Source organism: Salmo salar, unplaced genomic scaffold, assembly GCF_905237065.1.
Source record: "Salmo salar unplaced genomic scaffold, Ssal_v3.1, whole genome shotgun sequence".
Taxonomy (NCBI): domain Eukaryota; kingdom Metazoa; phylum Chordata; class Actinopteri; order Salmoniformes; family Salmonidae; genus Salmo; species Salmo salar.
In genome coordinates, this window is record NW_025548925.1 from 120,260 (window position 1) to 192,348 (window position 72,089).

Consider the following 72,089-nt stretch of genomic DNA (forward strand, 5'->3'; position numbering starts at 1 on the left):
TGTAAAGTCTAGTTACAGCAGGTGTTTACTGCCATCTAGTGGAAGATACCAATAAAACACTTTATTATCAGGGTGGGGAGACGGCTGAGTGCAGGATCCATGGTGAGATGACAAAAGAGGAAAACACACTATATGGAGAGAAGTACAAATAAAGTATTTCTGAACAATAAAGGACAGAGTAAGATAATGAATACCTGGAATTACATATTATTACTAGTTAGTAGATCTCTTCTGTCATCATTATTTAACCATACACCAGTGACGTGCGAATTGACGTGTTTCCTCATATGAAAGTGAAAGTAACTGTGGTTACAAAATGTAGCGCACATTTCTCTGCAACATTAGAAGCAGGATAAATGTGTTGATTTGAAGGACAGACGGGCAGACTCTGGTAAGTCTTGGCTACATATAACTATTATAAAGTTAGGTCGTAGTCAGACATTCAATTGACAGAGTAACCTTGAGATATGATTCTTTATCATGCTGACCAACCTGGGCCCGGTTTCTGCGATAGAATTTAGACTTAACGCTGGAAACGCATAAGAAGTGGTAAATGATAATTAACAAAATACAGTGTTGAGTAAACGCTATTTTACAAATAAAAAGGTGTGTAAGTGCGTTTACGTGGGTTTATCCTCCACCACATCCCCGTTGATGTGGTGTGCAGCGTAGAGTGTATAGTCATTTAGTCTCTATAGACCAGGTGGCCAGTTGGTGAGAAACTGTTCAGATGGGGTGGTTTAGACCACTGCACCACCCAGGAGGTGACTGAAAGTAAATATGTGATTTTGTACAGGATCCATTTTGAGATGACAGAGCAGAAAACACTATATGGACAATACTGACAAATAAAGTAAGTATTTATGAACAATAATTCATTCTAAATGACAGAGTATGTGAATGAATACTAGGAATGAGATATTACTAGTTAGTAGAACTGCTACTTGAGCTGAGTTGCTGACAGACAGCAGTTTTCAAAGTGGAAACTAATCAGTAGGTCTACATGTTATCAGTAAAACGTCTGGTAAAGATGGTGGAGGAGCTTTTACATTATATGGTTTTATGTTTATCTCAGGGTTTCTCATCCTTTGGTTCTTATCCAGCACGTACACACCTTACAGGGGAAAAACACAACTAAACCTGATTTCGAGTAAATTATAAGTTTAGCTAAAATAATGTAAGAGAGATGTCTTGAAGAAGGACTATAACATTTTTTAAGCAAGATTCAGAACAATGTCACGTTACTGCTGTCTCATGTAACTGACTGTTAGCCCCACCCTCTGGTTACTGTTGTTATGTGAAGGGTGACTCCTTGACTACAGTTGTAACTGACTGTTAGCTCCACCCTCTGGTTACTGTTGTTATGTGAAGGGTGACTCCTTGACTACAGTTGTAACTGACTGTTAGCTCCACCCTCTGGTTACTGTTGTTATGTGAAGGGTGACTCCTTGACTACAGTTGAAACTGACTGTTAGCCCCACCCTCTGGTTACTGTTGTTATGTGAAGGGTGACACCTTGACTACAGTTGAAACTGACTGTTAGCCCCACCCTCTGGTTACTGTTGTTATGTGAAGGGTGACTCCTTGACTACAGTTGAAACTGACTGTTAGCTCCACCCTCTGGTTACTGTTGTTATGTGAAGGGTGACACCTTGACTGTAGTTGAAACTGACTGTTAGCTCCACCCTCTGGTTACTGTTGTTATATGAAGGGTGACACCTTGACTACAGTTGAAACTGACTGTTAGCCCCACCCTCTGGTTACTGTTGTTATGTGAAGGGTGACACCTTGACTACAGTTGAAACTGACTGTTAGCTCCACCCTCTGGTTACTGTTGTTATATGAAGGGTGACTCCTTGACTACAGTTGAAACTGACTGTTAGCTCCACCCTCTGGTTACTGTTGTTATGTGAAGGGTGACTCCTTGACTACAGTTGAAACTGACTGTTAGCTCCACCCTCTGGTTACTGTTGTTATGTGAAGGGTGACACCTTGACTACAGTTGAAACTGACTGTTAGCTCCACCCTCTGGTTACTGTTGTTATATGAAGGGTGACACCTTGACTACAGTTGAAACTGACTGTTAGCTCCACCCTCTGGTTACTGTTGTTATGTGAAGGGTGACTCCTTGACTACAGTTGAAACTGACTGTTAGCTCCACCCTCTGGTTACTGTTGTTATGTGAAGGGTGACTCCTTGACTACAGTTGAAACTGAATATAAGAAAGTATCTGTACAGGGTCATTTTGAGATGACAGAGCAGCTCATAGTTTAACCTCTAAACTGCAACTCAGTTTCCAAGTAAAGTGAGTATTTCAGGTTAATAATGTAGAATAAAGTAGAGGGAACATTTGGAATCCACTAAACTAGTGTAGGAGTTCTGCTGAGTCATTCCTACCATGTGGTGCCTTTTCTGTCCCCGGGAAATATCAGTTCTTATTTAGTGTAAAATGTGGATTCAAAAAGGCTTTAAATATCAGGTGTCCTTTACCTTATAAACACCAAAATATGGATCCTGAAAGGGAATGTTATGCATTTTAACACTTTTTGTCAGAAGATGTAGGCGTTTTTGTCCCCAGGTGTTATTTATCAACTTCTACAAGAAATATAAGCCATAAAATAACAAAATGTTAAACTGTTTCTTCATTATTTTATAGTCCTAGTTGAAGTCTCTTTCATCAATGACTTTTTTCATGATTATTGTATTTATCTATCCATAGGGGAAGCCTGGGCAACTGAAATGTCTGAGCTTTTTCAACAGTGTAACTATGAACATCTGTACCAAAACCAAATGAAGGGAGACATAGATATGATTAAAAAACAACTGTTGATGCGACATGAAAAAAGATGGGTGGAGGAGATGAATCATAAACCCAAATTGAGAACCTTTTGTTTGATTCAGGGTGAATTGGTGTGTGAGAGATATATTATGTATAACCTACCTAAAAGCAAGAGATCTCTATGTGCACAGGGAAGATCAGGGATATTGTCTCTGTGTATTGAAACAGGTCAGATCAGGGATATTGCCTCTGCGTATTGAAACAGGTCAGATCAGGGATATTGTCTCTGCGTATTGAAACAGTTCAGATCAGGGATATTTCATCTGCGTATTGAAACAGTTCAGATCAGGGATATTGTCTCTGCGTATTGAAACAGTTCAGATCAGGGATATTTCCTCTGAGTATTGAAACAGGTCAGATCAGGGATATTGTCTCTGAGTATTGAAACAGGTCAGATCAGGGATATTGTCTCTGCGTATTGAAACAGGTTATTTCAGGGATATTGTCTCTGTGTATTGAAACAGGTACGATCATGGATATTGCCTCTGAGTATTGAAACAGGTAAGATCAGGGATATTTTCTCTGAGTATTGAAACAGGTAAGATCAGGGATATTTTCTCTGAGTATTGATACAGGTCAGTATTGTGGTGAAATGGAGGAAAGACTATGTAACTATTGTGACCTTAAAGAAATAGAGAATTAAACTGATTTAATCCTCTATTTCCTTTTCTACCATGACATACGCTTGCTCTTATTCCAGAAAGACCACCAGATATACCCTGGCAGTATGTGATGAGTGATGAGGAGAAATTGAAATGTTTTTTTTGTCCATTGTGTATTTCCGTTTGTGGAATATTTAGATAAATCCTGGAATATAAGAAAAATGTTTACCTATAATTAAATTGTAAAAATATTTAGCTTCTGCGTGGTAAATGGTACATGTGTATATAGATTGTGTATAGACTTGTCTCCCATATGACTCTTCTATGTGGTAAATGGTACGTGTATATATAGATTGTGTATAGACTTGTCTCCCATATGAGTCTTCTATGTGGTAAATGGTATGTGTGTATATAGATTGTGTATAGACTTGTCTCCCATATGAGTCTTCTATGTGGTAAATGGTATGTGTATATATAGATTGTGTATAGACTTGTCTCCCATATGAATCTTCTATGTGGTAAATGGTACATGTGTATATAGATTGTGTATAGACTTGTCTCCCATATGAGTCTTCTATGTGGTAAATGGTATGTGTATATATAGATTGTGTATAGACTTGTCTCCCATATGAGTCTTCTATGTGGTAAATGGTATGTGTATATAGATTGTGTATAGACTTGTCTCCCATATGAATCTTCTATGTGGTAAATGGTACATGTGTATATATAGATTGTGTATAGGCTTGTCTCCCATATGAATCTTCTCTTTGTGTCAGACTGGGTTCAAATTCCTTCTGTTTATTTTTTTCTGTATTTATTTATCTGTATATGTTATGTATGTATATATATACAGTATGTATATATGTATGTATGTGTATATATACAGTGTGTATGTATGTATGTGTATATATACAGTGTGTATGTATGTGTATATATACAGTGTGTATGTATGTATGTGTATATATACAGTGTGTATGTATGTATGTATATATATACAGTGTGTATGTATGTATGTGTATATATACAGTGTGTATGTATGTATGTGTATATATACAGTGTGTATGTATGTATGTGTATATATACAGTGTGTATGTATGTGTATATATACAGTGTGTATGTATGTGTATATATACAGTGTGTATGTATGTATGTGTATATATACAGTGTGTATGTATGTATGTGTATATATACAGTGTGTGTATATATGTATATTATTGTTCTGCTCTAGGGATATAATTATTGTTTGCATCACCTTATTTACTATTATGTATTGATTTTTACCTTACGTTGTTTTCATTCTTCATGTGATGCCCAATGCAGAGAGCACTGATGAGGAATGATCATTTAATTACCACAGTGAATTATTGTAATGTTTGTTTATGTGGCAATTAACCCCATAAGGGATGGGTTGCCAGTTGGCGATTTGACACGGAAATAAAATATCATTCATTCATTTGTTCATTCATATTATTTAATTTAAGTTTTTCTGTGTCCCCCTAATATCACTTTCCACCCTGTTAGTTTGTTGTAATTCCTAGAGCAACACGTAGAACACCAGCTTGTTTGTACAAGTCACAGTTTACAATAGAGAGGTATCATAATAGTTTGTTGGCCAAACCGGGATGTCTCATAGTCTGACAAACACCACTCTAGCTCTGACAACTAGATCATAATGAATCAGATTACATGGAGAGGGGGGACCTGATCCTAGATCATAATGAATCAGATTACATGGAGAGGAGGGACCTGATCCTAGATCATAATGAATCAGATTACATGGAGAGTGGGGACCTGATCCTAGATCATAATTAATCAGATTACATGGAGAGGGGGGCCCGATCCTAGATCATAATGAATCAGATTACATGGAGAGGAGGGGACCTGATCCTAGATCATAATGAATCAGATTACATGGAGAAGGGGACCTGATCCTAGATCATAATGAATCAGATTACATGGAGAGGGAGGACCTGATCCTAGATCAGCTCTGAGACACTTCCTTTACGAATTAGGCCCCAGGAGTCACCAGGACCAACTTTAAATTGCTCTGGATAAGAGCGTCTGCTCAATGACTAAAATGTAAAATGAGTCACCAGGACAGGCATTGACAGGACGGTCACAGCCACACGTTCACTGGTGAGGTAGGACACAAGATAACTGATAGATAGGAACAACAGTAATGATACATGGTTAGGTAGGACACAAGATAACTGTTAGATAGGAACAACAGTAATGATACATGGTTAGGTAGGACACAAGATAACTGTTAGATAGGAACAACAGTAATGATACATGGTTAGGTAGGATACAAGATAACTGTTAGATAGGAACAACAGTAGTGATACATGGTTAGGTAGGACACAAGATAACTGTTAGATAGGAACAACAGTAATGATACATGGTTAGGTAGGACACAAGATAACTGTTAGATAGGAACAACAGTAATGATACATGGTTAGGTAGGACACAAGATAACTGTTAGATAGGAACAACAGTAATGATACATGGTTAGGTAGGACACAAGATAAGTGTTAGATAGGAACAACAGTAATGATACATGGTTAGGTAGGACACAAGATAACTGATAGATAGGAACAACAGTAATGATACATGGTTAGGTAGAACACAAGATAACTGTTAGATAGGAACAACAGTAATGATACATGGTGAGGTAGGACACAAGATAACTGTTAGATAGGAACAACAGTAATGATACATGGTTAGGTAGGACACAAGATAACTGTTAGATAGGAACAACAGTAATGATACATGGTTAGGTAGGACACAAGATAACTGTTAGATAGGAACAACAGTAATGATACATGGTTAGGTAGGACACAAGATAACTGTTAGATAGGAACAACAGTAATGATACATGGTTAGGTAGGACACAAGATAACTGTTAGATAGGAACAACAGTAATGATACATGGTTAGGTAGGACACAAGATAACTGTTAGATAGGAACAACAGTAATGATACATGGTTAGGTAGGACACAATATAACTGTTAGATAGGAACAACAGTAATGATACATGGTTAGATAGGACACAAGATAACTGTTAGATAGGAACAACAGTAATGATACATGGTGAGGTAGGACACAATATAACTGTTAGATAGGAACAACAGTAATGATACATGGTTAGGTAGAACACAAGATAACTGTTAGATAGGAACAACAGTAATGATACATGCCCTCAATGTGAAGTGACATTAAACCATAAATACAGAGCACAAGTACAACCCTTTTTATATAAACCTTTTAAGGTAGTAAGAAAATAAACATTGACTTAATATTTCAATAAAGAAGTCTTGAATTACAAATAAATCCCCTGCTAGCAATAGCTAGCGTGACATTACAGTGCACTGATTGACGGTGCTGGTTAATTCGTCATTAACATGGCTAGCTAAGCTAGCAGACACTTGATAAACTTGCAGAAATATGCTTTAAATACACAATAAATATATACATAGTCACATTCACTATTGACTTTGTGATATATGAACCAGTGTTCCAGATACACTATAGTGTTATACAGTTTTAAACAGTTTTTATGTCCAGCAGAAGGAGACGTCCTCTCAGAATATCTCTGACTGAACAGCAGGCAGACCAACTTTCCAAATAGGGGAGAAGCACTCAAAACCCTCTACTTGTTCTTTCAAGGAAAATAATACAGAAATGGTAAGTCTGAAGACCTCTCGTATTAACAACCTTACTACAATGGCAGCAAATATTTTTTTATGAATTCGACAACACATAATGAAAGGAAACGTTATTCATATCACCCCTCTTTCTGAGGTGAATGGTTTCACCCACTACTCTCCCGGAACTGCGGTGTTCTCTGATATCCCGTTCACGAGTATCCCTGTAGCCATAAATAAACAGAATATTCCTCATTTCAATTCAAATGGGTTAAATTAAATAGTAACGTTAACTGAAATCTGGACACTGACTGTAGTCCTATAATCTAATATAATATTAACTGAAATCTGGACACTGACTGTAGTGACTGTAGGCCTATAATCTAATATAATATTAACTGAAATCTGGACACTGACTGTAGGTCTATAATCTAATAAAATATGAACTGAAATCTGGACACTGACTGTAGACCTATAATCTAATATAATATGAACTGAAATCTGGACACTGACTGTAGTGACTGTAGGCCTATAATCTAATATAATATTAACTGAAATCTGGACACTGACTGTAGGTCTATAATCTAATAAAATATGAACTGAAATCTGGATACTGACTGTAGGTCTATAATCTAATATAATATTAACTGCAGAATTATGCATTTCTTGAATTTAAATGAAACAACAAATGATAATTTAGGGGTGGATAAATATTATTTATTTCAGTATCTCTTGAGATAATGTGAATGAGAGTGTAAGGTGTTATCTTTTACAATATGATGCAAGCAGACAGTATTTTCAACCTTATCAGAAACGTGTTTCATCGTTTTCTCAGCTTTTCATTTCCTTAAAACCCTTCAGACTGATGAGATATGGACATTTTGCACAGGACCAGTCTTTCCACTGTTCTGGAGTTATTGCGTTTTCTCCCCGGTCCCTAAACTAAACGTCAATTTTACTAGTGTTAACTAGTAGATAACTAATGCATTCATTCTATCAATGTAAATTATTATTCTGGAGAGCACTACTTTATTTAGTCTATCAATGTAGAACATTATTCTGGAGAGAACTACTTTATTTAGTCTATCAATGTAAAACATTATTCTGGAGAGAACTACTTTATTTAGTCTATCAATGTAAAACATTATTCTGGAGAGAACTACTTTATTTAGTCTTCTGGGGCAACAATTTATGCCAGAAGAGAAGCTGCATGTATCAAACTTTAATTGACAAACAAATGGCCTACGAAATGTTGAAAATGATAAGCAGAAATGTATCTAAATTGTAGTCAGCAGGCTATACAGTCCAGTACAGAGTATCAAACCGCACAGGTAGCCTACTTTTGAATTAGATTTTTTGACAATCAGATGAAAACTTAATATGTGAACAGCCTGAGCAGACAGCAGAAACAACAGTAAATGGGTAAGATGTGTACATGCATCAATTTAAAAACAGAATATTTGAGTACCCCGAATAAAAGCGGGATATTGGTGTGCATGTAAACGTGGTCACTGTTGTTGAAAAGTCTAGTTACAGCAGGTGTTTACTGCCATCTAGTGGAAGATACCAATAAAACACTATTGTCAGGGTGGAACAGATTGTCCATTTGTTATTTTGTAAAGGATCCATTTTGAGATGACAGAGCAGAAAACACTATATGGATATTACTGAAAAATAAAGTAACTATTCTGAACAATAATCTATTCTAAAGGACAGAGTATGTGAATGAATACCTGGAATGAGATATTACTAGTTAGTAGAACTGCTACTTGAGCTGAGTTGCTGATAGACAGCAGTGTTTCAGTATGATATGTTGGATAAATAATAAAGACAGACACAAATGTCAAGTTCAATATCCTTGTTCATGTCCCGACACACGGAGTCCGGGGAGTCGATTACCTATCAACTAGACTCCGTAACAAGCAGTTTTAAAAGTGGAAACTAATTAGTAGCCCTGCATGTTATAAGGTAGGCTATTTAAATTGTCATTATGGAGACACCTATTTTACAACCCTTTTTCCATAAAACATATTTACTCTCTAGAACTGAGTCGCATCAATAAATAAGGTGACAAAACACAGGAAAACTACTTTAGGGGCTCTAGAGATAAGGGGACAAAACACAGGAAAACTACTTTAGGTTCTCTAGAGATAAGGGGACAAAACACAGGAAAACTACTTTAGGTTCTCTAGAGATAAGGGGACAAAACACAGGAAAACTACTTTAGGTTCTCTAGAGATAAGGGGACAAAACACAGGAAAACTACTGTAGTGACTCTAGATATAAGGGGACAAAACACAGGAAAACTACTTTAGGTTCTCTAGAGATAAGTGGACAAAACACAGGAAAACTACTTTAGGTTCTCTAGAGATAAGGGGACAAAACACAGGAAAACTACTTTAGGTTCTCTAGAGATAAGGGGACAAAACACAGGAAAACTACTGTAGTGACTCTAGATATAAGGGGACAAAACACAGGAAAACTACTTTAGGTTCTCTAGAGATAAGGTGACAAAACACAGGAAAACTACTTTAGGTTCTCTAGATATAAGGGGACAAAACACAGGAAAACTACTGTAGTGACTCTAGATATAAGGGGACAAAACACAGGAAAACTACTTTAGGTTCTCTAGAGATAAGGGGACAAAACACAGGAAAACTACTTTAGGTTCTCTAGAGATAAGGGGACAAAACACAGGAAAACTACTTTAGGTTCTCTAGAGATAAGGGGACAAAACACAGGAAAACTACTGTAGTGACTCTAGATATAAGGGGACAAAACACAGGAAAACTACTTTAGGTTCTCTAGAGATAAGGTGACAAAACACAGGAAAACTACTTTAGGTTCTCTAGAGATAAGGGGACAAAACACAGGAAAACTACTTTAGGTTCTCTAGAGATAAGGGGACAAAGCACAGGAAAACTACTTTAGGTTCTCTAGAGATAAGGGGACAAAACACAGGAAAACTACTTTAGGTTCTCTAGAGATAAGGGGACAAAACACAGGAAAACTACTTTAGGTTCTCTAGAGAGCGTTAGATAAATTCCCTTGCAGGTGGTTTAAACTGCGTTATAATGTGACTTTGCTGATGGAAAACCATATCATGAGGAGGTTTCTACTCATGCTCTGTTATTGGGTCTCTGGAGTGGAAATTAGAAATGAAAGTTCTGGAACTCCAACATGTGCTTCTGTTATGAGAAAAACTCCAAAATGAAACTGACATTAAATGTGGAGAATTAAACATCTGTTGAACATCAAGTAGCCTATTAATCTGTATGCCTATCTAGGCTAATGTAGCCTATTAATCTTTATGCCTATCTAGGCTACTGTAGCCTATTAATTGTTATGCCTATCTAGGCTACTGTAGCCTATTAATCTTTATGCCTATCTAGGCTAATGTAGCCTATTAATCTTTATGCCTATCTAGGCTACTGTAGCCTATTAATCGTTATGCCTATCTAGGCTACTGTAGCCTATTAATCTTTATGCCTATCTAGGCTACTGTAGCCTATTCATCTTTATGCCTATCTAGGCTACTGTAGCCTATTAATCTTTATGCCTACCTAGGCTATTGTAGCCTACCATTTAATACTATAAATATGTTGAAATGACAGGAGTCGTTGCAAATCATTTTGTGTCACTTGTGTAGCCTACCTGGAGCTGGTAAATGGATTTAATAAATAGCCTATAACTTCAGTTTATTGTTGTTGTAGCCTTGTGTTATTATGCAACTATTAATGTCCATGTTGAGTTAATTCAGTAGGAAGTTATTGTAACGCTTGGACGTTGTGGGTGTGGAGTCAGGCGCAGTAGGCAGAAAAATGTTTGGTACAATACTATTTAATAAGTACCACAAAAGAGAAAATGCCCAAAAACAACAGGGCGTAACAAAACCCAAAGTCCAAAACACGATCCACTACACAAACACAGTGAAACAAAACATAACAAGCCCACACACAGAACAGGTGGGGAGGCGGGCTTAAATAACACCACTAATTACCTAAATGAACACAGGTGCAACTAATAAAGACATAACCAACAGAAAAACGAAAAGGGGATCGGTGGCAGCTAGTAGCCCGGGGACGACGAACACCGAGCGCCACCCGAACAGGGAGAAGGGCCACCCTCGGTAGGAGTCGTGACAGTTATCAAGTGTGACCATGGTAAGATGTTAGAATGCATTAGATTGAAGGTGACAGTTCTATCTCAATGGCTGATCAGATGTTAGAATGCATTAGATTGAAGGTGACAGTTCTATCTCAATGGCTGATCAGATGTTAGAATGTATTACATTGAAGGTAACAGTTCTATCTCAATGGCTGATCAGATGTTAGAATGTATTAGATTGAAGGTAACAGTTCTGTCTCAATGGCTGATCAGATGTTAGAATGCATTAGATTGAAGGTAACAGTTCTATCTCAATGGCTGATCAGATGTTAGAATGTATTAGATTGAAGGTACCAGTTCTGTCTCAATGGCTGATCAGATGTTAGAATGCATTAGATTGAAGGTAACAGTTCTATCTCAATGGCTGATCAGATGTTAGAATGCATTAGATTGAAGGTAACAGTTCTATCTCAATGGCTGATCAGATGTTAGAATGCATTAGATTGAAGGTAACAGTCAGATTAGGCTACAGGTAATAAAACACTGGCTGTTGTTGACAAGCATCGACCTGTTCAGTTCATTACCATAGTATTAATATTAGATTCATAGACCTGTTCAGTTCATTACCATAGTATTAATATTAGATAGACCTGTTCAGTTCATAACCATAGTATTAATATTAGATAGACCTGTTCAGTTCATTACCATAGTATTAATATTAGATTCATAGACCTGTTCAGTTCATTACCATAGTATTAATATTAGATAGACCTGTTCAGTTCATTACCATAGTATTAATATTAGATAGACCTGTTCAGTTCATTACCATAGTATTAATATTAGATAGACCTCTTCAGTTCATTACCATAGTATTATACTACAGCTACTGAAGGTTAACACATAATTTTTTTTAAACCTTTATTTAACCTGGCAAGTCAGTTAATAACAAATTCTTATTTACAATGATGGCCTACTGGGGAACACAGTGGGTTAACTGCCTTGTTCAGGGGCAGAACGACAGATCTTTACCTTGTCAGCTCTGGGATTCAATCCTGCAACCTAACGGTTACTGCCCCAACGCTCTAACCACTAGGCTACCTGCCGCACCAACACTCTATCCACTAGGCTACCTGCCGCCCCAACACTCTAACCACTAGGCTACCTGCCGCCCCAACAATCTAACCACTAGGCTACCTGCCGCCCCAACGCTCTAACCACTAGGCTACCTGCCGCCCCAACACTCTAACCACTAGGCTACCTGCCGCCCCAACACTCTATCCACTAGGCTACCTGCCGCCCCAACGCTCTAACCACTAGGCTACCTGCCGCCCCAACGCTCTAACCACTAGGCTACCTGCCGCCCCAACGCTCTAACCACTAGGCTACCTGCCGCCCCCAACGCTCTAACCACTAGGCTACCTGCCGCCCCAACGCTCTAACCACTAGGCTACCTGCCGCACCAACACTCTATCCACTAGGCTACCTGCCGCCCCAACACTCTAACCACTAGGCTACCTGCCGCCCCAACGCTCTAACCACTAGGCTACCTGCCGCCCCAACGCTCTAACCACTAGGCTACCTGCCGCACCAACACTCTAACCACTAGGCTACCTGCCGCCCCAACGCTCTAACCACTAGGCTACCTGCCGCCCCAACGCTCTAACCACTAGGCTACCTGCCGCCCCAACGCTCTAACCACTAGGCTACCTGCCGCCCCAACGCTCTAACCACTAGGCTACCTGCCGCACCAACACTCTAACCACTAGGCTACCTGCCGCCCCAACACTCTAACCACTAGGCTACCTGCCGCCCCAACGCTCTAACCACTAGGCTACCTGCCGCCCCAACGCTCTAACCACTAGGCTACCTGCCGCCCCAACGCTCTAACCACTAGGCTACCTGCCGCCCCAACGCTCTAACCACTAGGCTACCTGCCGCACCAACACTCTAACCACTAGGCTACCTGCCGCCCCAACACTCTAACCACTAGGCTACCTGCCGCCCCAACGCTCTAACCACTAGGCTACCTGCCGCCCCAACGCTCTAACCACTAGGCTACCTGCCGCCCCAACGCTCTAACCACTAGGCTACCTGCCGCCCCAACGCTCTAACCACTAGGCTACCTGCCGCACCAACACTCTATCCACTAGGCTACCTGCCGCCCCAACGCTCTAACCACTAGGCTACCTGCCGCCCCAACGCTCTAACCACTAGGCTACCTGCCGCCCCAACGCTCTAACCACTAGGCTACCTGCCGCCCCAACGCTCTAACCACTAGGCTACCTGCCGCCCCAACGCTCTAACCACTAGGCTACCTGCCGCCCCAACGCTCTAACCACTAGGCTACCTGCCGCCCCAATGCTCTAACCACTAGACTACCTGCCGCCACAACGTTCTAACCACTAGGCTACCTGCCACCCCAACGCTCTAACCACTAGACTACCTGCCGCCACAACGTTCTAACCACTAGGCTACCTGCCACCCCAACGCTCTAACCACTAGACTACCTGCCACCCCAAAATAAGATGTAGGCCTATCAGGGGCTATTAGTTAGTTTTCAGGCATTGTGGGAGGGTTTTGAGTAGTCATTGGGCTAGAAAAAGTAATTGCATTAAATCACCTGACTGTTTGGATGTGTCTGTAAACGGTTTTATTTCTAAGAGATAATGAATAAAATAATTAGTTGTCACTGTGTTAACCACAACCAACATGCTGGATCTCTGTTTAGTTGTCACTGTGTTAGCCACAACCAACATGCTGGATCTCTGTTTAGGGGTCACTGTTGACCACAACCAACATGTTGGATCTCTGTTTCTCTGTTTAGGGCTCAGTGCTCTAAAATGAATCTCTCTGGGGAGATAGAGGAGGTGGTCCCTGCCTCTAAAATGAGTCTCTCTGGGGAGAGAAAGGAGGGGGGGCCCGCCTCTAAAATGAGTGTCTCTGGGGGACATGACACCAAAACTAAGAGGTGAGCTGACAATATTGTTTAAGAATGTATGTTCTAAAATGCTTTTTATTCAGAAATGATTGCTAATGGGGACATTCTATAAAACTGTTCTAGATTTTAGATCTGTATGAAAATACGTTTTTTCTAAAACGCTATATATCCACCTAGATATCTATATATCCACCTAGATATCTATATATCCACCTAGATATCTGTATATCCACATAGACATCTATATATCCACCTAGACATCTATATATCCACCTAGATATCTATATATCCACCTAGATATCTATATATCCACCTAGACATCTATATATTCTATATATCCACCTAGACATCTTTATATCCACCTAGATATCTATATATCCACCTAGACATCTATATATCCACCTAGATATCTATATAACCACCTAGATATCTATATATCCACCTAGATATCTATATATCCACCTAGATATCTATATAACCACCTAGATATCTATACATCCACCTAGATATCTATATATCCACCTAGATATCTATATATCCACCTAGATATCTATATATCCACCTAGATATCTATATATCCACCTAGATATCTATATATCCAACTAGATATCTATATATCCACCTAGATATCTATATATCCACCTAGATATCTATATATCCACCTAGATATCTATATATCCACCTAGATTTATATATATCCACCTAGATATCTATATATCCACCTAGATATCTATATATCCACCTAGATATCTATATATACACCTAGATATCTATATATCCACATAGACATCTATATATCCACCTAGACATCGACATATCCACCTAGATATCTATATATCCACCTAGATATCTATATATCCACCTAGATATCTATATATCCATTGTTTATCAGGAGTGGAATGTTGGTATCCAGTATATTTAACTGTGATATGTGGTTGTCCCACCTAGATATCTAAAGATGAATTCACTTGCAGATGCCATGTTAATTTGACCCAGTTTCTCACGTTGGGAAAATAACAGCAAATGTGCATTTGTTGTGGAAATTACCCACTTTAAAAGTCTATATAAAGCCTTGTAGTGGTTTAATCATTTCTTTAAACAATGAGATAATTTACCAACATTTCTGAAAAGTGATTTATAGCGTTTTGTAATGAAACTCTTATGTTTCCCCATCTGAGCTCAGAGTAGATGAGAGATGTTATGTTTGTCTCTGTTCTGTTGAAGCCCAAACAAGCAGGAGAGACCAGCCTCCCCTGTTCCCTGCTGTGTGTCCATGAAGAGTGACAAGTCTATGGGTCTACCTATAGAGTTTAGAGAGGGAGACTTTTCTACTGAACAAAGGTAAGAAGAACTCATTGGTCAGTGAGTTAAACAACACTGTCTCTAGTCATTTCTCCTCTCCCCTTTTCCCATTTATTGTTGTTGTTTTCATAATCCATAGGCTTTTCCTTATGTCCATTTTCACAGTCCTAAAACAGTAAACAAACACAACATTTCCTCCCTGTGTGCGTGCGTGTGCGCGCGTGCGTCCGGCTACCTGCCGCCCCAACGCTCTAACCACTAGGCTACCTCCCGCTCCAACGCTCTAACCACTAGGCTACCTGCCGCTCCAACGCTCTAACCACTAGACTACCTGCCGCCCCAACGCTCTAACCACTAGGCTACCTGCCACCCCAACGCTCTAACCACTAGGCAACCTGCCGCTCCAACGCTCTAACCACTATGCTACCTGCCGCCCCAACGCTCTAACCACTAGGCTACCTGCCGCTCCAACGCTCTAACCACTAGGCTACCTGCCGCTCCAACGCTCTAACCACTAGGCTACCTGCCGCCCCAACGCTCTAACCACTAGGCTACCTGCCTCCCCAACGCTCTAACCACTAGGCAACCTGCCGCTCCAACGCTCTAACCACTAGGCTACCTGCCGCTCCAACGCTCTAGCCACTAGGCTACCTGCCGCCCCAACGCTCTAACCACTAGGCTACCTGCCACCCCAACACTCTAACCACTAGGCTACCTGCCACCCCAACGCTCTAACCACTAGGCTACCTGCCGCCCCAACGCTCTAACCACTAGGCTACCTGCCACCCCAACGCTCTAACCACTAGGCTACCTGCCACCCCAACGCTCTAACCACTAGGCTACCTGCCGTCCCCCCCTCTAACCACTAGGCTACCTGCCGCTCCAACGATCTAACCACTAGGCTACCTGCCGCTCCAACGCTCTAACCACTAGGCTACCTGCCGCTCCAACGCTCTAACCACTAGGCTACCTGCCGCTCCAACGTTCTAACCACTAGGCTACCTGCCGCCCCTCCACTCTAACCACTAGGCAAACTGACGCCCCAACGCTCTAACCACTAGGCTACCTGCCGCCCCAACGCTCTAACCACTAGGCTACCTGCCGCTCCAACGCTCTAACCACTAGGCTACCTGCCGCCTCAACGCTCTAACCACTAGGCTACCTGCCGCCCCCCCTCTAACCACTAGGCTACCTGCCACCCCAACCCTCTAACCACTAGACTACCTGCCGCCCCTACACTCTAACCACTAGGCTCCCTAACGCTCTAACCACTAGGCTACCTACCGCCCCAACGCTCTAACCACTAGGCTACCTAACGCTCTAACCACTAGGCTACCTAACGCTCTAACCACTAGGTTACCTAACGCTCTAACCACTAGGCTACCTAACGCTCTCACCACTAGGCTACCTATCGCTCTAACCACTAGGCTACCTGCCGCCCCAACGCTCTAACCACAAGGCTACCTGCCGCCCCAGAATAAGATGTAGGCCTATCAGGGGCTATTAGTTAGTTTTCAGGCCTTGTGGGAGGGTTTTGAGTAGTCATTGGGCTAGAAAAAGTAATTACATTAAATCACCTGACTGTTTGGATGTGTCTGTTAGTAAACTGTTTTATTTCTAAGAGATAATGAATACAATTATTAGTTGTCACTGTGTTAACCACAACCAACATGCTGGATCTCTGTTTAGTTTTCACAGTGTTGACCACAACCAACATGCTGGATCTCTGTTTAGTTGTCACTGTGTTAACCACAACCAACATGCTGGATCTCTGTTTAGTTGTCACTGTGTTAACCACAACCAACATGCTGGATCTCTGTTTAGTTGTCACTGAGTTAACCACAACCAACATGCTGGATCTCTGTTTAGTTGTCACTGTGTTAACCACAACCAACATGCTGGATCTCTGTTTAGTTGTCACTGTGTTAAGCACAACCAACATGCTGGATCTCTGTTTAGTTGTCACTGTGTTAACCACAACCAACATGCTGGATCTCTGTTTAGTTGTCTCTGTGTTAACCACAACCAACATGCTGGATCTCTCTTTAGTTGTTACTGTGTTAACCACAACCAACATGCTGGATCTCTGTTTAGTTGTCACTGTGTTAACCACAACCAACATGCTGGATCTCTGTTTAGTTGACACTGTGTAAACCACAACCAACATGCTGGATCTCTGTTTAGTTGTTACTGTGTTAACCACAACCAACATGCTGGATCTCTGTTTAGTTGTCACTGTGTTAACCACAACCAACATGCTGGATCTCTGTTTAGTTGTCACTGTGTAAACCACAACCAACATGCTGGATCTCTGTTTAGTTGTTACTGTGTTAACCACAACCAACATGCTGGATCTCTGTTTAGTTGTCACTGTGTTAACCACAACCAACATGCTGGATCTCTGTTTAGTTGTCACTGTGTTAACCACAACCAACATGCTGGATCTCTGTTTACAGGGGTCAGTGCTCTAAAATGAGTCTCTCTGGGGAGAGAGAGGAGGGGGCCCCTGCCTCCAAAATGCATCTCTCTGGGGGACATGACACCAAAGCTAAGAGGTGAGATAACAATTTTATGAATAATTCATTAAGTTTATTTCCTAAATAAATAGCTATCTTAAGGTGAATGCACTTACTGTAAATCTCTCTGGATAAGAGCATCTGCTAAATCAGGGGTTCTCAATCCGGGGTCTGCAGAGGTACTGCAGGGGTTCTGCAGGAAGCGCGGGGAGTGGTGGTGTATCCAGGGAGAAAACTAAACTAATATTCTGAAATGTCATTGTGGTCTTATGTTCCCATCTATTGGAATTATTTAGCAACTGCAGTAGTACTGAAAAAATGTGTTATTCCTTACTAAAGTAGTAATTACTGAGAATTACTAGTTAATTGTATCACTTACAATCATAAAATAACAACTTATACCATAACAAACAATTAAACTGACATAAACCAAAATCACTATATATGTAGTTATTTAGTTAATTACCAAATTGAGCCGGTCGGTCACATTTGAGAGTGAGGTATATAGCATTTTGCAAGAAAAAACATGATTTTTGTCTCTCTGAAATGAAACCATCAAGTGATAGATTTTAAACAAATCCTTGTCTGTGAGAGATGTAATAATTAATACATAATTTCATTAAACAATAAAAGCTCATTTCTGTAAAGTGATATGTTGCGTTTTGGAACTCTTCTTATGTTTCCCATCTGAGATCAGAGTAGATGAGAGATGTAATGTTTGTCTCTGTTGTGTTGAAGTCCAATCAAGCAGGAGAGACCAGCCTCCCCTATACCCAGCTGTGTGTCCATGAAGAGTGACCTGTCTATGAATCTTCCTATATCCTTTAGAAAGGGAGACTTTTCTACTGAACAAAGGTAAGAAGAACTCATGGGTCATGGTCAGTGAGTTAAACAACACTGTCTCTAGTCATTTCTCCTCTCCCATTTTCACATTTTCTTTTGGTTGTTTTCATAATCCATAGGCTAATACTGTCCATTTTCATAGTCCTAAAATAATGTTAAACAAACACAACATTCCCTTTGTGTGTGTGTGTGTGTGTGTGTGTGTGTGTGTGTGTGTGTGTGTGTGTGTGTGTGTGTGTGTGTGTGTGTGTGTGTGTGTGTGTGTGTGTGTGTGTGTGTGTGTGTGTGTACTCCCTGGATGAGGAGATGTAATCTCATGTTCTGTCCACAGAAACCAACATGAGAGATCAGAGTCAGAGATTCTCAGTGGTCAGTCTTCCCAGAGTCATCAAACAGACCTGGACTCTATATTCAGTGTATGTGATCCTGTTATGTACTTTTGTTTTTGTTTACCTCAAGTAAAGTTGATCTGTCAATTATTCATTAATGTGTTAATGAGAAAGCATTTCTTCTCTTGCTTAACTTATTTACTTGATTTATTTTAGTTGCTTGAAGAGAAAATTATGACATTTGTGAAGAACGAGCTGAAGATGTTCAAGAGGATTCTTAGTCCAGAACTCCCAGAATGCTTTGAGAGTCAGAAGCAGGATGAGGAAGTGGTGGATGCTGAAGATGAGAAGCAGGAGAGCAGTGCCAGAGAGGGAGCTCTGAAGATCACACTGCACGTCCTGAGGAAAATGAACCAGAAGGAGCTTGCTGACACACTGGAGAAATGTAAGATCTGTCTGCCTCATGTTGAATGATGTTTTATAACATTTAAAAGCTGTGGCTAAAGTACAGCTAAAGTAGCTGTGTAACTCAATGATATTGTATCAGCCTTAACACAACACCTAGTGGCCTCATCAAGTAGCAGAAGGGATGTGTTGTGTTGATTAATTTAGAGAGAGAGAGACAGAGACAGTGAGACAACATTAATAATACCATCAATAACACCAATAATAATATAATCAGTCACACCAGTCTGGAATGCATTAAGAAAACATTTACACATTTATACAGTCAGTTAAGAGAATAAATTATTATTTAAAAACTTTAACAGTCCTTCAATACTGTAGACATTAAAACAGATGTAATATTAATATCCTCTGTGTTATTTCTAGATTCAGATGAGCTTGCTGTGATTTGCCAACGTGAACTCAAATCTAATCTAAAGAAGAAGTTTCAATGTGTATTTGAGGGAATCGCTAAACAAGGAAACCCAACACTTCTCAATAAGATCTACACAGAGCTCTACATCACAGAGGGTGGAACAGGACAGGTCAATAATGAACATGAGCTGAGACAGATTGAGACAACAACCAGGAAACAAGCAAGACCAGAGACTGCAATCAAATGTAACGACATCTTCAAACCCTTAACTGGACAAGACAAACGTATCAGAACTGTGCTGACAAAGGGAGTCGCTGGCATTGGAAAAACAGTCTCTGTGCAGAAGTTCATTCTGGACTGGGCTGAAGGAAAAGCAAATCAGGATGTTCAATTTGTGTTTTCATTCCCTTTTCGGGAGCTGAATTTGATGAAAGGGGACAAGCACACTTTGATTGAACTTCTCTATCACTTCTCAATGGAAACCAAACAATCAAGAATCTCCAACTACGACAAGTACAAAGTTGTGTTCATCTTTGATGGTCTGGATGAGTGCCGACTGCCCCTAGACTTCCAGAAGAACAAGATCTGTTGTGACGTCACAGAGTCAACCTCAGTGGATGTTCTGCTGACAAATCTCATCAAGGGAAATCTGCTTCCCTCTGCTCTCCTCTGGATAACTACCCGACCTGCAGCAGCCAATAAGATCCCTTCAGGGTGTGTTGACCAGGTGACAGAGGTACGAGGGTTCAATGACCCACAGAAGGAGGAGTACTTCAGGAAGAGATTCAGTGATGAGGACCTGGCCAACAGAATCATCTCACATGTAAAGACATCAAGGAGCCTCCACATCATGTGCCACATTCCAGTCTTCTGTTGGATTTCTGCAACAGTCCTCGAACACATGCTGAAACATAAGACAGAAGAGATGCCCAAGACTCTGACTGAGATGTACACACACCTTGTGGTGTTTCATACCAAACAGAAGAATGAAAAGTATCTTGGGAAAGAAGAGACAGGTCCACACTTGAATAACGAGAGCATTCTGTCACTGGGAAAACTGGCTTTTCAACAACTAGTGAAGGGCAATCTGATTTTCTATGAAGAAGACCTGAAAGAGGCTGGCATTGATGTCATTGAAGCCTCAGTGTACTCAGGATTGTGCACACAGCTCTTTAAAGAGGAATGTGGGCTGTACCAGGACAAGGTGTACTGCTTTGTTCATCTGAGCATTCAGGAGTTTCTGGCTGCTGTGTATGTGTTCCTCTCATTCATCAACAACGAGAATCTAATGGACAAACTGAAAACAAAAGACAAGCCTGAAGTTTCTTTCTACAAGAGTGCTGTGGATAAAGCCTTACAAAGTGAGACAGGAAACCTGGACCTGTTCCTCCGCTTCCTTCTGGGCCTCTCACTGGAGTCCAATCAGAAGCACTTACAAGGTCTACTGACAAAGACAAGAAGCAGCTCACAGACCCATGAAAATATAGTCAAGTACATCAAGGAGAAGATCAGGGAGAATCCCTCTCCAGAAAGGAGCATCAATCTGTTCCACTGTCTGAATGAACTGAATGACCATTCTCTAGTGGAGGAGATCCAAAGCTACCTGAGCTCAGGAAGTCTCTCAAAACCCAACCTGTCACCTGCACAGTGGTCAGCTCTGGTCTTTGTGTTGCTGACTTCAGAAAAGGAGCTGGATGTGTTTGACCTGAAGAAATACTCCAGATCAGAGGAAGGTCTTCTGAGGCTGCTGCCAGTGGTCAAAGCCTCCAGAGCTGTTCTGTGAGTAAATAGAATGACATATAAGATGTAATCATCAGGAAGAAATATTATGTTTAGAGAAAAATATGTATTATAATATGTATATAATATTATATTGAATAACATATTGAATCAGATATTCAATCTAGTATTACAATATGATCATACAATTCGAGGAGATGGAAGATGAATCTATATGTTGTTTGGGAATATGAACCAAATGCATCTACCGTTGTCCTTCTACACTACTGGTGTTAAATTGACAGTGTGTTTGTGAAGTCATGATGATCTCGTTGCAGGCTGTCAGGCTGTGGAGTCACAGAGGAAGGCTGTGCTTCTCTGGTCTCAGCTCTGGAGTCAAACCACTCACACCTGAGAGAGCTGGACCTGAGTAACAATGACCTGAAGGATTCAGGAGTGAAGCTGCTCTCTGCTGTACTGGGGAATCCCCACTGTAAACTGGAGACTCTGAGGTCAGTATTCCTGTAGTTGGTCAACAAGTGATAACTGTTCACCAGATCCACATGTTTTTACCAGACACACATAGTCCACACCATATGTGTTTGGACAGTGAAGCTTACAGTTTTAAATGTGGTGCTATGCACCAGCATGTATCTTCTCACTTAGAAAACATCCACCATTTTAATATTGGGCAAAACATAACCCAAAACACAACCAAAACAAACTGCAAAATCAATCAACGAGTTTGAGTCACAAGCTTGATGTAGTCGCTGCGTTCAAGGAATATCGGATCAAATACTCAACTTGTGACTACTATAATACACTATGAGTGAATTGGTCAGAAAACATGACTTCTTTAAATAGGGGGACTAGATACATAAAGTTCTTTCATTTTTCTAAATGGTGGAACAGATATGTATGAAAATATCCTCAAATAAAAGGTGACATTATATACTGTCACCTCATATGAAACATTTGATCTGAAATCCAAAATGTTGGAGTTTAGAGCCACATTTAAAATGTTATCTTCACTGTCAAAATAGATATGGTGTGGACTGTATACTCAATACAATCTAAATCTGATACCTCACTGTCTGTCTTTTGACTGATACTGCTTTTAAACTGGTCTGGTCAGTCTACTCAAATATTTGTACTATACATGTTTCTATCTGCTGGCAAAACTTTGATAATTTGTCATTTTTAATGACGATATATTAATTTACGAATAGATATGGAAGGTTTCAGGACACTGATATATCTAAATATGTTGAAAAAATATACTGCCACTATTTTCACCACCAAAGAATAGCAGTGTGGTTTTAATATGATTTGACTCTTTGCAGGCTGTCAGGCTGTCTAGTCACAGAGGAAGGCTGTGCTTCTCTGGTCTCAGCTCTGAGGTCAAACCCCTCACACCTGAGAGAGCTGGACCTGAGCTACAATCACCCAGGAGACTCAGGAGTCAGACTGCTCTCTGCTGGACTGGAGGATCCACACTGCAGACTGGAGAAACTCAAGTATGTAGAGGGTTTATGTCAATGTTCATATCAGACATGTTGGACTTTTCAGGCTAGTTAAGACAAACATTCTGACCACCACTTGGACAAAGTTATATGCTAACTGTGTGTGTGTGTGTGTGTTCAGGTGTATCCCTCATTGACTGTCTGTTTTTCTGCTTACCGCTACAGTGTGGAACATGGTGGAGAGTTCAGAATGAAACCTGGACTTAGAAAATGTGAGTGTTGACTGCTGTGAAGAATATGACTAAGAATAAGTCTTAATTCAAGTTAAGTCAAAGTCAAAGACCACCATCATTACTGACTTGGTCATATTGAATATCAGCTGTCGTTCTACAGAAACAGAAATCAGGGACACCAACGTTTACAAAGAGTTACTTTGACAATGTATGTGTGTCTGTGTGTGTGTGAGTGTTTGTGTGTAATTAATGGGAATAAGTGTTTTTTATATTACCATACAGTATATGTGATCATTCAACAAGTCTCAAGTTACCTTAACTTCTCCTTTTGATACCTAGAAACATCTACATTAAATGAATTAGTGAAAAGTGAGTTAACATTCTAATGTGAATGATGATGATTTCTAATATTGTGTCTGGTTTCATCCATCAGATGTCTGTGATCTCACACTGGACCTAAACACAGTAAACAGACTCCTCTCTCTGTCTGAGGAGAACAGAAAGGTGACATGGAGGAGAGAGAAGCAGCCGTATCCTGATCACCCAGAGAGATTTAAGGACATTAAACAGGTGCTGTGTAGAGAGGGTCTGACTGGGCGCTGTTACTGGGAGGTAGAGTGGAGTGGGAGAGGGGCTGGTATAGGAGTGACATATAAAGGAATCAGCAGGAGAGGAGGGGGTAATGACTGTCTGATTGGATTCAATGACAAGTCCTGGAGTCTGTTCTGCGATGACAACAGATACTCTGCCAGGCATAATAATAATCCCACTACCATAGACGTCCCCTCCTCCAGCTGGTATAATAATAACTCCACTACCATAGACGTCCCCTCCTCCAGCTGGTATAATAATAACTCCACTACCATAGACGTCCCCTCCTCCAGCTGGTATAATAATAACTCCACTACCATAGACGTCCCCTCCTCCAGCTGGTATAATAATAACTCCACTACCATAGACGTCCCCTCCTCCAGCTGGTATAATAATAACTCCACTACCATAGACGTCCCCTCCTCCAGCTGGTATAATAATAACTCCACTACCATAGACGTCCCCTCCTCCAGCTGGTATAATAATAACTCCACTACCATAGACGTCCCCTCCTCCAGCTGGTATAATAATAACTCCACTACCATAGACGTCCCCTCCTCCAGCTGGTATAATAATAACTCCACTACCATAGACGTCCCCTCCTCCAGCTGGTATAATAATAACTCCACTACCATAGACGTCCCCTCCTCCAGCTGGTATAATAATAACTCCACTACCATAGACGTCCCCTCCTCCAGCTGGTATAATAATAACTCCACTACCATAGACGTCCCCTCCTCCAGCTGGTATAATAATAACTCCACTACCATAAACGTCCCCTCCTCCAGCTGGTATAATAATAACTCCACTACCATAGACGTCCCCTCCTCCAGCTGGTATAATAATAACTCCACTACCATAGACGTCCCCTCCTCCAGCTGGTATAATAATAACTCCACTACCATAGACGTCCCCTCCTCCAGCTGGTATAATAATAACTCCACTACCATAGACGTCCCCTCCTCCAGCTGGTATAATAATAACTCCACTACCATAGACGTCCCCTCCTCCAGCTGGTATAATAATAACTCCACTACCATAGACGTCCCCTCCTCCAGCTGGTATAATAATAACTCCACTACCATAGACGTCCCCTCCTCCAGCTGGTATAATAATAACTCCACTACCATAGACGTCCCCTCCTCCAGCTGGTATAATAATAATCCCACTACCATAGACGTCCCCTCCTCCAGCTCCCACAGAGTAGGAGTGTATCTGGACTGGTCAGCCGGCACTCTGTCCTTCTATAGAGCCTCCTCTGACACACTGACCCACCTGATCACATTCACCTCCACATTCACTGAGCCCCTCTATCCAGGGTTTAGGGTTTATGATGTTGGCGACTCAGTGTCCCTGAAATAATAACTGGACACACACACACACACACACACACACACACACACACACACACACACACACACACACACACACACACACACTGGACACACAGACACACACACACTGGGCACACACACACACACACGACACACACACACACACACACTGGACACACACTGGACACACACACACACACACTGGACACACAGACACACACACACTGGGCACACACACACACACACACACACACACACACACACACTGGACACAAACTGAACACACACACACACACTGGACACACACACACACTGGACACACACACACACTGGACACACACACACACACACACTGGACACACACACTGAACACACACACACTGAACACACACACACACACACACACTGGACATAAACTGAACACACACACACACACACTGAACACACACACACACACTCTGGACACACACACACACACTGGACACACACACACACACACACACTGGACACACACACACTCAACACACACACTGGTCACATACACACACACACACACACACATACACACACTCACACACACACACACACACTGAACACACACACACACACACACACACACACTGGACACACACACACTCAACACACACACTGGACACATACACACACACACACACACATACACACACTCACACACACACACACACACACACTGAACACACACACACACACACACTGGACACACACACACACTGAACACACACACACACACACACACACACACACACACACACACACACACACACACACACACACACACACACACACACACACTGGACACACACACAAACTGGACACACACACTGGACACACACACACACTGAACACACACACACACACACTGGACACACACACACACACACACATACACACACTCACACACACACACACACACACTGAACACACACACACACACACACACACACACTGGACACACACACACTCAACACACACACTGGACACATACACACACACACACACACATACACACACTCACACACACACACACACACACACTGAACACACACACACACACACACACTGGACACACACACACACTGAACACACACACACACACACACACACACACACACACACACACACACACACACACACACACACACACACACACACACACAGGACACACACACAAACTGGACACACACACTGGACACACACACACACTGAACACACACACACACACACTGGACACACACACACACACACACACACACTGGACACACACACACACTGAACACACACACACACACACACTGGACACAATCTGGACACACACACACTCAACACAGACACACACTGGACACACACACACACACACTGAACACACACACTCACACACACTGAAACACACACACAGACACACACACACACACACACACACACACGCTTGACACACACATGCTTGACAAACACACTGGATACACACACTCACTGGACACACACACTCACTGGACACACACACTGGACACACACATACTGGACACACACACACTGGACACACACTCACTGGACACACACACATTGGACACACACACTGGACACACACACTGGACACACACACACACTGGACACACATAAACACTGACACACACACACATACTCTGAACACACACACACTGACACACATAAACACTGACACACACACACTGACACACACACACACTCACTGGACACACACACACACACACTCACTGGACACACACACACACACACACTCACTGGACACACACACACACTGAACACACACAATGGACAAACACACAATGGACACTCACACATGACAGGCTTATAATATTTTCTGATCTTTTACCACTTTGCATTTTTTATGATATATTTTACTGTTTGTGTTTGTACCACAGGAGGTTGGTGGGACCTTATTTAGGGAGGACAGGCTTGTAATGGCTGGAGTGGAATAAGTGGAATGGTATCAAACACGTGGTTTCCATGTGTTCCATTTCATTCACTCTGTTCCAGACATTATTATGAGCCGTCCTCCCCTCAGCAGCCTCCTCTGGTATGTACTGTCCTGTATGTGAGAGAGCTCCAACAAGGAATTACAATGTATGTATTACTTTTAATACCTGCAAATGGCAAATAAACTACTGGAACTCCTTATGAATGTCTGCAGCCGACAAGAGGTGAAAATATTACCGGAATATTCAGCAAAATGTTGATGAAGACGTCACTCAATCCACCCAAAACAACATGCAGTCTTTCCACAAGACTCCCATGTAGTTATAGTGTGACGTTATGAGTCGACGTTAAAGTAACATTCTCACAACATACTGCACTTGTTTTATCCTGTTTTAGATGTATCCTCTGTTTAAACATTTAAACTCTTACAATAACACTGTTAAAATACCAATGTGATCATTTCTTGTCTTTTATGTTGGAAAAACAAATTGTACAATTATATGTGGACATACGCTCCATAGTTGTACAAGTATACATGGTTATATTGTACTTTTCATAATAAAACATACTTGAAACAAGAAAAAGCATGTTAATTGTGAAAACAATTTCGTTATTGATTTTTACATTGCTTCTCCCTGTCTCATGTTGACGTTTGTCATGAATCTTGACCTGGAGGCAGAACTGTGCGATTTCCTCTAGATATGCCAGCTGCAAAGTCAGAATTGGCTGTGGAAAATAATGTTGTTTTATGGTCTTAATTTAAGGGAAGGATTAGCAGTGTGGTTAGGGTTGAGGTTAGGATTAAAATCTGATTGTATTACTTTGTGCCTGTGCTAGCTAGTAACCACTTTGCTGAACTGCCTCCAGGGGAAGATTCATGACAATAAATGCCAACCTGTCTCCAGAACAAGATTCATGACAATAAATGCCAACCTGCCTCCAGAACAAGATTCATGACAATAAATGCCAACCTGCCTCCCAGTCGTCCCCTCCTTATCTTTACAAGGCTGCAGAACATGCAAGCTAGTGATGTGGGGGTTCTCTCATAAGCCTCAGTCCCCAGGTGGGTAGATGGCAGGTTGTATAAAGAGAAGCTAGTGATGTGGGGGGTTCTCTCATAACCCTCAGTCCCCAGGTGGGTAGATGGCAGGTTGAATAAAGAGAAGCTAGTGATGTGGGGGTTCTCTCATAACCCTCAGTCCCCAGGTGGGTAGATGGCAGGTTGAATAAAGAGAAGCTAGTGATGTGGGGGTTCTCTCATAACCCTCAGTCCCCAGGTGGGTAGATGGCAGGTTGAATAAAGAGAAGCTAGTGATGTGGGGGTTCTCTCATAACCCTCAGTCCCCAGGTGGGTAGATGGCAGGTTGAATAAATAGAAAACGATAGGCTACATAAAACAATCCATAAATGTATAATTATTATGTAATTTACACAAAACATTAAGGACACTTTTCTTTCCATGACAAACTGACCAGGCGTAACTCAATATTAGGAAGGTATCCTTAATATTTTGTCCACTCAGTGGCTCTGACCCTTTACGTAACAGTCAATCCTCTTTTTATTGGGTATTTACCAACGTTTCAGCATCACTGTGCCTTCTTCAGGGTGATGTCATCAATACTTGAACCAGGTTATGTAGATGAGCAGTGCAATTAGTGCAACCAATGACAATAGAGGGGTGTGTCATAATGATTAAGTTAATTACAATGAATTAATGAAACTGTTAAAAAAAAACAATAGTTTATGGCATATTAAATATTAAACAATAGTAGGGTATATTATATATATCCGGCTCTCCATGTAATCGGATTCATTATGATCTAGGATCAGGTTCCCCCCTCTCCATGTAATCTGATTCATTATGATCTAGGATCAGGTCCCCCCCTCTCCATGTAATCTGATTCATTATGATCTAGGATCAGGTCCCCCCTCTCCATGTAATCTGATTCATTATGATATAGGATCAGGTCCCCCCTCTCCATGTAATCTGATTCATTATGATATAGGATCAGGTCCCCCCTCTCCATGTAATCTGATTCATTATAATCTAGGATCAGGTCCTCCTCTCCATGTAATCTGATGCATTATGATCTATAAGGCTAAACTGATCCTAGATCAGCTCTCCTACTCTTTATGAATACTGTCACAGGTGACACTGCATCTGGCATCAATGTCCTCCATGAAGATGAGACTGATGTTCTGGCCTCTCATCCCCTCCTTCATCTCTCAGCAGGTTCACTGCATCTGGCATCAATGTCCTCCATGAAGATGAGGTTGATGTTCTGGCCTCTCATCCCCTCCTTCATGTCTCAGCAGGTTCACTGCATTTGACAAACTACAGAAGAAGTACATCATTATCTGCACTAAACAACTAAATACAATTTACTAAATTAACTAAATTAATCAACACTGAAATAAAATACTGAATAAGAAACTGAAAAAAAACTCCTTATTACTGCATCCCACCTTTCACCCTTTTTCATGTTCAGGAAGTGAAGCGGGTGGTCATGCTGGCAGGAAACCCCAACACACCTGTCTCCTACAATTTCCTTGTTTTGGGTTTGGACCTGATGGCATTGCCTGCTTGAAATCCATGGCAACCCTAAAATATCTATAATAATATGAAGTACAATGCAAGTATTATGTACTGAAATGCTTCCTTGCAAGTTAACCTCTTGACAATGTCAAAATGAATAAAAAAATATACAGCTGTCTTTAATAAGATAAAACTGAACTAACTGCTATCTTGAAATGTTGAAAAAGTGTTTTAAAATAGGCATCCTATCATTTGAAATTTAGTGGAAAGGCTAAGTGATTCTCCCCCTGACAAGAAGTTGACAGCCTTCAAACATAGTGCAAAAAAAGTAGGCGTGAACATAGAATATTTTTGGGTCCAAAAAAAAATGTCAAAATGAATAAAAATATATACAGCTGTCTTTAATAAGATCAAACTGAACTAATTGCTATCTTGAAATGTTGAAAAAGTGTTTTTAAATAGGCATCCAATCATTTGAAAATTAGTTGAAAGGCTAAGTGATTCTCTTCCTCAGGTTACTAGAATATGCATATTATTAGTAGATTTGAATAGAAAACACCCTAAAGTTTCTAAAACTCTTTGAATGGTGTCTGTGAGTATAACAGAACTCATATGGCAGGCAAAAAAAACCTGAGAAAAAATTGAGTCAGGAAGTGGGAGAAATTCGAAATGTAGTTTTCTTTTCAATCCCTTGAAAAAACTACAATGACATGGTAGGTGCAACGTAAATCCTGACTCTTCCATTGGCTGTCAACAATCTTTAGGCACTGCTTTCATCCGTCATCTGTAACCGGGCAGAAAATTCTGTCTCATTCAATCCCTGGCCAATCAGAGAACAGGTGTCTTATGACTCGCATCCACGTGACTTAGCTGTTGTTTTTATTTACATTTACATTTAAGTCATTTAGCAGACGCTCTTATCCAGAGCGACTTACAAATTGGTGCATTCACCTTATGATATCCAGTGGAACAACCACTTTACAATAGTGCATCTAAATCTTTTAAGGGGGGAGGGGGGTTAGAAGGATTACTTTATCCTATCCCAGGTATTCCTTAAAGAGGTGGGGTTTCAGGTGTCTCCGGAAGGTGGTGATTGACTCCGCTGTCCTGGCGTCGTGAGGGAGCTTGTTCCACCATTGGGGTGCCAGAGCAGCGAACAGTTTTGACTGGGCTGAGCGGGAACTGTGCTTCCTCAGAGGTAGGGGGGACCAGCAGGCCAGAGGTGGATGAACGCAGTGCCCTTGTTTGGGTGTAGGGCCTGATCAGAGCCTGAAGGTACGGAGGTGCCGTTCCCCTCACAGCTCCGTAGGCAAGCACCATGGTCTTGTAGCGGATGCGAGCTTCAACTGGAAGCCAGTGGAGTGTGCGGAGGAGCGGGGTGACGTGAGAGAACTTGGGAAGGTTGAACACCAGACGGGCTGCGTCTATTTGTTCTTGTATGACTGAATACCTACAGCCCCGTTGTTAAATTATCCCAATTTTACGTTAAAAAATACCCTAAAGGATTGATTGTAAACATCGTTTGCCGTGTTTCTACAAATGGTAATGGAATTTTTTGGCCATTTCGTCTCACGGATTTGCGTCCACGCCACATTGGCATGGTAACATGTAGTTCTGGACGGGTCAACAAAACGGACGTATTTTGGACATAAATGATGGACTTTTGCAGAACAAATGAAAATTTTTCTTGTGGAAGTGGGAGCCCATCCCGAGTGCATTCCGCCGAAGATCAGCAAAAGGTAAGTAAATATTTCCAACATATTGTTAGAGATTTGTCGACGCCGTGGTTGTAGGCTAACTGTATAGCTTAGCATTGAAGGCTAACTGTATAGCTTAGCATTGAAGGCTAACTGTATAGCTTAGCATTGAAGGCTAACTGTATAGCTTAGCATTGAAGGCTAAGTTCTGTACTCAGAATATTGAACAATGTTGCTTTTTCCGTAACGTTATTTTTGAAATCTGACAAAGTGGTTGCATAAAGGAGTAGATTATTTGTAATTCTTTAAATAATTGTTAGATTTTTTTTTTCAACGTTTTATGAGTTCTTCCGTAAATTAAATGTGCCTTTTCACCGGCTGTTAAGGGGAGAAAACATTTTCTGAACGTCACGCACCAATGTAAAAATCGGTATTTTTGGATATAAATATAAACTTGATCGAACAAAAAATGCATGTATTGTCTAACATGATGTCCTAGGAGGGTCATCTGATTCAGATTGTCAAAGGTTTGTGCTTAATTTTAGCTGTATATCTGGTTTTGTGATGGCTATCGGCTTTGAAAATGGCTGAGATGCTAAAATAATGTAATGTTTTTCTTTCACCGTAAAGCCTTTTTGAAATAAGACAATGTGATTGGATTAACGAGTAGAGTATCTTTAAAATGCCATATAATACTTGAATTTTAATTTTGAGATTATTTGGATGTATATGATACTTTATCAGTGTTTACAGTCATACCAACATGATGTATATGATACTTTATCAGTGTTTACAGTCACACCAACATGATGTATATGATACTTTATCAGTGTTTACAGTCATACCAACATGATGTATATGATACTTTATCAGTGTTTACAGTCATACCAACATGATGTTTATGATACTGTCACGTCCTGACCAGTAGAGGGTGTAGTTGGGTCAGGATATGGCAGAAGGAAGTGTGTGTTTTTTATTGTTTCATTGATTTTGGCCGTGTGACTTCCAATCAGGCACAGCTGTAGAGGGTTGTGGTTGATTGGGAGTCACACATAAGTTGCCTACGTTTCCTTTGTGTTTCGTGGGTAATTGTTCTTGTCATTGTGGTTGCACCTGACAGGACTGTGTTGGCTGTCAGTTTTGTTGTTTTTGTGAATTGCATAGTGTTCGTTGAATTAAATATGACGAACCCTAACTCCGCCGCGTTTTGGTCCACTTCTTCCTCAGACAGCCGTTACAGAATTACCCACCAAACCCGGACCAAGCGGCGGAAGAGGAAGGAGCAGCAGGAGTACAGCGTTATGGACCAATGGACTTGGGAACAGATCCTGGACGGAGAGGGACCATGGACTCAGCCTGGGGATGATCGCCTCACGCAGTGGGAGATTGAAGCGGCGAGAGCGGAGAGGCGCTATTACGAGGAGAGAGAGCGCAACGAGTGCGAGAGGCAGCCCCAATAATTTTTTTGGGGGGGCACACGGGACAGTCGGTGGAGCTGGGGTCGGTACCAGAGCCAGTCGGGATGACATTGGAGGTGAGCGAGGGATATGAGGCAGAGACTGTGACGGGGTTAATGGGGAAATTAAGAGAGAGCGAGATGAGAGAGCTGCTAGTGTGGTGCATAAAGTACGGCATTCGCCCTAATGAGCGTGTCGTGGGAATGTCACCTGAGGCAGCTCTCCATACTCGTCCTGAGGTGCGTGCTGGTTGTCTGGTAAATACTGTGCCTGCGCCCAGAAACAGGCCTCCTGCATGTCTTCCCAGCCCTGCACGTCCTGTGCCTAAGCCCAGAACCAGGCCTCCTGCATGTCTTCCCACCCTGGTCAAGCCCGTGCCTCCTCCACGGACCAGTCCTCCAGTGGGTCTCCCTATCTTGGTCAAGCCCGTGCCTCCTCCACGGACCAGTCCTCCAGTGGGTCTCCCTATCCTGGTCAAGCCCGTGTCTCCTCCACGGACCAGTCCTCCAGTGGGTCTCCCTATCCTGGTCAAGCCCGTGCCTCCTCCACGGACCAGTCCTCCAGTGGGTCTCCCTATCCTGGTCAAGCCCGTGTCTCCTCCACGGACCAGTCCTCCAGTGGGTCTCCCTATCCTGGTCAAGCCCGTGTCTCCTCCACGGACCAGTCCTCCAGTGGGTCTCTCCACCCTGGTCCCTCCTGTGCCACCTCCTCAAACCAGGCCTCCAGCGGGTCTTCCCAGACTGGTGAGTCCAGGGCCTGCGCCCAGAGCCAGGCCTCCGTTATGTCTCCCCAGCCTGGTGAATCCTGAGCCGGAGCTGCCAGAGTGGCCAGACTGCCCGGAGCTGCCAGAGTGGCCAGACTGCCCGGAGCTGCGAGAGTGGCCAGACTGCCCGGAGCTGCCAGAGTGGCCAGACTGCCCGGAGCTGCCAGAGTGGCCAGACTGCCCGGAGCTGCCAGAGTGGCCAGACTGCCCGGAGCTGCCCGCCAGTCAACAGTCACCAGAGCTGCCCGCCAGTCAACAGTCACCAGAGCTGCCCGGAGCTGCCAGAGTGGCCCGACTGCCCGGAGCTGCCAGAGTGGCCCGACTGCCCGGAGCTGCCAGAGTGGCCCGACTGCCCGGGTCTGCCAGAGTGGCCCTCCTGCCCTCCGGCCCAGCCCGAGTGGCCCTCCTGCCCTCCGGCCCAGCCCGAGTGGCCCTCCTGTCCTCCGGCCCAGCCCGAGTGGTCCGTCTGCCAGGGTCAGCCCGAGTGGCCCGTCTGCCCGGCGCAGCTATCGGCGCCACCAAAGTGGGCAACGCCGAAGGTGGAGCGAGGTCCACGTCCTGCACCTGAGCCACCTCCAGGATAAGTGGGTTGGGGAGGGGGGGTGTAGCACACTGCCATTGTTGACGGCAGCCACCCTCCCTTCCCTCCCTTTTTTTTTGTTTAGAACTCATATGGCAGGCAAAAACCTGAGAGATTCCTTTACAGGAAGTGGCCTGTCTGACCATTTATTGGCTTTCTTTGACATCTCTTCCCAAAACAAAGGATCTCTGCGGTAACGTGACACTTCCCACGGCTCCCATAGGCTCTCAGAGCCCGGGAAAAAACAGAATGTCGTCATTGCAGCCCCAGGCTGAAGCACATTATCGCCTTAGTCAAGTGGCCGATCAGGGGACAAAGGGCTTAGGCACATGCACTGGCCGCCCCCGTCTTTCTGTTTTTCCCTCTATTTACCGAAACGTAGATTCCCGGTCGGAATATTATCGCTTTTTTACGAGATAAATTGCATAAAAATTGATTTTAAACAGCGGTTGACATGCTTCGAAGTACGGTAATGGAATATTTAGAAATTTTTTGTCACGAAATGCGCCATGCTCGCGACCCTGATTTACCATTTTGGATTGTGTCTAGAACGCACCAACAAAACGCCGCTGTTTGGATATAACGATGGATTATTTGGGACCAAACCAACATTTGTTATTGAAGTAGAAGTCCTGGGAGTGCATTCTGACGAAGAACAGGAAAGGTAATAACATTTTTATTATAGTAAATCTGATTTTGGTGAAGGCTAAACTTGCCGGGTGTCTAAATAGCTAGCCCGTGATGGCTGGGCTATGTACTTAGAATATTGCAAAATGTGCTTTCACCAAAAGCTATTTTAAAATCGGACATATCGAGTGCATAGAGGAGTTCTGTATCTATAATTCTTAAAATAATTGTTATGCTTTTTGTGAACGTTTATCGTGAGTAATTTAGTAAATTGTTAGTAAATTCCCCGGAAGTATGCTAGTTCTGAACGTCACATGCTAATGTAAAAAGCAGTTTTTTGATATAAATATGAACTTGATTGAACAAAACATGCATGTATTGTATAACATAATGTCCTAGGTGTGTCATCTAAGGTATTTGAAAATCGCACCACAGGATTCAACTGGCTGTTACGTAGGTGGGACGATTTGGTGCCACCTGCCCTAGAGAGGTTAACCGGCGCCTTACAACCCCCCGGGAATTGGTCAAAGCATATAGTGAGTTTTGAGTTAATAACATTGGGATGAAAATTCTCGTGACAACTTGGTCCTTCGAGCCGGATCTCAATACCTGCCTCTGTCGTCCCAAGGAACTGCTGGAAACCGTGCACGGGCGGATCCAGGATCCGTAAGACAAAGACCTGACCTTTGAATTGAGGGTTTATTTCAGGCCAGTGGTGAACTGGTACACGACAGAGGTGGTGTCGACCATTCAAACAGTTTTAGAAACTTTAGAGTTTTCTATCCATATATAATAAGTATATGCATATTCTAGTTACTGGGTAGGATTAGTAACCAGATTAAATCGGGTACATTTTTTTATCCAGACGTGCAAATGCTGCCCCCCTAGCCCTAACAGGTTAATGTATTTTTATTTTAGTATAAGTAGTATATCCTGATAGCCAAGGTTGGTTTGGCTTTACCTTTTAAGGGAGGGAATGGATATATAAAAGGGTATTATATGATTTTTTAAAAAGTAATTAGGAGTAATTTAGGAAGATTTGACCCTCCAGAGGAGAGCCACATTTGAATATATGAAGATGACATATTGGTGGCGAATCCCTCCCAGGGGGGCTGTAAAGCGAACACTCTAGCTCTGTTAGTGTTCTTAGCAGAACAAGGTCATAAAGTTAATAAGAGGAAGTTACAGCTCTGGCAGGAACAGGTCATTTATTTGGGACACACAATAAGACAGGAAGGGAGAACACTTAATTCCACCAGAAAGACAGCCATTCTAGAAGCACCTAAACCACTCAATAAGAAACAGATGAGTTTTCTTGGAATGATTAACTATTGTCGTGCGTAGATACCCCACTTTGCATTACATACAGGGAAGCTTAGTGAGTTGATATATGGTAAAGCTATGGCAGCAAAAGATAAGATCAAGTGGACAGATGAGGTTGAGAACCAGTTTGTAACGATAAAGAAGTTATTGAAAACTAGCTCTGTCCTAGCGTTTCCCAGATATGATTGTCCTTTTACACAGACAGTAGACTGTAGGGAAGGATTCATGACGTCAGTACTAACCCAGAGACACGGGGGGGGGAGAAATAGGCCTAATGCTTATTATTCCTCCCGATTAGATGAAGTAGCCCAAGCCATGCCACTATGTTTGCAGTCTGTGGTGGCAGCAGCTCAGGCAGTTGAGGACTCGGCATCTGTTGTGCTCTATCATGATTTGACTTTAAAAGTTCCTCATGCCGTATCCATACTGTTGTTAGAACATAAGATGGCTTACAGGTCACCAGCTAGACATTTGTCTTGTATGATAATTCTTTTGAACATGCCTAATTTGACAATAGGATGTTGTACTACTCTGAACCCCTCAACATTAGTTCCTATTGCAACAGATGGCAGCCCACATGATTGTGTAACAGAAACTGAGAAAGTTGTCGTACCAAGACCCGATTTGACTTATCTAGCTTTACCTGATGGGGAACTGACTATGTTTGTAGATCGATCATCAAGAAAAAACCATGATGGCACTAATGCGACAGGATATGCTATAGTTACAGACACAGAGGTCTTGGAAGCAGAGCCGTTACCGAGAAACTATTCAGCACAATAAGCAGAAATAGTAGCACTTACCCGTGCGTGTCAGTTAGGGACAGGAAAACGTATTACTATTTACAAAGACAGTGCCTATGCATTTAACACAGTACACATATTTGCAGCCCAATGGAGAAGCAGGGGAATGGTAACCACTCCTGGGAAACCTATTACACACGCTCAGTTGATTTTGAATCTATTAGATGCTGTACTTTTGCCAGAAAAGTTAGCTATTTGTAAATGTGAGGCCAACATTAGAGGGACAGATAGTGTCAGTAACAACAACAGAAAAGCAGATGCGGAAACGAAAAGGCAGGTCTTAAACCGCAGCCGTCGACACAGCAGTTTTTAAAAGAGGAAGTAAACATAGACAAAGCTATATTAAAATTGTCAGTCTAGAGCACCAGTGAAAGGGATTTCGAAATGGGAGAAGTTAGGAGCAATTTATATAAGGACGGTATTTGGTATCATGATAAGTTACCAATACTACCTAAGTCATTGTTTAGATATGCGGCAAGATTGACACATGGGCAGAGCCATGTGTCAACAGGGGATAGTAGAGCAGGTGGTAGAGCAGGTTAGAAAACACTTTGTGGCCTATTGGATAACGAACTACTTAAAAAAATAAAAAATATAATAGACAAGTATATTAAATGGGAAGAACCGTTCCCAACTTACTGGGAGAATACGATTAGGGTAGTTGGTTTACTAGGATCTATCTCTTTAAATAATGGATTACATTTTAGCTGATCAGGTAAACCATATAGAATGCCAGAGTTAGGGAGGCCAGAACAGGTAGACATAGAAGTTGAAGATACACTAACAGAACACATGGTTAACCAAACCCGTATGTCCGAGACTTTGTGTCCAACAGGTGAATTACAGGAGAAGATGATTCACTCAATCCAACCAGGAGACTGGGTGTGGATCCAGTCCCTGAGGAGAAAAGAACTGGAAGCAGCCACGGTGGGAGGGCCCATACCAAGTGTTCCTGGTAATAGCCTTCGTGGTGAGAATAGCTGAAAGAGCTACCTGGGTTCATATCACACATTGCGGGAGGGTAAGACACACTGACACTGTCGAACAATCACAGAGTTAGGAGAAGAACCGAATACCAATAAGGTTCAGGGGTTACCTCTCTAACAAAGATTCCCTAACCCGCCCGATCCTCACTGTGTGCGTTCATAGAAGTGAAAGTGTGGGTTGGCCTCTAGCCAGTGATATATTCTCCGGGAGGGGGTGGGGCTTTACAGGGGTACTGGTCAGTCTGAGCTGTCTGATTTTGGGAGCCATATTCCTAATACACCATGAACCACTCGAGAAGTCAGAAAGTTGTAACTTGACCCATAGTGTAGAAGATGAGGAGTTTATATGGCCTAGGTACAAAAGGTCACTCGATCTGGATAAAAAGGAAGTGAGATTAGAGTTAGGGAAGGATGTCTCAATAGAGTTCTATGCAGACCAAATGGGGTCCCTAACCTCCTGGCAGTCTAGGACTCGGACTTCATGGGGAAGATATCTGTGTAGATCCCGGTGTAACTCATGGAATCATAGCTCACACAGAGAGAGAAGGCTATGTCAATCCACACACCCAATATAGAAACAGATGGAATATAGTGAAGGCCAGGGTTTTTGACTGCAATCCAGAGCAAGGGAAGTATTGCTTGAAGATAGGAATGACCATTAAAAGCATAAGGAAAGAGGATTTAGGGTTATGGTATGTTGGCCTTGACCAGACCATTGTCGACACTGCAGTACCATTCCGAGTAGTAGAGGTTAGGACAGGAGATAGTTCTACCGCCAGCCAGAATACCAGTAGTACCCCTGATAAAACGGACATTACCCGTGTAGTCATCCAGAGCCAAGGACCGGTGAGGATAGTTCAGACGAAAGATCTTAAGGAAGTGATTGAGGTGGAGACTTGGTTTGGGGATTCCAACCTATGGCTGGAATGGATTCAGTATACAGCTAGATCAGTAGCTAAAGAAGAAGGTTATGCCTGCGCAACAGCCAAACTTCAGTTGACAACCATCCCCTTTCTACCCGATGGAATTAATTTACCAAGGGGAATGGCCTGTATGGTAAAGCTGTTCATGAAGGCAAGGAAGCCAGACAGTTGCACTGATCTGCATTATCTGTATCCTATGTGCCCATTAGATCCAGACTTCCCACTTTCATAGTCGCAGGAGGAGACTATTATTGCGTGGCTCGACACAACACACACGGATGGAACGTAGGGGGAAGTAAGAACATGCAATAGGACAGAGAATGTTACAACGGACGAGACAATGAGGGACCTGACTGGGTGGTTGAGTTCCGAGGACTTTAGTAAGATAAAAAGGCCGAGAGCGGATGTCTGGTGGTTTTGTGGAGGTATGAAGCTGTGGCCAAACCTGCCTGCAAATTGGACTGGTATTTGTGCATTGGTACAGTTAGGCATGCCCTTCACCCTTATACAACACAAAGACCTGGTGCCAGGTGAAAGAGATGGGAGGAGTGCTCCGTCAGGGTCCTTTGAGGATAGAATTTACATTGATAGCATTGGGGTTCCAAGGGAGGTGCCTGATGAGTTTAAAGCTAGGAATCAGATATGGGCTGGATTGGAATCAAGTCTTTTTGGTGGTCAACTCTCAATAAAAATGTGGATTGGATAAATTACATTTATTATAACCAACAGCGTTTCATCAACTATACCAGAGAGGCAATTCAAGGGTTAGCAGAACAGACAGCTGCGAACACTTTGATGGTATTGCAGAATAGAATAGCTTTGGATATGCTTCTGGCTGAAAAGGGTGGTGTGTGTGTGATGTTCGGATCTGAATGCTGTACTTTCATCCCTGAGAACACTGCTCCAGATGGATTATTGACCAAGGCCCTGGTCGGTCTAAACAATTTAGTTCAGGAGTTAGCAGAATATTCCGGGGTGGACACGGCACTCACGGGATGGTTTGGTAGTACGTTCGGAAAATGGAAAAAGGTTGTAATCACTGTGTTGTGGGCTGCTTTCACCTGTATGACTGTGTTGATATTATGTGGTTGTTGTTTGGTCCCTTGTGCGAGAGGTCTTATTTCCAGGGCTCTGGAGAGATCGATGACGGAGCAGATGGTGAGATACGGACCGATTCCAAGTTCAGACCAGTGGGATGACAAATACCTACCGCCGAGCCTGGTGGAGGATTCATTCAATTACGAGGAGCCCATGTTTAGGAAGACTGTTTCTCTAAATGAAGGTCATAGCAAAAATCCTAATCCTGACTGGACATAGGCTTAGAACAGTCATTGATAAGTATGTAATGAAAATACATGTATTCGTTTTCTTTGATCTAGTTTGATTTTGTGTGACATTTCTGAATCCAATAAAAATAGATGTGTTAATGTGTATGTGAAATATTTAGCCAATAGGGTGGATTGTAATGGAAATAATATGATTAACCTGTTAGGGCTAGGGGGCAGTATTGACACGGCCGGATAAAAAACGTATCCGATTTAATCTGGTTACTACTACTGCCCAGTAACTAGAATATGCATATAATTATTAGCTTTGGATAGAAAACACCCTAAAGTTTCTAAAACTGTTTGAATGGTGTCTGTGAGTATAACAGAACTCCTATGGCAGGCAAAAACCTGAGAAGGTTTCATGCAGGAAGTGGCCTGTCTGACAAGTGGTCGGTCTTCTTGTCTCTGTTTATTGAAGAGTCAGGATCTTAGCTGTAACGTGACACTTCCTACGGCTCCCATAGGCTCTCAGAGCCTGGGAAAAAGCTGAACGATATTGAGGCAGCCCCTGGCTGAAACACATTATCGCCTTTGCCAAGTGGCCGATCAGAGGACAAAGGAATTAGGTGCGTGCCCGAGTCGACCCAGTGATATATTTTCTTTCATCTGTTTACCTAATTGCAGATTCCCAGTCGGAATATTATTGCTTTTTTACGAGAAAAATGGCATAAAAAATGGATTTTAAACAGCGGTTGACATGCTTCGAAGTACGGTAATGAAATATTTAGAAATCTTTTGTCACGAGATGCGCCGTGCGCATGACCCTTATTTACCATTCGGATAGTGTCTAGAACGCACGAACAAAACGCCGCTGTTGGAACATAACTATGGATTATTTTGGACCAAACCAACATTTGTTATTGAAGTAGAAGTCCTGGGAGTGCATTCTGATGAAGAACAGGAAAGGTAATCAAACTTTTCTAATAGTAAATCTGATTTTGGTGAAGGCTAAACTTGCTGGGTGTCTAAATAGCTAGCCCTGTGATGCCGGGCTATCTACTGAGAATATTGCAAAATGTGCTTTCACCGAAAAGCTATTTTAAAATGGGACATATCGAGTGCATAGAGGAGTTCTGTATCTATAATTCTTAACCTGTTAGGGCTAGGGGGCAGTATTGACACGGCTGGATAAAAAACTTACCCGATTTAATCTGGTTACTACTCCTGCCCAGTAACTAGAATATGCATATAATTATTGGCTTTGGATAGAAAACACCCTAAAGTTTCTAAAACTGTTTGAATGGTGTCTGTGAGTATAACAGAACTCATATGTCAGGCAAAAACCTGAGAAGATTTCATGCAGGAAGTGGCCTGTCTGACAAGGTGTCGTTCTTCTTGTCTCTGTTTATTGAAGAGTGAGGACCTTAGCTGTCCCGTGACACTTCCAACGACTGCCATAGGTTCTCAGAAGGCGGCAAAACGCTGAATCGTGGCTTTGCAGGCTCTGGCTGAAACAAAGTAGCGCGTTTGGGTAGTGGCTGGTTACAGTACTGTGAGACTCAGGCTCGTGCCCGCGTCGACCGAAAGCTTTGTTTTCTTTCCTCTGTTTAGCTAAATGGACATTCCCGGTCGGAATATTATTGCTTTTTTACGAGAAAAATGGCATAAAAATGGATTTTAAACAGCGGTTGACATGCTTCGAAGTACGGTAATGGAATATTTAGATTTTTTTTGGTCACGAATTGCGCCATGCGCGCGACCCTGATTTACCATTTCGGATAGTGTCTGGTACGCACGAACAAAACGCCGCTATTCGGATATAACGATGGATTATTTTGGACCAAACCAACATTTGTTATTGAAGTAGCAGTCCTGGGAGTGCATTCTGACGAAGACAACAAAAGGTAATCAAACTTTTATAATAGTAAATCTGATATTGGTGAGTGCTAAACTTGCCGGGTGTCTAAATAGCTAGCTCGTGATGGTTGGGCTATGTACTTAGAATATTGCAAAATGTGCTTTCACCAAAAAGCTATTTTAAAATCGGACATATCGAGTGCATAGAGGAGTTCTGTATCTATAATTCTTAAAATAATTGTTATGCTTTTTGTGAACGTTTATCGTGAGTAATTTAGTAAATTGTTAGTGAATTCGCCGGAAGTTTGCTAGTATGCTAGTTCTGAACGTCACATGCTAATGTAAAAAGCTGGTTTTTGATATAAATATGAACTTGATTGAACAAAACATGCATGTATTGTAAAACATAATGTCCTAGGGTTGTCATCTGATGAAGATCATCAAAGGTTAGTGCTGCATTTAGCTGTCTTCTGGGTTTTTGTGACATTATATGCTAGCTTGAAAAATGGGTGTCTGATTATTTCTGGCTTGGTACTCTGCTGACATAATCTAATGTTTTGCTTTCGTTGTAAAGCCTTTTTGAATTCGGACAGTGTGGTTAGATTAACCTGTTAGGGCTAGGGGGCAGTATTGACACGGCTGGATAAAAAACGTACTCGATTTAATCTGGTTACCACTCCTACCCAGTAACTAGAATATGCATATACTTATTACATATGGATAGAAAACACCCTAAATTTTCTAAAACTGTTTGAATGGTGTCTGTGAGTATAACAGAACTCATTTGGCAGGCAAAACCCTGAGACATTTTCTGACAGGAAGTGGATACCTGATGTGTTGTATTGCCTTTAAAAATATCCCATTGAAAAACACAGGGGCTGAGGAATATTTTGGCACTTCCTATTGCTTCCACTAGATGTCACCAGCCTTTACAAAGTGTTTTGAGTCTTCTGGAGGGAGATCTGACCGAACAAGAGCCATGGAACGATGATGTCCCATTAGACACCTGGCGCGCGAGTTCATGTTGGGTACCCTCGTTCCAATACGTTATAAAAGAGTATGCACTCGTCCACCTTGAATATTATTCATGTTCTGGTTAAAAAGGCCCTAATGATTTATGCTATACAACGTTTGACATGTTTGAACGAACGTAAATATATTTTTTCCCCTTGTTCATGACGAGAAGTCCGACTGGCTTAGATCATGTGCTAACAAGACGGAGATTTTTGGACATAAATGATGAGCTTTTTTGAACAAAACTACATTCGTTATGGACCTGTGATACCTGGAAGTGACATCTGATGAAGAGAATCAAAGGTAATGGATTATTTACATAGTATTTTCGATTTTAGATCTCCCCAACATGACGTCTAGTCTATATCGCAACGCGTATTTTTCTGGGCGCAGTGCTCAGATTATTGCAAAGTGTGATTTCCCAGTAAGGTTATTTTTAAATCTGGCAAGTTGATTGCGTTCAAGAGATGTAAATCTATAATTCTTTAAATGACAATATAATATTTTACCAATGTTTTCTAATTTTAATTATTTAATTTGTGGCGCTGACTTGACTGCCGGTTATTGGAGGGAAACGATTTCCTCAACATCAATGCCATAGTAAAACGCTGTTTTTGGATATAAATATGAACTTGATAGAACTAAAAATGCATGCATTGTCTAACATAATGTCCTAGGAGTGTCATCTGATGGAGATTGTAAAAGGTTAGTGCATCATTTTAGCTGGTTTTATGGTTTTGGTTACCCTGTCCTTGAATTGACAAAACATTACACACAACTCTTGTAAATGTACTGTCCTAACATACTCTAAATTTATGCTTTCGCCGTAAAACCTTTTTGAAATCGTAAAACGTGGTTAGATTAAGGAGATGTTTATCTTTCAAAGGGTGTAAAATAGTTGTATGTTTGAAAAATTTGAATTTTGACATTTATTTGGATTCAAATTTGCCGCTCTTGAAATGCACCTGCTGTTGATGGAGTGCACCACGGGTGGCACGCTAGCGTCCCACCTAGCCCATAGAGGTTAACGAGAGTCTTGTCTTTAAATAGCTGTAAAATAGTCATATGTTTGAGAAATTGAAGTAATAGCATTTCAAAGGTTTTGAAAATCGCGCCACAGGATTCAACTGGCTGTTACGTAGGTGGGACGAATTCGTCCCGCCTGCCCCAGAGAGGTTAAATTTACTAAATTACTCACGATAAACGTTCACAAAAAGCATAACAATTATTTTAAGAATTATAGATACATTACTCCTCTATGCACTCGATATGTCCGATTTTAAAATAGTTTTTCGGATGAAGCACATTTTGCAATATTCTGAGTAGATAGCCCGGCATCACAGGGCTAGCTATTTAGACACCCGGCAAGTTTAGCCTTCACCAAAATCCCATTTACTATAACAAAAATGGTCTTACCTTTCCTGTTCTTCATCAGAATGCACTCCCAGGACTTCTACTTCAATAACAAATGTTGGTTTGGTCCCAAATAATCCATTGTTATATCCAAACAGCGTCGTTTTGTTCGTGAGTTCTAGACACTATCCGAAATGGTAAATAACGGTCCCACGCATGGCGCATTTCGTGACAAAAAATTTCTAAATATTCCATTACCGTACTTCGAAGCATGTCAACCGCTGTTTAAAATAAATTTTTATGCCATTATTCTTGTAAAAAGCGATAATATTCCGACCGGGAATCTGCAATTAGCTAAACAGCCGAAGGAAAATACTGCAAGGGGTCGAATCGGGCACGCGCCTAATTCCATTGTCCTCTGATGGGCCACTTGGAAAAGGCGATAATGTGTTTCAGCCTGACGCTGCCTCGTCATCGTTCAGGTTTTTCCCGGGCTCTGAGAGCCTATTGGAGCCCTAGTAAATGTCACGTTACAGCTAAGATCCTGACTCTTCAATACACAGAAGCAAGAACAACAACACCTTGTCAGACAGGCCACTTCCTGCATGAAACCTTCTCAGGTTTTTGCCTGCCATAGGAGTTCTGTTATACTCACAGACACCATTCAAACAGTTTTAGAAACTTTAGGGTGTTTTCTATCCATATGTAATAAGTATATGCATATTCTAGTTACTGGGTAGGAGTGGTAACCAGATTAAATCGGGTACGTTTTTATCCGGACGTGAAAATACTGCCCCCTATCCCAAACAGGCTAAGGACACCTTTCTTTCCATGACAAACTGACCAGGCGTAACTCAATATTAGGAAGGTATCCTTAATATTTTGTCCACTCAGTGGCTCTGACCCTTTACATAACAGTCAATCCTCTTTTCCAGGAAACCTTCTTTAAATTTCCCCAAATGCTTCCACACTGCTGCTCTCTCACAGCTGCTCCAGGGCATCTTGGGTTGAGGAGTCATTCTCTTCTAACCTGATCACAGCTGCTCCAGGGCCTCTTGGGTTGAGGAGTCATTCTCTTCTAACCTGATCACAGCTGCTCCAGGGCCTCTTGGGTTGAGGAGTCATTCTCTTCTAATCTGATCACAGCTGCTCCAGGGCCTCTTGGGTTGAGGAGTCATTCTCTTCTAATCTGATCACAGCTGCTCCAGGGCCTCTTGGGTTGAGGAGTCATTCTCTTCTAACCTGATCACAGCTGCTCCAGGGCCTCTTGGGTTGAGGAGTCATTCTCTTCTAACCTAATCACAAACAAAGACAAGATTCAAACAAATAAACATGATGGTCCAACATAATAGGGGACAGGGGAGGTATAGGGAAGGTAGGGGAGAGGAGGGGGTTATGGGGAAGGTAGGGGAGAGGAGGGGGTATAGGGAAGGTAGGGGAGAGGAGGGGGACTTCCTCCATGTCAGGGAAGGTAGGGAAGAGGAGATGAAAAGGAAAGACTTTGTGTCAGGTAAGCAGCCTCCAAGTCTACCCTCACCAACTGACCAGACTGAGTGAGTTCTGAACATCCCTCTCTGTCCTCTGATGCTGCGTCCAAGTCTTCTTGGGTCTTTCTGGTGTCTCTGTCTTGACTCTTTAGTGAGTTTTTTCAGTTCTTTCCCAGGCTGCCTGAAAAACACAAAAAGATGGCACATACATAAGAGTTATAAACTATCAAAATAAAGAGAATCCCACACTCCATATATAAACTCCCAATAATTTATTGGTTATTTACCAACATTTCAGCATCACTGTGCCTTCTTCAGGGTGATGTCATCAATACTTGAACCAGGTTATCTAGACAAACAGTGCAATTAGTGCAAACAATGACAATAGAGAGGGGTGTGTCATAATGATTAAGTTAATTACAATGAATTAATGAAACTTTTTTAAAAAACAATAGTTTATGGCATATTAAATATTAAAAAATAGTAGGCTATATTATACATATACGGTTCTCCATGTAATCTGATTAATTACGATCTAGGATCAGGTCCCCCCTCTCCATGTAATCTGATTCATTATGATCTAGGATCAGGTCCCCCCTCTCCATGTAATCTGATTCATTATGATATAGGATCAGGTCCCACCTTGTCCATGTAATCTGATTCATTATGATCTAGGATCAGGTCCCCCCTCTCCATGTAATCTGATTCATTATGATCTAGGATCAGGTCCCCCTCTCCATGTAATCTGATTCATTATAATCTAGGACCAGGTCCCCCCTCTCCATGTTTTCTGATTCATTATGATCTAGGATCAGGTCCCTCCTCTCCATGTAATCTGACTCATTATTTTCTAGGATAAGGTCCCCGCTCTCCATGTAATCTGATTCATTATGATCTAGGATCAGGTCCCCCCCTCTCCATGTAATCTGATTCATTATGATCTAGCATCAGGTCCCCCCTCTCCATGTAATCTGATTCATTATTATCTAGGATCAGGTCCCCCTCTCCATGTAATGTGATTCATTATGATCTAGGATAAGGTCCCCCCTCTCCATGTAATCTGATTCATTATGATCTAGGATCAGGTCCCCCCTCTCCATGTAATCTGATTCATTATGATGTAGGATCAGGTCCCCCCTCTCCATGTAATCTGATTCATTATGATATAGGATCTTTTTATTTTTTTTATTTAATATTTATTTAACCAGGTAGGCCAGTTGAGAACAAGTTCTCATTTACAACTGCGACCTGGCCAAGAATAAAGCAAAGCAGTGCGACCGAAACACCAACACAGAGTTACCTGGAATAAACAAGCGTACAGTCAATGACACAATATAAAAAGAAAGTCTATATACAGTGTGTGCAAATGGCGTGAGGGGGTAAGGCAATAAAAAGGCCGTAGTAGCAAAGTAATCATAATTTATCAGATTAACACTGGAGTGATAGATGAGCAGATGATGATGTGTAAGTAGTGATACTGGTGTGCAAAAGAGCAGTAAAGTAAATAAAAACAGTATGGGGATGAGGTAGGTAGATTGGGTGGGCTATTTACAGATGGACTATGTACAGCTGCAGCGATCGGTTAGCTGCTCAGATAGCTGATGTTTAAAGTTAGTGAGGGAAATATAAGTCTCCGGCTTCAGCGATTTTTGCAATTCAAAGCCAAAGGAGGTGTTGGCTTTGGGGATGACCAGTGAGATGTACCTGCTGGAGCGCGTGCTATGGGTGGGTGTTGTTATCGTGACCAGTGAGCTGAGATAAGGCGGAGCTTTACCTAGCATAGACTTGTAGATGACCTGGAGCCAGTGGGTCTGGCGACGAATATGTAGCGAGGGCCAACCAACTAAAATTACCTGTGTTGCAATCATGAAAAAAAACTACCCGGCCTTCATCGTTTGACATTGAGAACATTGGGAGAGATGAGAGCTGACGTTTTAGTAAATGTGCAGATTACGTATCTCAGTCACAGACAAGAAGCTCAATTAAGACATTATCTTCACCACTGGGACTGGGGACAACAGGACCACAGGCCAAATAATACAGCTCAACACTTCCATACTACCACAGTGAGTAGAATCAGGCTTCTGAACACAGAAAACTTGCAGAATTATTAATGATGAATTGTATTAGACGTTATTAGACATTTCTGTTGTTGAGGAGGATGGGAGACCCACAGAGACGTCAAAATGTTTTTCAAAAATCGTCGAAGAGTCATTTTTTAACCTAAAGCATTTAATAAAGACACTTATAGTACAATATTATGGGGAATAGGAATGAGAGGGCTACTTACACCAGTTTTGGGAAGGGATCACAGCAGTGATTGAATGAGGGTATGAGGCATGAGTTGAGGTGTTCAGAGGCTTGACCAGTGCAGGACAGGATTTGACTGGGAAGACAATAACACAACACACTACACAGTGAGACAAAAGAGCTAAGAATGAGTTAGTCCAAGCAAGGAGTAAAATCATAGATGTGTAATAATGTCTTTGTGATTGACTCTACATAAAGTAATGAGAGAAAATTGACAGGGGTTCCCTCACAGTGCTTGGAGAGGAAACATTCAATGTGCCAGTGGATGAGTGGGCCACATGAGACGTGGCTTCCAGTTCATGTGAGGAGGTAGTTGACAATGGTAGTGGAGTGGTCATCGCTTGTTAACTTGTTATGGATGGTGGGCAGTATTTTCACGGCCGGATAAAAAAAAAGTACCCGATTTAATCTGATTATTACTCCTGCCCAGAAACTAGAATATGCATATAATTATTAGCTTTGGATAGAAAACACTCCAAAGTTTCTAAAACTGTTTGAATGGTGTCTGTGAGTACAACAGAACTCATTTGGCAGGCCAAAACCTGAGAAGATTCCTTACAGGAAGTGCCCTCTCTGACCATTTCTTGGCCTTCTACACTCTCTTTATTGAAAACGGAGGATCTCTGCTGTAACGTGACACTTCCTACAGCTCCCATAGGCTCTCAGAAGGTGGCGGAATGGTGAATGATGACTTTGCAGGCCATGGCTGAAAAACAGTAGCGCATTTGGATAGTGGTCGATCTGAGAACAATGAGACTGGGGGCGCGTGCAGAGAAGACCCCATGTTTTTATTTTCAGTCTTTGAACGAAAACAACGACTCCCAGTTGGAATATTATCGCTTTTTTACGAGAAAAATCGCATAAAAATTGATTTTAAACAGCGTTTGACATGCTTCGAAGTACGGTAATGGAATATTTTAAAAATTTTTGTCACGAAAAGCACCGGGCACGTCACCCTTCGTAACTCTTCGGATAGTGTCTTGAACGCACAACAAAATGCCGCTATTTGGATATAACTATGGATTATTTGGAACCAAACCAACATTTGTTATTGAAGTAGAAGTCCTGGGAGTGCATTCTGATGAAGAACAGCAATGGTAATCCAATTTTTCTTATAGTAAATCTGAGTTTGGTGAGGGCCAAACTTGGTGGGTGTCAAAATAGCTAGCCCGTGATGGCGAGCTATCTACTCAGAATATTGCAAAATGTGCTTTCACCGAAAAGCTATTTTAAAATCGGACATAGCGATTGCATAAAGGAGTTCTGTATTTATAATTCTTAAAATAATTGTTATGCTTTTTGTGAACGTTTATCGTGAGTAATTTAGTAAATTCACAGGAAGTTTCGGTGGGTATGCTAGTTCTGAACGTCACATGCTAATGTAAAAAGCTGTTTTTTGATATAAATATGAACTTGATTGAACAAAACATGCATGTATTGTATAACATAATGTCCTAGGAGTGTCATCTGATGAAGATCATCAAAGGTTAGTGCTGCATTTAGCTGTGGTTTTGTTTTTTGTGACATTATATGCTAGCTTGAAAAATGGGTGTCTGATTATTTCTGGCTGGGTACTCTGCTGACATAATCTAATGTTTTGCTTTCGTTGTAAAGCCTTTTTAAATCAGACAGTGTGGTTAGATTAACGAGTCTTGTCTTTAAAATTGTGTAAAATAGTCATATGTTTGAGAAATTGAAGTAATAGCATTTCTAAGGTATTTGAATAACGCGCCATGGGATTCCACTGGCTGTTGAGTAGGTGGGACGATTTCGTCCAACATACCCTAGAGAGGTTAAGCTTCAACTTTTCCGACACACACACATTAGTACATTCATCTTATAATCACTCGGTTATACCTTTTCAGGGTGAAATCATTTAGTCAAACCTTTAATCATAGTATTTCCATTACAATCAACCCTATTGGCTAAATATTTCACATACACTATAACACATCTATTTTTATTGGATTCAGAAATGTCACACAAAATCAAACTAGATCAAAGAAAACAAATACATGTATTTTCATTACATACTTATCAATGACTCTTCTAAGCCTATGTCCAGTCATAACTCTTCGGATTAGGATTTTTGCTATGACCTTCATTTAGAGAAACAGTCTTCCTAAACATTAAAGATGGTCTCGTCTAACATGGGCTCCTCGTAATTGAATGAATCCTCCACCAGGCTTGGCGGTAGGTATTTGTCATCCCACTGGTCTGAACTTGGAATCGGTCCGTATCTCACCATCTGCTCCGTCATCGATCTCTCCAGAGCCCTGGAAATGAGACCTCTCGCACAAGGGACCAAACAACAACCACATAATATCAACACAGTCATACAGGTGAAAGCAGCCCACAACACAGTGATTACAACCTTTTTCCATTTTCCGAACGTACTATCAACCCATCCCGTGAGTGCCGTGTCCACCCCGGAATTTTCTGCTAACTCCTGAGTTAAATTGTTTAGACCGGCCAGGGCCTTGGTCACTGATCCATCTGGAGCTGTGTTCTCAGTGATGAAAGTACAGCATTCAGATCCTAACATCACACACACACCACCCTTTTCAGCCAGAAGCATATCCAAAGCTATTCTATTCTGCAATACCATCAAAGTGGTCGCAGCTGTCTGTTCTGCTAACCCTTGAATTGCCTCTCTGGTATAGTTGATGAAACGCTGTTGGTTATAATAAATGTAATTTATCCAATCCACATTTTTATTGAGAGTCGACCACCAAAAAAGACTTGATTCCAATCCAGCCCATATCTGATTCCTAGCTTTAAACTCATCAGGCACCCCCCTTGGAACCCCAATGCTATCAATGTAAATTCTATCGTCAAAGGACCCTGACAGAGCACTCCTCCCCTCTCTTTCACCTGGCACTAGGTCTTTGTGTTGTATAAGGGTGAAGGGCATGCCTAACTGTACCAATGCACAAATACCAGTCCAATTTGCAGGCAGGTTTGGCCACAGCTTCATACCTCCACACAACCACCAGACATCCGCTCTCTGCCTTTTTATCTTACTAAAGTCCTCGGAACTCAACCACCCAGTCAGGTCCCTCATTGTCTCGTCAGTTGTAACATTCTCTGTCCTATTGCATGTTCTTACTTCCCCTACGTTCCATCCGTGTGTGTTGTGTCGAGCCACACAATAATAGTCTCCTCCTGCGACTGTGAAAGGGGGAAGTCTGAATCAAATGGACACATAGGATACAGATAATGCAGATCAGTGCAACTGTCTGGCTTCCTTGCCTTCATGAACAGCTTTACCATACAGGCCATTCCCCTTGGTAAATTAATTCCATCGAGTAGAAAGGGGATGGTTGTCAACTGAAGTTTGGCTGTTGCGCAGGCATAACCTTCTTCTTTAGCTACTGATCTAGCTGTATACTGAATCCATTCCAGCCATAGGTTGGAATCCCCAAACCAAGTCTCAAACCTCAATCACTTCCTTAAGATCTTTCGTCTGAACTATCCTCACCGGTCCTTGGCTCTGGATGACTACACGGGTAATGTCCGTTTTATCAGGGGTACTACTGGTATTCTGGCTGGCGGTAGAACTATCTCCTGTCCTAACCTCTACTACTCGGAATGGTACCGCAGTGTCGACAATGGTCTGGTCAAGGCCAACATACCATAACTCTAAATCCTCTTTCTTTATGCTTTTAATGGTCATTCCTATCTTCAAGCAATACTTCCCTTGCTCTGGATTGCAGTCAAAAACCCTGGCCTTCACTATACTCCATCTGTTTCTATATTGGGTGTGTGGATTGACATAGCCTTCTCTCTCTGTGTGAGCTATGACCTGATTCCATGAGCTACACCGGGATCTACAGAGATATCTTCCCCATGAAGTCCGAGTCCTAGACTGCCAGGAGGTTAGGGACCCCATTTGGTCTGCATAGAACTCTATTGAGACATCCTTCCCTAACTCTAATCTCACTTCCTTTTTATCTAGATCGAGTGACCTTTTGTACCTAGGCCATAAAAACTCCTCATCTTCTACACTATGGGTCAAGTTACCACTTTCTGACTTCTCGAGTGGTTCATGGTGTATTAGGAATATGGCTCCCACAATCAGACAGCTCAGACTGACCAGTACCCCTGTAAAGCCCCACCCCCTCCCGGTGAATATATCACTGGCTAGAGGCCAACCCACACTTTCACTTCTATGAATGTACACAGTGAGGATCGGGCGGGTTAGGGAATCTTCGTTAGAGAGGTAACCCCCGAACCTTATAGGTATTCGGTTCTTCTCCTAACTCTGTGATTGTTCGACAGTGTCAGTGTGTCTTACCCTCCCGCAATGTGTGATATGAACCCAGGTAGCTCTTTCAGCTATTCTTACCGCGAAGGATATTACCAGGAACACTTGGTAAGGGCCCTCCCACCGTGTCTGCTTCCAGTTCTTTTCTCCTCAGGGACTGGATCCACACCCAGTCTCCTGGTTGGATTGAGAGAATCATCTTCTCCTGTAATTCACCTGTTGGACACAAAGTCTCGGACATACGGGTTTGGTTAACCATGTGTTCTGTTAGTATATCTTCAACTTCTATGTCTACCTGTTCTGGCCTCCCTAACTCTGGCATTCTATATGGTTTACCTGATCAGCTAAAATGTAATCCATTATTTAAAGAGATAGATCCTAGTAAACCAACTACCCTAATCGTGTCCACCCAGTAAGTTGGGACCACCTCTTCCCATTTAATATACTTATGTATTATAAAAAATGTTTTTTAACCTCTCTAGGCTAGGCGGGACGAATTCGTCCCACCTACGTAACAGCCACTGCCAGCCTGTGGCGCGATTTTCAAAACCTTTAAAATCCTATTTCTCAAACATATGACTATTTTACAGCCATTTAAAGATAAGACTCTCGTTAATCTAACCACACTGTCCGATTTCAAAAAGGCTTTACAACGAAAGCAAAACATTAGATTATGTCAGCAGAGTACCAAGCCAGAAATAATCAGACACCCATTTTTCAAGCCAGCATATAATGTCACCAAAACCCAGAAGACAGCTAAATGCAGCACTCACCTTTGATGATCTTCATCAGATGACAACCCTAGGACATTATGTTATACAATACATGCATGTTTTGTTCAATCAAGTTCATATTTATATCAAAAACCAGCTTTTTACATTAGCATGTGACGTTCAGAACTAGCATACCCCGCAAACTTCCGGGGAATTCGCTAACATTTTACTAAATTACTCACGATAAACGTTCACAAAAGCATAACAATTATTTTAAGAATTATAGATACAGACCTCCTCTATGCACTCGATATGTCCGATTTTAAAATAGCTTTTTGGTGAAAGCACATTTTGCAATATTCTAAGTACATAGCCCAGGCATCACGGGCTCGCTATTTAGACACCCGGCAAGTTTAGCACTCACCATAATCATATTTACTATTATAAAAATGTCATTACCTTTTGTTGTCTTCGTCAGAATGCACACCCAGGACAGCTACTTCAATAACAAATGTTGGTTTGGTCCAAAATAATCCATCGTTATATCCGAATAGCGGCGTTTTGTTCGATGCGTTCCAGACACTATCCGAAATAGTAAAGAAGTGTCACGCGCTTGGCGCAATTCCTGACAATAAAATTCAAAGTATTCCATTACCGTACGTCGAAGCATGTCAACCGCTGTTTAAAATCAATTTTTACGTAATTTTTCTCGTGAGAAAAGCGATAATATTCCGACAGGGAATCTCCTTTTCGGCAAACAGAGGAAAAAATCCCAAAGGCGGGGGCGGTCGGGGTCACGCGCATAAGCTAGTGTCTCTTGATGGGCCACTTGAGAAAGGCGATAATGTGTTTCAGCCTGGGGCTGGAATGACGACATTCTGTTTTTTCCCGGGCTCTGAGAGCCTATGGAAGACGTGGGAAGTGTCACGTTAGAGCAGAGATCCTTAGTAAATGATAGAGATGGAAAACAAGTTCAACAAATGGTCAGACAGGCCACTTCCTGTAAAGGAATCTCTCAGGTTTTGACCTGCCATTTGAGTTCTGTTATACTCACAGACACCATTCAAACAGTTTTAGAAAATTTAGGGTGTTTTCTATCCATATGTAATAAGTATATGCATATTCTAGTTACTGAGTAGGAGTGGTAACCAGATTAAATCGGGTATGTTTTTTATCCAGCCGTGTCAATGCTGCCCCCTAGCCCTAACAGATTAAGTAGTTCATTATCCAATAGGCCACAAAGTGTTTCCGAACCTGCTCTACTATCCCCCCTGTTGACACATGGCTCTGCCCATGTGTCAATCTTGCCGCATCTCTAAACAATGACTTAGGTAGTATTGGTAACTTATCATGATACCAAATACCGTCCTTATATAAATTGCTCCTAACTTCTCCTCATTTCGAAATCCCTTTCACTGGTGCTCTAGACTGACAATTTTAATATAGGTTTGTCTATGTTTACTTCCTCTTTTAAGAACTGCTGTGTCGACGGCTGCGGTTTAACCTGTTTAGGATAGGGGGCAGTATGTTCACGGCCGGATAAAAAACGTACCCGATTTAATCTGGTTATTACTCCTGCCCAGAAACTAGAATATGCATATAATTGTTTGATTTGGATAGAAAATACCCTAAAGTTTCTAAAACTGTTTGAATGGTGTCTGTGAGTATAACAGAACTCATTTGGCAGGCCAAAACCTGAGAAGATTCCAAACAGGAAGCGCTCTCTCTGACCATTTCATGGCCTTCTTGATCATCTCTAACAAAAACAGGGGATCTCTGGCATGACGTGACATTTTCTAACGCTCCCATAGGCACTCAGAAGGCGCCAGAAAGCTGAATCGTGGCTTTGCAGCCCATGGCTGAAAAACATTAGCGCATTTTGATAGTGGTCGATCTGAGGACAATGGGACGGGGCGCGCGTGCCCGAGTCGACTCCATGTTTACTTTCTCTCTCTTTGAACGAAAACCACCACTCCCGGTCGGAATATTATCGCTTTTTACGAGAAAAATTGCATAAAAATTGATTTTAAACAGAGTTTGACATGCTTCGAAGTACGGTAATGGAATATTTAGAAATTTATTGTCACGAACAAAACGCCACTATTTGGATATAACTATGGATTATTTGGGACCAAACCAACATTTGTTATTGAAGTAGAAGTCCTGGGAGTGCATTCTGACGAAGAACACCAAAGGTAATCAAACTTTTCTAATGGTAAATCGGAGTTTGGTGAGTACCACACTTGGTTGGTGTCAAAATACCTAGCCTGTGATGGCTGGGCTATCTACTTAGAATATTGCAAAATGTGCTTTCACCGAAAAGCTATTTTAAAATCGGACATAGCGAGTGCATAAAGGAGTACTGTATCTATAATTCTTAAAATAATTGTTATGTTTTTTGTGAACGTTTATCGTGAGTAATTTAGTAAATTCACCGGAAGTTTGCGGGGGGGTATGCTAGTTCTGAACGTCACATGCTAATGTAAAAAGCTGTTTTTTGATATAAATATGAACTTGATTGAACAAAACATGCATGTATTGTATAACATAATGTCCTATGTGTGTCATCTGATGAAGATCATCAAAGGTTAGTGCTGCATTTAGCTATTGTTTGGGTTTATGTGACATTATATGCTAGCTTGAAAAATGGGTGTCTGATTATTTCTGGCTGGGTACTCTGCTGACATAATCTAATGTTTTGCTTTTGTTGTAAAGCCTTTTTGAAATTGGACAGTGTGGTTAGATTAACGAGAGTCTTGTCTTTAAAATGGTGTAAAATAGTCATATGTTTGAGAAATTGAAGTAATAGCAGTTCTAAGGTATTTGAATAATGCGCCACGGGAATCCACTGGCTGTTACGTAGGTGGGACGAAATCATCCCACTGGCCCTAGAGAAGTTAAAATAGATTTTCGGTGAAAGCACATTTTGCAATACTCTAAGTAGATAGCCCAGCCATCACAGGCTAGCTATTTTGACACCAACCAAGTTTGGCACTCACCAAACTCCGATTTACTATTAGAAAAGTTTGATTACCTTTGGTGTTCTTCATCAGAATGCACTCCCAGGACTTTTACTTCAAATGTTGGTTTGGTCCCAAATAATCCATAGTTATATCCAAATAGCGACGTTTTGTTCGTGCGTTCAAGACACTATCTGAAGGGTAAATAAGGGTCACGCGCCCAACGCGTTTCGTGACAAAACATTTCTAAATATTCAATTACCGTACTTTGAAGCATGTCAACCGCTGTTTAAAATCAATTTTTATGCCATTTTTCTCATAAAAAAGCGATAATATTCCAACCGGGAAAGCGTGTTTACGTTCAAAGAGAGAGAAAATAAAAACATCTCGTGCCCTCGTGCACGAGCCCTCGTCTGATGGTCCTCTGACCGGCCACTATCCAAACGCGCTAATGTTTTTCAGCCAGGGGCTGCCTCGATATCATACAGCTTTTTCCCGGGTTCTGAGAGCCTATGGGAGCTGTAGGAAGTGTCACGTTACAGCAAAGATCCTCAGTCTTCAATAAACAGAGCCAAGAAGAACAAGAACTTGTCAGACAGGCCACTTCCTGTAAGGAATCTTCTCAGGTTTTTGCCTGCCATATGAGTTCTGTTATACTCACAGACACCATTCAAACAGTTTTAGAAACTTTAGGGTGTTTTATATGCATATTCTAGTTACTGGGCAGGAGTAGTAACCAGATTAAATTGGGTACGTTTTTTTATCCGGCCGTGCAAATACTGCCCCCTATCCCCAACAGGTTAAGTATGCTCTCTCTAATTCTCTCTTTCTCTCTTTCTTTCTTTCTCTCTCTCAGAGGACCTGAGCCCTAGGTCCATGCCTCAGGACTACCTGGCATGATGACTCCTTGCTGTCCCCAGTCCACCTGGCCGTGCTGCTGCTCCAGTTTCAACTGTTGTGCCTGCGGCTATGGAACCCTGACCTGTTCACCAGACGTGCTACCTGTCCCAGACCTTCTGTTTTCAACTCTCTAGAGACAGCAGGAGTGGTAGAGATACTCTCAATGATCGGCTATGAAAAGCCAACTGACATTTATTCCTGAGGTGCTGACCTGTTGCACCCTCTACAACCAATGTGATTATTATTATTTGACCATGCTGGTCATTTATGAACATTTGAACATCTTTGCCATGTTCTGTTATAATCTCCACCCGGCACAGCCAGAAGAGGACTGGCCACCCCTCATAACCTGGTTCCTCTCTAGGTTTCTTCCTAGGTTCCTGCCTTTCTAGGGAGTTTTTCCTAGCCACCGTGCTTCTACACCTGCATTGCTTGCTGTTTGGGGTTTTAGGCTGGGTTTCTGTACAGCACTTTGAGATATCAGCTGATGTAAGAAGGGCTATATAAATACATTTGATTTGATTTACCAGATTTGGTTTGACCCTCTACAATTGTCCTTGGACTCTTCCCAGTTTTATATTGCAACAACAACAAAATATGCTTTCATTGATTTCCAACATGATTTGAACATATAAAATGTGTCTGTATTTTCCTTATAAACAGTTGTAACAATAACAATCTAATCCTCAAATAAAATGCCAACCTGTGCTGTAACTGCAGTAGCAGAATTACACCATGGCTTGATGTTTTAACCTGTTAGGGCTAGGGGGGCAGCATTGACACGGCTGGATAAAAACATACCCGATTTAATCTGGTTACCACTCCTACTCAGTAACTAGAATATGCATATACTTATTACATATGGATAGAAAACACCCTAAATTTTCTAAAACTGTTTGAATGGTGTCTGTGAGTATAACAGAACTCAAATGGCAGGTCAAAACCTGAGAGATTCCTTTACAGGAAGTGGCCTGTCTGACCATTTCTGGAACTTCTTTGCCATCTCTATCATTTACTAAGGATCTCTGCTCTAACGTGACACTTCCCACGTCGTCCATAGGCTCTCATAGCCCGGGAAAAAAGAGAATGTCGTCATTCCAGCCCCAGGCTGAAACACATTATCGCCTTTCTCAAGTGGCCCATCAAGAGACACTAGCTTATGCGCGTGACCCCGACCGCCCCGCTTTGGGATTTTTTTCCTCTGTTTGCCGAAAAGGAGATTCCCTGTCGGAATTTTATCACTTTTCTACGAGAAAAATGACGTAAAAATTGATTTTAAACAGTGGTTGACATGCTTCGACGTACGGCAATGGAATACTTTGAATTTTATTGTCAGGAATTGCGCCAAGCGCGCGACACTTCTTTACTATTTCGGATAGTGTCTGGAACGCACGAACAAAACGCCGCTATTCGGATATAACGATGGATTATTTTGGACCAAACCAACATTTGTTATTGAAGTAGACGTCCTGGGTGTGCATTCTGACGAAGAAAACAAAAGGTAATGACATTTTTATAATAGTAAATATGATTATGGTGAGTGCTAAACTTGCCGGGTGTCTAAATAGCGAGCCCGTGATGCCTGGGCTATCTACTGAGAATATTGCAAAATGTGCTTTCACCAAAAAGCTATTTTAAAATCGGACATATCGAGTGCATAGAGGAGGTCTGTATCTATAATTCTTAAAATAATTGTTATGCTTTTTGTGAACGTTTATCGTGAGTAATTTAGTAAAATGTTAGCGAATTCCCGTAAGTTTGCGGGGGTATGCTAGTTCTGAACGTCACATGCTAATGTAAAAAGCTGGTTTTTGATATAAATATGAACTTGATTGAACAAAACATGCATGTATTGTATAACATAATGTCCTAGGGTTGTCATCTGATGAAGATCATCAAAGGTGAGTGCTGCATTTAGCTGTCTTCTGGGTTTTGGTGACATTATATGCTGGCTTGAAAAATGGGTGTCTGATTATTTCTGGCTTGGTACTCTGCTGACATAATCTAATGTTTTGCTTTCGTTGTAAAGCCTTTTTGAAATCGGACAGTGTGGTTAGATTAACGAGAGTCTTATCTTTAAATGGCTGTAAAATAGTCATATGTTTGAGAAATTGAAGTAATATGATTTTGAAGATTTTGAAAATCGCGCCACAGGATGGCAGTGGCTGTTACGTAGGTGGGACGAATTCGTCCCGCCGGTCCCATAGAGGTTAACTACACCAGCTGTTGCCATATTTTAGCTTTCAGTCAAACTCGGCAAACATGAAACTAAAACTTAAGTTTAGGCATTAATTCCGAATAGTTAAGATTAGTGTAAAGTAAAGGGAAAAGCTTAATAAAATACAATAACAAACTTTCTAGCGCTAGAATTGAACACCCAACCTTTGGATTGGGAGTCTGCAGCTTATATATAGTTGAAGTCGGAAGTTTACATTCACCTAAGCCAAATACATTTAAACTCAGTTTTTCAATACCCCCTCCTCTCCCCTACCTTCCCTATACCCCCTCCTCTCCCCTACCTTCCCTATACCCCCTCCTCTCCCCTACCTTCCCTATACCCCCTCCTCTCGACTACCTTCCCTATACCCCCTCCTCTCCCCTACCTTCCCTATACCCCCTCCTCTCCCCTACCTTCCCTATACCCCCTCCTCTCCCCTACCTTCCCTATACCCCCTCCTCTCCCCTACCTTCCCTATACCCCCTCCTCTCCCCTACCTTCCCTATACCCCCTCCTCTCCCCTACCTTCCCTATACCCCCCTCCTCTCCCCTACCTTCCCTATACCCCCCTCTCCCCTACCTTCCCTATACCCACCTCCTGTGGTCCAGAAACTGATTTAACAGGCAGATAGAACTGGGATAGAAGCTGTTCTAGAACCTGTGGTCCAGAAACTGATTTAACAGGCAGATAGAACTGGGATAGAAGCTGTTCTAGAACCTTTGGTCCACAAACTGATTTAACATGTGTGAGTGTCCAGGTGTGTGTGTGTGTGTGTGTGTTTGTGTGTGTATCCAGTGTGTGTGTGTATCCAGTGTGTGGATCCAGGTGTGTGTGTGTGTGTGTGTGTGTGTGTGTGTGTGTGTGTGTATCCAGTGTGTGTGTATCCAGTGTGTGTGTATCCAGTGAGTGTGTGTGTGTATCCAGTGTGTGTATCCAGTGTGTTTGTGTGTGTCAAGCGTGTGTGTGTCCAGTGAGTGTGTGTGTATCCTGTGTGTGTGTGTGTGCATCCAGTGTGTATGTGTATCCAGTGTGTGTGTGTGTGTATCCAGGGTGTGTGTGTGTATCCAGTGTGTGTGTGTGTGTGTTCCAGTGTGTGTGTGTGTGTGTGTGTGTGTATCCAGTGTGTGTGTGTGTGTGTGTGTTTCCAGTGTGTGTGTGTGTGTGTGTGTGTGTGTGTGTGTGTGTGTGTGTGTGTGTGTATCCAGTGTGTGTGTGTGTGTGTGTGTGTGTGTGTGTGTGTGTGTGTGTGTGTGTGTGTGTGTGTGTGTGTATCCAGTGTGTGTGTGTGTGTGTGTGTGTGTATCCAGTGTGTGTGTGTGTATCCAGTGTGTGTGTGTGTGTGTGAGTATCCAATGAGTGTGTGTGTGTGTCCAGTGAGTGTGTGTGTGTGTCCAGTGAGTGTGTGTGTCCAGTGTGTTTGTGTGTGTGAATCCAGTGTGTGTATCCAGTGTGTTTGTGTGTGTGTCCAGTGTGTGTGTTTGTCCAGTGAGTGTGTGTGTGTCCAGTGAGTGTGTGTGTGTGTATCCTGTGTGTGTGTGTATCCAGTGTGTGTGTGTATCCAGTGTGTGTGTGTATCCAGTGTGTGTGTGTATCCATGTGTGTGTGTGTGTGTGTGTGTGTGTGTGTGTGTTTCAGGTGTGTGTGTGTGTGTGTGTGTATCCAGTGTGTGTGTGTGTGTGTGTGTGTGTATCCAGTGTGTGTGTGTGTGTGTGTGTGTGTGTGTGTGTATCCAGTGTGTGTGTGTGTGTGTATCCAGTGTGTGTGTGTGTGTGTGTGTATCCAGGTGTGTGTGTGTGTGTGTGTATCCAGTGTGTGTGTGTGTGTGTGTGTGTATCCATTGTGTGTGTGTGTGTATCCATTGTGTGTGTGTGTGTGTGTGTGTGTGTGTGTGTATCCATTGTGTGTGTGTGTGTGTGTGTGTGTGTGTGTGTGTGTGTGTGTGTGTGTGTGGTGGATCCAGTGTGTTTGTGTGTGTGTGTATCCAGTGTGTTTGTATCGAGTGTGTGTGTCAAGCGTGTGTGTTTCAAGCGTGTGTGTGTGTGTCCAGTGTGTGTGTGTGCGTCCAGTGACAGTGTGTGTGTCCAGTGAGTGTGTGTGTGTGTCCAGTGTGTGTGTGCGTCCAGTGAGTGTGTGTGTGTCCAGTGAGTGTGTGTGTGTGTCCAGTGTGTGTGTGCGTCCAGTGAGTGTGTGTGCGTCCAGTGATGTGTGTGTGTCCAGTGTGTTTGTGTGTGTGAATCCAGTGTGTGTGTTTGTCCAGTGAGTGTGTGTGTGTCCAGTGAGTGTGTGTGTGTGTATCCTGTGTGTGTGTGTATCCTGTGTGTGTGTGTATCCAGTGTGTGTGTGTATCCAGTGTGTGTGTGTGTGTGTGTGTGTGTGTGTGTGTGGTTCCAGTGTGTGTGTGTGTGTGTGTGTGTATCCATGTGTGTGTGTGTGTGTGTGTGTATCCAGTGTGTGTGTGTGTGTGTGTATCCAGTGTGTGTGTGTGTGTGTGTATCCAGTGTGTGTGTGTGTGTATCCAGTGTGTGTGTGTGTGTATCCAGTGTGTGTGTGTGTGTGTATCCAGTGTGTGTGTGTGTGTGTGTATCCATTGTGTGTGTGTGTGTGTGTATCCATTGTGTGTGTGTGTGTGTGTGTGTGTGTGTATCCAGTGTGTTTGTGTGTGTGTGTATCCAGTGTGTTTGTATCGAGTGTGTGTGTCAAGCGTGTGTGTTTCAAGCGTGTGTGTGTGTGTCCAGTGTGTGTGTGTGCGTCCAGTGACAGTGTGTGTGTCCAGTGAGTGTGTGTGTGTGTCCAGTGTGTGTGTGCGTTCAGTGAGTGTGTGTGTGTCCAGTGAGTGTGTGTGTGTGTCCAGTGTGTGTGTGCGTCCAGTGAGTGTGTGTGCGTCCAGTGAGTGTTTCAAGCTTGTTTGTGTCCAGTGTGTGTGTGTGTGTCCAGTGTGTGTGTGTGTGTGTGTGTCCAGTGAGTGTGTGTTTCCAGTGTGTGTGTGTTTGTGTGTGTGTCCAGTGTGTGTGTGTGTGTGTGTGTTTGTGTGTGTGTCCAGTGTGTGTGTGTGTGTCCAGTGTGTGTGTGTGTGTGTGTGTGTGTGTGTGTGTCCAGTGTGTGTGTGTGTGTGTGTGTGTCCAGTTATTATTTCAGGGACACTGAAGAGCATCCTCCAGCTCCCACAGAGTAGGAGTGTATCTGGACTGGCCAGCCGGCACTCTGTCCTTCTATAGAGCCTCCTCTGACACACTGACCCACCTGATCACATTCACCTCCACATTCACTGAGCCCCTCTATCCAGGGTTTAGAGTTCATTATGTTGGCTCTTCAGTGTCCCTGAAATAATAACTGGACACACACACACACGCTGGACACACACACACACACACACGCTGGACACACACACACACACACACGCTGGCACACACACACACACACACGCTGGACACACACACACACACGCTGGACACACACACACACACACACACACACGCTGGACACACACACACACACACACACACACACACACACACTCTCACACACACCTCACACACACACACTCTCACACACACACACACACACACTGGACACACACACACACACACGCTGGACACACACACACACACACACGCTGGCACACACACACACACACACACGCTGGACACACACACACACACACGCTGGACACACACACACACACACACTCTCTCACACACACACACACACACACACACACACACACACACACACACACACACACACACACACACACTCACACACACACTGGACACAAACTGGACACACACACACACTGGACACAAACTGGACGCACACACACTGAACACACACAAACACTGGACACATACACACACACTGGACACAAACTGGACACACACACGTAAACACACACTCAACACACACACTCAACACACGCACTGAACACGTACACTGGACACACACTTAACACACACACTGGACATAAACTGAACACACACACATAAACACACACTCAATACACACACACTGGACACACACACACACACACTGGACACACACACACACTGAACACACACACACACACACTGAAACACACACACATACACTGGACACACACACACACACTGAAAAAAACACACACTCTGGATACACACACACACTGGACTGACACACACTGGACACAGACACACACAAACACTGGGCAAACACACTGGACACACACACACTCACTGGACACACATACACACACACACACACACACACACACACACACACACACACACACACACACACACACACACACACAAACACTGGAATGACACATACACACACTCACTGGACACACACACTCACTCAAACGGACATACAAACACACTGGAAACACACTGGACACACACACACACTCACTGGACACACACACTCACTGGACACACACGCACACTCATACACACACACTGGACACACACACGCTTGACACACACACGCTTGACACACTGGATACACACATGCTTGACACACTGGATACACTCACACAAACACACTGGATACACACACACAAACACACTGTATACACACACACACACACACACACACACACACACACACACACACACACACACTGGACACACACACACACACACTGGATACACACACACAAACACACTGGATACACACACAGAAACACACTCTGGAAACACACATACAAACACACACACTGAACACACACACACACACACTGAACACACACACACACTGATCTAGAACAGCTTCTATCCCAGTTCTATGTGCCTGTTAAATCAGTTTCTGGACCACAGGTTCTAGAACAGCTTCTATCCCAGTTCTATCAGCCTGTTAAATCAGTTTCTGGACCACAGGTTCTAGAACAGCTTCTATCCCAGTTCTATCTGCCTGTTAAATCAGTTTCTGGACCACAGGTTCTAGAACAGCTTCTATCCCAGTTCTATCTGCCTGTTAAATCAGTTTCTGGACCACAGGTTCTAGAACAGCTTCTATCCCAGTTCTATCTGCCTGTTAACCTGTTGGGTCTAGGGGGCAGCATTTGCACGTCTGGATAAAAAAAATGTACCCGATTTAATCTGGTTACTAATCCTACCCAGTAACTAGAATATGCATATACTTATTATATATGGATAGAAAACACTCTAAAGTTTCCAAAACTGTTTGAATGGTGTCTGTGAGTATAACAGAACTCATTTGGCAGGCAAAACCCTGAGACATTTTCTGACAGGAAGTGGATACCTGATGTGTTGTATTGATTTTAAACCTATCCCATTGAAAAACACAGGGGTTTAGGAATATTTTGGCACTTCCTATTGCTTCCACTAGATGTCACCAGCCTTTACAAAGTGTTTTGAGTCTTCTGGAGGGAGATCTGACCGAACAAGAGCCATGGAACGGTGATGTCCCATTAGACACCTGGCGCGTACTTCATGTTGGGTACCCTCGTTCCAATACGTTATAAAAGGCTATGCATTCGTCCACCTTGAATATTATTCATGTTCTGGTTAAAAAAGGCCCTAATGATTTATGCTATACAACGTTTGACATGTTTGAACGAACGGAAATATATTTTTTCCCCTCGTTCATGACGAGAAGTCCGGCTGGCTTACATCATGTGCTAACGAGACGGAGATTTTTGGACATAAATGATGAGCTTTTTTGAACAAAACTACATTCGTTATGGACCTGTGATACCTGGAAGTGACATCTGATGAAGAGAATCAAAGGTAATGGATTATTTACATAGTATTTTCGATTTTAGATCTCCCCAACATGACGTCTAGTCTGTATCGCAACGCGTATTTTTCTGGGCACAGTGCTCAGATTATTGCAAAGTGTGATTTCCCAGTAAGGTTATTTTTAAATCTGGCAAGTTGATTGCGTTCAAAAGATGTAAATCTATAATTCTTTAAATGACAATATAATATTTTACCAATGTTTTCTAATTTTAATTATTTAATTTGTGACGCTGACTTGACTGCCGGTTATTGGAGGGAAACGATTTCCTCAACATCAATGCCATAGTAAAACGCTGTTTTTGTATATAAATATGAACTTGATAGAACTAAAAATGCATGCATTGTCTAACATAATGTCCTAGGAGTGTCATCTGATGGAGATTGTAAAAGGTTAGTGTATCATTTTAGCTGGTTTTATGGTTTTGGTGACCCTGTCTTTGACTTGACAAAACATTACACACAACTCTTGTAAATGTACTGTCCTAACATACTCTAAATTTATGCTTTCGCCGTAAAACCTTTTTGAAATCGTAAAACGTGGTTAGATTAAGGAGATGTTTATCTTTCAAATGGTGTAACATAGTTGTATTTTTGAAAAATTTGAATTTTGACATTTATTTGGATTCAAATTTGCCGCTCTTGAAATGCACCTGCTGTTGATGGAGTGCACCACAGGTGGCACGCTAGCGTCCCACCTAGCCCCAAGAGGTTAAATCATCAACCTAAACTGTTGTCATCAGACTATTACAACATGACTGAACCTTTTGGGTTCCTTTTCTGATCTTTTACCACGTTGCATTTTTTATGATATATTTTACTGTTTGTGTTTGTACCACAGGAGGTTGGTGGGACCTTATTTAGGGAGGACAGGCTTGTAATGGCTGGAGGGGAATAAGTGGAATAGTTTTAAACACGTGGTTTCCATGTGTTCCATTTCATTCACTCTGTTCCAGACATTATTATGAGCCGTCCTCCCCTCAGCAGCCTCCTCTGGTATGTACTGTCCTGTATGTGAGAGAGATCCAACAAGGAATTACAATGTATGTATTACTTTTAATACCTGCAAATGGCAAATAAACTACTGGAACTCCTTATGAATGTTTGCAGCCGACAAGAGGTGAAAATATTACCGGAATATTCTGCAAAATGTTGATGAAGACGTCACTCAATCCACCCAAAACAACATGCAGTCTTTCCACAAGACTCCCATGAAGTTATAGTGTGACGTTATGAGTCGACGTTAAAGTAACATTCTCACAACATACTGCACTTGTTTTATCCTGTTTTAGATGTATCCTCTGTTTAAACATTTAAACTCTTACAATAACACCGTTAAAATACCAATGTGATCATTTCTTGTCTTTTATGTTGGAAAAACCAATTGTACAATTATATGTGGACATACGCTTCATAGTTGTACAAGTATACATGGATATATTGTACTTTTCATAATAAAACATACTTGAAACAAGAAAAAGCATGTTAAAACCTCTTCAGCGTCTCATCCCGTCACCAGGATCAAAATCCAGCGAAAAATCATATCGCCAATTAGCATTAAAAAAAAATCATAATTTAATTTTTTTTTTTTTATATATATATATTTTTTTTATAGATACACCTCTCCTGAATCGACCCACGTCGTCCGATTTCAAAAAGGTTTTACAGGAAAAGCAAATCATTAGATTATGTTAGATGAGTCCATCGTAAAAAGCAGCTTCATTGCCATTTTCCGACCAACCACTTGCATCACATATAATCAAAAAACAGCTAAATGCAGCACTAACCTTTTACAAACTTCATCAGATGGCACCCCTAGGACATCATGTTATACAATGCATGCATTCTTTTGTTCAATAAAGGTCATATTTATATATAAAAACAGCATTTTACATCTCTGTCTGAGGTTGACTACATAATTTCCCCTCAAAAGCGTCCCGGTAAACAATGCTACATTTCCCTAAATTACTATCCTATAACGATTTTTTAAATTTATATTGTCAATCTAACATTTATAGATGAATATCTCTTGAGAACACCTGTCATACCAGATTTTAAATTAACTTTACTGGGTAATCACACTTTGCAATACTCAGAAAATGAGCTAATATACAGAGCTCGGCGCCATCTTGGAAACAATTGCATGTCACATCTCATCTTGTATAATATTGTCAATAATCGCCTACCTTTAGTTGTCTTCATCAGAAAGCATCCCAGGACCACAACAGATGTATTTTCGGTCAAAAAGTCCATACTTCACGTTCCATTAGCCTGATGTTGGTAGCGCGTCCTATGGCTCTCTCCAAGCGCAGGGCTGAAGTTCCGGATAAAATGCGATTCTCCTGCATGTAGGTTCGTTCAAACATGTCAAACGTTGTAAAACATTCATCTTCAGGGCCTGTAACACCAAGAGAGCCAATAAGATTCGAGGGGGATGATGTCATGGCCTTTAAAACCGTTTCCAAAGGTGGGGGCAGACATGGCCGCCGGCGTCATAATGGTGATGGCCCATCCCCTGTGACCAATTTCCAACTCGTCTCATTCAATGAGTTTTGACTCTATAAGGCTCAAACCACTGTGAAAAGACTGGCGACATCTAGTGGAAGCAATAGGAAGTGCTCACTGAACCATGGTTAACGGTGTTATTTATAGGGAAAGATGAGAAGTCGAGTCCACAATTCAGAATTCCACTTCCTGTTTCAATCGGTCTCGGGGTTTTGACTGCCATTTGAGTTCTGTTATACTCACAGACACCATTCAAACAGTTTTAGAAACTTTAGAGTGTTTTCTATCCATATATAATAAGTATATGCATGCCCTAGCTTCTGAGTTTGATTAGTAGGCCGTTGAAAATGGGAACGATTTTTTTTAAAAATGCGCTGTGGCGCCCCCTATCCTACGTTAGTTGTGAAAACAATTTCGTTATTGATTTTTACATTGCTTCTCCCTGTCTCATGTTGACGTTTGTCATGAATCTTGACCTGTAGGCAGAACTGTGCGATTTCCTCTAGATATGTCAGCTGCAAAGTCAAAATTGGCTGTGGAAAATGTTGTTTTATGGTCTTAATTTAACCTGTTAGGGCTAGGGGGCAGCATTTGCACGTCTGGATAAAAAAAATTTACCCGATTTAATCTGGTTACTAATCCTACCCAGTAACTAGAATATGCATATACTTATTATAAATGGATAGAAAACACTCTAAAGTTTCTAAAACTGTTTGAATGGTGTCTGTGAGTATAACAGAACTCATTTGGCAGGCAAAACCCTGAGACATTTTCTGACAGGAAGTGGATACCTGATGTGTTGTATTACCTTTAAACCTATGCCATTGAAAAACACAGGGGCTGAGGAATATTTTGGCACTTCCTATTGCTTCCACTAGATGTCACCAGCCTTTACAAAGTGTTTTGAGTCTTCTGGAGGGAGATCTGACCGCACAAGAGCCATGGAACGATGATGTCCCATTAGACACCTGGCGCGCGAGTTCATGTTGGGTACCCTCGTTCCAATACGTTATAAAAGAGTATGCATTCGTCCACCTTGAATATTATTCATGTTCTGGTTAAAAAGGCCCTAATGATTTATGCTATACAACGTTTGACATGTTTGAACGAACGTAAATATATTTTTTCCCCTCGTTCATGACGAGAAGTCCGGCTGGCTTAGATCATGTGCTAACAAGACGGAGATTTTTGGACATAAATGATGAGCTTTTTTGAACAAAACTACATTCGTTATGGACCTGTGATACCTGGAAGGGACATCTGATGAAGAGAATCAAAGGTAATGGATTATTTACATAGTATTTTCGATTTTAGATCTTCCCAACATGACGTCTAGTCTGTATCGCAACGCGTATTTTTCTGGGCGCAGTGCTCAGATTATTGCAAAGTGTGATTTCCCAGTAAGGTTATTTTTAAATCTGGCAAGTTGATTGCGTTCAAGAGATGTAAATCTATAATTCTTTAAATGACAATATAATATTTTACCAATGTTTTCTAATTTTAATTATTTAATTTGTGACGCTGACTTGACTGCCGGTTATTGGAGGGAAACGATTTCCTCAACATCAATGCCATAGTAAAACGCTGTTTTTGGATATAAATATGAACTTGATAGAACTAAAAATGCATGCATTGTCTAACATAATGTCCTAGGAGTGTCATCTGATGGAGGTGGTAAAAGGTTAGTGCATCATTTTAGCTGGTTTTATGGTTTTGGTTACCCTGTCTTCGAATTGACAAAACATTACACACAACTCTTGTAAATGTACTGTCCTAACATACTCTAAATTTATGCTTTCGCCGTAAAACCTTTTTGAAATCGTAAAACGTGGTTAGATTAAGGAGATGTTTATCTTTCAAAGGGTGTAAAATAGTTGTATGTTTGAAAAATTTGAATTTTGACATTTATTTGGATTCAAATTTGCCGCTCTTGAAATGCACCTGCTGTTGATGGAGTGCACCACGGGTGGCACGCTAGCGTCCCACCTAGCCCATAGAGGTTAAGGGAAGGATTAGCAGTGTGGTTAGGGTTGAGGTTAGGATTAAAATCGGATTGTATTACTTTGTGCCTGTGCCAGCTAGTAACCACTTTGCTGAACTGCCTCCAGGGCAAGATTCATGACAATAAATGCCAACCTGCCTCCAGGGCAAGATTCATGACAATAAATGCCAACCTGCCTCCCAGTCGTCCCCTCCTTATCTTTACAAAGCTGCAGAACATGGAAGCTGGTGATGTGAGGGTTCTCTCATAACCCTCAGTCCCCAGGTGGGTAGATGGCAGGTTGAATAAAGAGAAGCTAGTGATGTGGGGGTTCTCTCATAACCCTCAGTCCCCAGGTGGGTAGATGGCAGGTTGAATAAAGAGAAGCTAGTGATGTGGGGGTTCTCTCATAACCCTCAGTCCCCAGGTGGGTAGATGGCAGGTTGAATAAAGAGAATACAATTGGCTACATAAAACAATCCATAAATGTATAATTATTATGTAATTTACACAAAACATTAACCTCTATGGGCTAGCCCAACAGCCAGTGTAATCCCGTGGCGCGTTATTCAAATACCTCAAAAAATGTAAAAACTTCAATTTTTCAAACATATGACTATTTTACACCATTTTAAAGACAAGACTCTCGTTAATCTAACCACACTGTCCGATTTCAAAAAGGCTTTACAACGAAAGCAAAACATTAGATTATGTCAGCAGAGTACCCAGCCAGAAATAATCAGACACCCATTTTTCAAGCTAGCATATAATGTCACATAAACCCAAACCACAGCTAAATGCAGCACTAACCTTTGATGATCTTCATCAGATGACAACCCTAGGACATTATGTTATACAATACATGCATGTTTTGTTCAATCAAGTTCATATTTATATTAAAAACCAGCTTTTTACATTAGCATGTGACGTTCAGAACTAGCATACTAGCCTTCACCAAAATCAGATTTACTATAACAAAAATGTTATTACCTTTGGTGTTCTTCGTCAGAATGCACTCCCAGGACTTCTACTTCAATAACAAATGTTGGTTTGGTCCCAAATAATCCATCGTTATATCCAAACAGCGGCGTTTTGTTCGTGCGTTCTAGACACTATCCGAAATGGTATATCAGGGTTACGAGCATGGCGCATTTCGTGACAAACAAATTCTAAATATTCCATTACCGTACTTCGAAGCATGTCAACCGCTGTTTAAAATCAATTTTTATGCAATTTATCTCGTAAAAAAGCAATAATATTCCGACCGGGAATCTGCGTTTCGGTAAATAGAGGGAAAAAAAGAAAGACGGGGGCGACCAGTGTACGCGCCTAAGCCCACTGTCCCCTGATCGGCCAATTGACAAAGGCGATAATGTGTTTCAGCCTGGGGCTGGAATGACGACATTCAGCTTTTTCCTGGGCTCTGAGAGCCTATGGGAGCCGTGGGAAGTGTCACGGTACTGCAGAGATCCTTTGTTTTTGGAAAGAGATGTCATAGAAAGCCAATAAATGGTCAGACAGGCCACTTCCTGTAAAGGAATCTCTCAGGTTTTTGCCTGCCATATGAGTTCTGTTATACTCACAGACACCATTCAAACAGTTTTAGAAACTTTAGGGTCTTTTCTATCCATATCTAATAACTATATGCATATTCTAGTTACTGGGTAGGAGTAGTAACCAGATTAAGTCGGGTACGTTTTTTATCCGGCGGTGTAAATACTGCCCCCTAGCCCTAAGAGGTTAACACAGTGTCCAAAGAATGGCCAGAAGTGTACAGAATGGTGTCGTCTGCGTAGAGGTGGATCAGAGATTCACCAGCAGCAAGAGCGACATCATTGATGTATACAGAGAAAAGAGTTGGCCCAATATGGCTCCCACAATCAGACAGCTCAGACTGACCAGTACCCCTGTAAAGCCCCACCCCTCCCGGAGAATATATCACTGGCTAGAGGCCAACCCACACTTTCACTTCTATGAACGCACACAGTGAGGATCGGGCGGGTTTTGGGAATCTTCGTTAGAGAGGTAACCCCCGAACCTTATTGGTATTCGGTTCTTCTCCTAACTCTGTGATTGTTCGACAGTGTCAGTGTGTCTTACCCTCCCGCAATGTGTGATATGAACCCAGGTAGCTCTTTCAGCTATTCTCACCACGAAGGCTATTACCAGGAACACTTGGTATGGGCCCTCCCACCGTGGCTGCTTCCAGTTCTTTTCTCCACAGGGACTGGATCCACACCCAGTCTCCTGGTTGGATTGAGTGAATCATCTTCTCCTGTAATTCAGCTGTTGGACACAAAGTCTCAGACATACGGGTTTGGTTAACCATGTGTTCTGTTAGTATATCTTCAACTTCTATGTCTACCTGTTCTGGCCTCCCTAACTCTGGCATTCTATATGGTTTACCTGATCAGCTAAAATGTAATCCATTATTTAAAGAGATAGATCCTAGTAAACCAACTACCCTAATCGTGTCCACCCAGTAAGTTGGGACCACTTCTTCCCATTTAATATACTTATCTATTATAAAAAAGTTTTTTTTAATTAAGTAGT

The 72,089-nt window shown here is 42.0% G+C and overlaps 4 long non-coding RNA genes across 4 annotated transcripts in view; 2 read left to right on the plus strand and 2 right to left on the minus strand.

Annotated features, from left to right (window-relative positions):
- Nucleotides 1–4,350, plus strand: part of LOC123734132 (uncharacterized) — a 4,394-nt gene extending 44 nt beyond the window's left edge. The window contains exons 1-3 of the long non-coding RNA XR_006764444.1: nt 1–391; nt 797–853; nt 2,720–4,350. The exon at nt 1–391 is cut by the window's left edge and continues 44 nt beyond it. This is a non-coding gene — a long non-coding RNA (uncharacterized lncRNA). The remainder of the gene's footprint in view (nt 392–796; nt 854–2,719) is intronic.
- A 13,565-nt stretch (nt 4,351–17,915) lies between these two features.
- LOC123734137 (uncharacterized) lies at nt 17,916–19,175 on the plus strand. Its single transcript, XR_006764447.1, has 3 exons — nt 17,916–17,987; nt 18,687–18,803; nt 19,123–19,175. It is a non-coding gene; the product is annotated as an uncharacterized lncRNA (long non-coding RNA).
- A 10,008-nt stretch (nt 19,176–29,183) lies between these two features.
- LOC123734136 (uncharacterized) lies at nt 29,184–50,407 on the minus strand. Its single transcript, XR_006764446.1, has 3 exons — nt 50,356–50,407; nt 29,739–29,883; nt 29,184–29,607 (listed from the first exon to the last, which is right to left on the minus strand). It is a non-coding gene; the product is annotated as an uncharacterized lncRNA (long non-coding RNA).
- A 7,246-nt stretch (nt 50,408–57,653) lies between these two features.
- LOC123734134 (uncharacterized) lies at nt 57,654–59,554 on the minus strand. The gene is made up of 2 exons (XR_006764445.1): nt 59,312–59,554; nt 57,654–57,849 (listed from the first exon to the last, which is right to left on the minus strand). It is a non-coding gene; the product is annotated as an uncharacterized lncRNA (long non-coding RNA).
- Between the last annotated feature and the right edge of the window lie 12,535 nt (nt 59,555–72,089).